The 69,539-nt window shown below is 55.7% G+C and overlaps 2 protein-coding genes across 16 annotated transcripts; one reads left to right on the plus strand and one right to left on the minus strand.

Annotated features, from left to right (window-relative positions):
- The first annotated feature begins 7,986 nt into the window (after positions 1–7,986).
- C2H14orf180 (chromosome 2 C14orf180 homolog) lies at positions 7,987–18,752 on the plus strand. Of its 15 annotated transcripts, none has more exons than XM_036845216.1 (7): positions 9,441–9,721; positions 11,567–11,752; positions 13,552–13,678; positions 14,369–14,510; positions 15,233–15,362; positions 17,002–17,040; positions 17,493–18,752. In XM_036845216.1, exons 3-7 carry the CDS (start codon positions 13,635–13,637, stop codon positions 17,696–17,698), a joined length of 561 nt encoding a protein of 186 aa, XP_036701111.1. In that variant the 5' UTR covers positions 9,441–9,721; positions 11,567–11,752; positions 13,552–13,634; the 3' UTR covers positions 17,699–18,752. The 15 variants fall into 15 exon arrangements, with proteins under 15 accessions (XP_036701118.1, XP_036701123.1, XP_036701111.1 ...); XM_036845217.1 differs by lacking the exon at positions 9,441–9,721 and adding an exon at positions 10,014–10,487; XM_036845220.1 differs by lacking the exon at positions 9,441–9,721 and adding an exon at positions 10,014–10,378.
- A 918-nt stretch (positions 18,753–19,670) lies between these two features.
- Positions 19,671–33,172, minus strand: TMEM179 (transmembrane protein 179). The gene is made up of 4 exons (XM_036841376.1): positions 32,750–33,172; positions 25,296–25,433; positions 23,500–23,578; positions 19,671–22,027 (listed from the first exon to the last, which is right to left on the minus strand). Exons 1-4 carry the CDS (start codon positions 33,052–33,054, stop codon positions 21,848–21,850), a joined length of 702 nt encoding a protein of 233 aa, XP_036697271.1. The 5' UTR covers positions 33,055–33,172; the 3' UTR covers positions 19,671–21,847.
- Positions 33,173–69,539: the final 36,367 nt, after the last annotated feature.

The raw sequence follows: 69,539 nt of genomic DNA on the forward strand, positions 1-69,539 counted from the left end.
CCCGCCCTGCAGCCCTGTAACCCTCTAGACCAGCCTCGAGACCGAAGAAAGAGCCCAGAGTCAGGACAGAGACCCCAGTGACTTTTTGGGCAGGGAAACCTACATGTCGGAGGCAAAGGTCCTGGAGCGACACCCCAGTGGGCACAGCGGACGGCAGGTAGGACAGGCAGCAGACTTCGCTCACGGGGAGGGCGGGAGGAGGCTAGCCGTATGGGGGGCACAGTGTCAGAGGGCTCCTGGGCTGCTGGACCACTCCCCACACAGCTCTGTGGGTCAGGACCGTCATTTCCATCGCCAGGCACCTCTGGCCACCTGTCCCCACACAGGGGACACGGGGGCCGTGCTTGCAGCCCTGGCCACTGGAAGGTTCCCCAGCCCTGTCATCTACCCCTCCCTCGCCACATCAGCCGTTAGTTTTCGCACCACACTTTTTTTTAAAAAAACGGTGATTTTTCTTTTTTTTTTAATTTATTTATTTATTTATTTATTATTTTTGGCCGCGTTGGGTCTTCGTTGCTGCGCATGGGCTTTCTCTAGTTGCGGCGAGCAGGGGCTACTCTTCGCTGTGGTGCGCGGGCTTCTCATTGCGGTGGCTTCTCTTGTGGCAGAGCACGGGCTCTAGGCGCGCGGGCTTCAGTAGTTGTGGCGCACAGGCTCAGTAGTAGTGGCGTGTGGGCTTCAGTAGTTGTGGCACATGGGCTCAGTAGTTGTGGCTCGTGGGCTCTAGAGCACAGCCTCAGTAGTTGTGGTGCACGGGCTTAGTTGCTCTGCGGCATGTGGGATCTTCCCGGACAAGGGATCGAACCCATGTCCCCTGCATTAGCAGGCGGATTCTTAACCACTGCGCCACCAGGAAAGTCCCTTCGCATCACTGGCGAACACAGTCAGCTCCTGGGACCAGGGCTGGAGTTTTCCTCCATCGTTAGCAAATCAAAGAGAAGGCCCCCGCTTCCGGAGGCCCCCGGTGTGAGTTGAAAGCATGATGTTGGTGTGGACCGTCTTGCCCACCAGGTCTGGTCAGCACGACACCTTGGGCGTGGTGGAGCCACATGATTTTCTGCAGATTAGGGAGGGGCAGGGAGTCCCGGCAGACTGGATCGAAACAGGAGAGCCAGAGGGGGACGAAGCCTAGAAGCAAGGCTGCACGTACTGCTGTCCTGCGCAAGGAAAGGTCAACGAGCCTGGCTCCTCTTCACGGACGGGGAACGAGGACGAGGTATCCGGAGCAGCTGGTGCAGCCCCTGCAGACGTGGGTGACCTGCGCCGTTCCAGGGACCGCGTCAGGCAGAGCAGCTTCCGCTTGGGCTGACGCAGGCTCAGGTTTGGGGTGACCCACCATTTCCTACCATCATCTACTTGGCTTTTGCTGGGGCCACACGGGTGAGCTGAGGGGGACATGGTGGGACCACCAACCGTGTATCCTTGGAGTCTTCGGGGATGGTTTCAATTTCCGTCAAGCACTCAGGATGCGTGGAATGACTCTCTTGGGCAGGGTGGGTGGTTTCAGAAGCTTTCACCCGGGACCCGGGTGCCCCGGGCTGCTGAGCCGCTGCTGGGTCTGCCCCAATGTGGACCAGTGCCACGTGCCTGCCTGCTACTTTCAGAGTGTGGCGCTCAGATCCCTCCAGAGCCTGCAACAGCCCCAGGGTGAGGATGCCTACGGGAGAGGGGCCAGCGGCCCTCAGCTGGGCAGGCACCGGCCCAAAGTCACGCAGTCAGGGATGGCGGAGCTGGGGGCCCTGCCTTCTGCCTCCAGTGGCAAGCTCTTTCTAACGTTCTGTGCCTACAGCTCTAGGCAGCCACGTGACACAGGTGCCAGGACAGCCCCAGTGGCCCTGGTTCAAACCCCGACTCTATGAGCTGCCCCCTCGGGGCCTCGTGTGGGCACTTCCCCCCAAAATCTGTGTTCTGGTCGGGCCAACACGAGGGCCCATCCATGGGGCTCCATCCATGGCGGGGTCCGAGAGGCTCTGAGCCATGCGGGAGTCTGGCACACATCCTGGCCCAACGAACACACCTCACCTTTGTGGACAGAGCATGTGCCCACACGTGTGTGTGTGCGCGGCACGCGTGCACATGGATGCACAATCCTGGAGTGTGAACCTGGGGTGTGTGTGACGGGTATGAACGCTCAGCCCTGGGGCCGGCCAGAGGCAGGTCCCCGAGCCCAAGAATGGGAGTGACACCCACAAAACTGGAGATTGGCCACCACGGACGGCTCTAACCAGAGAGCCCAAGCCGGGGTCACCTGATCGCCCCATTAAAGGCCAAGCAGACCCCCTCAGCAGGTCAGGCCAGCAGGCTGAGCTACTCCCATTCCCGCAACCCTCCCCGCTGCTCCAGCCGCCCAGGCCCTGCTGGCAAAACAGCTGTGACGGGCAGCTTCCCGCGGCCCCTGCCTCGGTTACGGCTTATGTACGGCCCCCCAGGCAGCTGGCTCTCGGGAGGGACCGGCTTTACAAATAAAATTTATCATTGTAATTATGGCTCCTGTAGAGAGCTGACGACTTCTACGGCTTCCTGGAGGTCATGAATAATTTAGGAGAAGGGAAAAGGGGCCGCTTCTGTTAGTGCACAATGGGGCCCAGCGGTTCCCGTTACCGCGACTGCTGAAGACCAGGGGGCCCACGTCCGCTGCTTCTGACAGGAGCGGCCCAGCCACACGGTGACCCAGGGCCCCGCCAGGCTCTGCGGGGACGCTGCCCAGGCCCCCCCCCCCGTCTTGTGAAGTGGGGCCTTGGCTGGGTGGCAGGGTGAGCAGACACGGCCCTAACTGCCAGAGGGTCTGTGCTTCAGGCTGAGAATGACAAGCTGTGGGCTCCCCAGTTAAGGGCATTGATGCTGCACGCCCAGGGCTGTGACCTCAGGCGGGACCCTCAACCTGCATCCCAACCAGAAGGGAAGCGTGTCTCCTGGCGCACACAAGGGCCAGACCCCAACCCGCTGAACCGTCGAGCTCTCCCTCCCTCTGCACGTCCCCACGGCACACGTGATCCTGGGGTTGTGTGGAGCCCTTGAGAGGCCCCAAAGGCAGGAATCATCTTTTCTTGCCTCCAGTGATGGAGGGCTCACTACCTCACTACTGGTGGAAATTCTCCCCACCTCTTCCTTCCCCCAAGAAGGGCGGCCTGCACCTGTGGACCCCACCCCAGTCTCCTGTCCTGGATCCACCCAGATGGTACATCGGCCCCTCCGACCCAAAGTCTGCCCTCTCCTTTCCCCCCTTCCCCTCCCTCCCCCTCTCCTGAGTCCCCACCCTCAAGCCCACCAAGTCCACCTGTGACCTCCTCACAGCCAGGCCCAGTGGTGAATTTCCTCTCCTCGTCCCTCCTGCGCTGGCGGTGGCCCTGAGAGCGCCCCCTTCCTCCCTGCCCCCAGCCACCCTGGGCTGTACCACCCCACAGGCCCCCTGCTCCACCTCCCTGCCTGGCTTCTCCCCACCACGCCAGCCTGACCTGGGTCCAAGGCTCATGCTCGGACCTCACGATGCGCCTCTGTCCCTGGGCACCCCTGGGTCACTCCTTCAGGCCCAAAGCTTTCTATGTCATCTCTAAGATGGCTGGTTCATTTCCCACAGATGCCATAACAAAGAGCCGTAAACCCTATGACTTAAGCAACAGAAAACAACAGAAACTTATTCTCTCGGCGTTCTGAGGGATCCTAAATCAGGGCGTTGGCAGGATCGCGCTGCCTCCAGGGGCTCAGGGGGAGGGTCCCTGCAGCCTCTCTCAGCCTCTGATGGCTGCCAGTGTCTGTGCCTTGTGGCCCCATCCCTCCAAGCTCTGCACCTGTGGTCACATCACTGCTTCCTCTTCTGCGTCAAATCTCCCCCTTATGGGAACACAGGTGATGGCACCAAGTAAGTTAACATCCACAGGTTCCAGAAATGTGATGTGGACATGTCTTGCGGAACCATTTTTCAAGCTAGCAAGAGGGTGACCCCAAATTCATATCTCCCATCTGGAGACACCTGGAACCAGACACGTACATCCAACTCCCCCCGCCCCGACTTGGAAGCCCCCCAAACATCTCAAAGTAACTGGCTCTCATATTTAATCCCCATGGTACCCCCAAAACCTGCACCCCTGCCATCTGTGGTGGGCAGAATAATGCCCCCAAAAGATGTCCACATACGAACCCCCTGAATCTGTGACTATGTTAGGTCACATGGCCAAGGGGAATTAGGTTGCAGATAGAATTAAAGTTGCATGACTTTAAAATGGGGAGATGATCCTGGATTGAGGGGGCGGGACAATGTAGTCACAGGGTCCTTATTGGTTGAAGGTCGGGGGGAGGAGGTTGGAGTGATGTGAGGTGAGGTGACTGGACCAGACAGCGCTGGCTCTGAAGCCCGAGGCAGGGACCACGGGCTGGGGAAGGTGGGGCCTCCAGAGGCAGGAAAAGCCAAGGAAACGATGATCCCTGGAGCCTCCAGACGGGCCAGCCCTGCCCACACCCTGAGCTCAGCGCATTTCCCACTTCTGGCCTCCAGGACTACCGAGAGTACATTTGGATTGTGTAAAGTCACTGTTTGCAGTCATTTGTGACAGCGGCCACTGGCGACACCTACACCGTCTTCCCCAGGCCAGCGGCCTTGTAGCACACTTGACCCTCACACACCCACACCTGACCCCTCAGTGAGTCCCACACCCACCCTCCCACCCTCCCCCCAGTCCTTCCCCCAGGGGAAGGCAACCAAAGGGCCCAATTAAACCCCTCAGGTCACATCCATCCTCTGCCCCATCCCGTGGGTGCCGAGGCCCGTGCAGTGGCCGACAGGGCTCCACAGGAGCCCCCCTGCCTGACTTCCCGCCGCTCCTCACCTGCCTGGGGACCCTCCACCAAGCACCCCCCCAGTGTCTTCCAGAAGGCGTGGAGCAGCTGACCGTCCACTGCTGAGAAGACTGTCGGGAAGACGCGGCCCTGCCCAGCCGAGGGGCCCAGGGCTGGCCCTGATGGGCAAGGACGTGGTCTGGGCACCTGGTGCCAGCAGCTCACACCGTCCCTGAAGTTCTGTTGCAGGTGCAGGAGGGACGCCATCTGGGCTCTCCCACCCCTGTTCCCACCTGACCCTGCAGGGCTTTCTGCATTCAGGCAAGACCTCAGTCCCAGGAGGGGGGCCTGGGAGTCGGGGCCAGTACTGGGGGGCGAGTGGGGTGAAGACAACGTGGAGGGTCACCATGAGGCTCCCGAGTCACCCTCCCCGACCTCCGGCCTCTGCACGGAGACCAGGCCTGGGAAGGCTCGTTTTGTGTGTCAGCTTGGCTGGGCCACGGGTGCCACAGGTGTTTGGTGGGACTTTCTTCTGGGTGTCTCTGGTTGAGAGTAACATCTGAACGGGTGGTCTGAGTCAAGCAGGTGCCCTCCCCTTGCGGGTGGGCCTCGTCCAGTCCTGGAGGCCTCAACAGAGCAGAAGTGAGTGATGCAGAATCCGCTCTCCTGGCCCGACGGTCTCCAGCTCGGACAGCGGTCTTCTGCCTTTGGACGTGGACCGGAGCCACTGCTGGCTCTCCTGGTCCCCAGCTTGCTGCCAGCGGATCGTGGGACCCCTCAGCCTCCGCACCCAACCATGAGAGCCAGACCCTGCAGTCACTGTCTCTATACACGTCCTGTTGGCCCGTTTCTCTGGAGATCCCCGAGTAATACAGCCCTCCCCCCAGCCCTCTCTCTTCTTGGGTTTCACAGCTGTTGTTGGGACCACAGAGCCGCCTCCTGCTGAGCAATGGCTGTGCTACTAGGACACAGGGCCCCAGGGCCTGGCACAGGGCAGGTGTGCAATGCAGACCTGTTGGGGGGGGGCAGGAGGAGGGAGGGACGGAGGGAGGGAGGGAGGGAGGGGGAGGAGGGAGGAAGGGAGGGAGGGGTGAGGGAGGGAGGGGGATGGAGGGAGGGAGGGGGAGAGGGGGAGGGAGGGACAGGGCCCGCCTGAGCTGAGCTAGTGCGGCTGAGCCTTTGAGCCAGTGCAGCTCTTAGAAAACCCAAGGGCCAGCATCAGAGGCAGAGTGTTGGGTGGGGGGGAGGCAGTGGGTGGGGTGATGTGGGGGCCTGGCGGGGTGCAGCCTGTAGGAGGGTGGGGTGACAACAGAGTCCAGCCCCCGACTGACCCTGCCCCAGGGTGGAGCCCCGAAACAGAGAGGGGCCGGCCCTGACCCCTGCTCCTGCGCCCTCGTGCGTCCTGCCTTGGGGTCCCAGGAGGAAAAGGCAAAGCACAGATCCCAGGCTGCCGGTTAAGGGCACAATGGCTGAGTCCCGACATTGCCCCAGCAGGCGGGGCAGAGGGGGCAGCAGGGGCGAGGAGCCAGCATTTCCCAGGGTCTGTCCTGCGCTGGGAGCTGGGGGCATTCAGCTCTCTATTGCGTCCTATTGCCTGGCAGGTGATGAGCTGCCCAGACTTGTAGATGAGCAAAGTGCAGCTCAGAGAGGGGAGGTAACTTGCCCAAAGTCACACAGCCATGAGGGGTGGGCCTGGCCCAGTCTCGGCACCCCCTTTGTCCTCCAGCCAGCTCCTGATGTCCTGGCACGTGTGGCAGCCCTGATGGAACCGGGTCTGAGAGAGGCTGGTGCCGGTGGCTGCGGGCCCGGGGGCTGCGGGCAGATCCCTGATGGGTTTGTACGGTTTCCACCGATCAAGGGGTTGCCCGAGGGACGTGGAGAGAGCCCTGACCCCTGTGCCTCTCTGCTGGGTGTGGAGGAGGTACAGCCGTAGGAACCGCCCCCCCCCGCCGTGTGCCTGGGTTGGAGCGGGGCTGCGAGGGGCAGTGTGGCAGAGAGTGACTGCCTCTCAGTGTCCCAGGGTCCCCTGAGGGCTGCACGTGGCCACAGTGGCCTGGACCCCACGGGCTGTGCATGTTCTGTGCAGAAGCTGGCGAGGGGCTCTGGGCTGGCGCTCCCCCCGCCGCCGTGTCCACGCTAGGGCCGGGCAGCAAACTCTCCTAGTAACGGGCCAGATGGCAGATGCTTTAGGCTCCGTGGCCGTGCTCAACTTTGCCCTCACAGGGCGAAGGCAGCCATGGACAGAAAGCAAGGCTGCGTGGCTGTGTTCCAGTAAAGCCCTACTCACTTTCATTTACAAAAACTGCGGGTGGGCAGGGCGGCCGAGGGACGGAGTTTCTGAGCCGTTTTCTGGAGGTGGGCTGGGCGGAGGGGGTCCTAGAGTTGCACGAGACCCCCTCCCCCTGAGCCCTTGCCCCGAGGCCACCTCTGTCGGCTTCCTGTCCACAGGGGGCTGGGGCCTGTCCCACCACAGGAGGTGCTGCACTGCTCAGGCTGTGGCTCCAGGGCGGACGTTTATGTCCCCTCTTGCTGACCAGAGAGGAGGGAACGGCCGGCGCCGGCTGTCCCTGAGGACGCCCTGTCCCGCTGCCCGCGTAGCAGTTTGCTCGGGTAATTTACTAGCTCTGAGGCAATGTCGGGACTCAGCCGTTGTGCCCTTAACCGGCAGCCTGGGACCTGTGCTTTGCCTTTTCCTCCTGGGACCCCAAGGCAGGACGCACGAGGGCGCAGGAGCAGGGGTCAGGGCCGGCCCCTCTCTGTTTCGGGGCTCCACCCTGGGGCAGGGTCAGTCGGGGGCTGGACTCTGGTGTCACCCCATCCTCCTACAGGCTGCACCCCGCCAGGGCCCAACATCACCCCACCCTCTGCCTTCCCCCCACCCAACACTCTTCCTCTGATGCCGGCCCTTGGGTCTTCCAAAAGCTGCACGTCTCCAGAACCGGCCTGGGAAGACACGTACGGGTCTGGAGGGCAGGGGGGGCGCTGCCGCCTCGTCTTTTCTGCAGGCCGGGCCCGTGTTCTCAGGGCCTGGGAAAGGGCCACCTCCTCTCCCGCTCTGGGGCCAGTGGCCTGTCCTCGGGGTCGCTGCTATTTCTGCCAAAGAGGAGAGGTAATTATAGCTCAGCCTCTGCCAGCTGGCCGAGCTCTGCCACCTGGCAGAGGGGCCTGGGGCGGGGACACAGGCCGGCCACAGATTGGCCCCACAGGCAGGCAGGCCGGCCGCAGCTCCAGACCAGGGCAGCAGGAGGCCGGGCAGTCGCGGCCCCGTTCACCTGAGCAGCCCAGCACCCGCCTCTCCAGGGCGCAGGAGGGGCACCGCCAGCGAGACCAGGCCAGGGTTATGCGGCACGGTGCCCACTGGGGGACGCCACGGCGCCCAGCTGGCACCACCCCTCACAGACCCAGGAGGGAGCCAGGTGAGAGCCACTCGGGGCACAGGGGATGCTCGCTCCGCATCAGGGCGTGAGGCAGCCGGAGCGGAGGGATTCCCCAGAATGGATGCGGGCGGAGACCCTGCTGCAGGCGGGCACGCGGCAGTGGACTGAGGCCGGGCGGCGCGCACTGTGGCCCCGGACGGGGGCTGGGGGGCCGCCCATCCCACCCACCCGGGCCGCGCGCTCTCAGCGCTCATTCGAGTACAGTCCCAGGCAAACCAGGCAGTGGGTGACGTCAGAAGCCCCGGCCCCTCTGAACCTCGTGTTTGGTGTGTACAGGGTGGGTGGCCGGCGCACTCAGCCGTGTCCCAGGCCACTGGTGCTCTGAGCCCCTCCCCCGCGGCCAGGCCTGACATGAGGGCCCCACCGGCCCTTCACCCGCGCTCCTGCCTGAGGCCATGTGCAGGCGAAGCTGGACTGTGGGTCCCTCCACGCGCCACCCCGCGAGGACCCAAGCCTTCCGAGGCCCGGGAGCCAGGGTTCTTGGGCTCTGGGCATTTCGCACGGGCCGCGGCACAGGCGGCAGGGTCGGGCACCGACGCCAGCAAGCCTTCCCCAGAGGCCCTCGGGGGCCCTGCTGTGGGCCGAGCCCAGAGGGAACAGATGCGTTACTGGGGTCACTTGAGCCCAGGCCATGGCTTTTGGGCATCCCCAGAGACGCGGCTCTTTTCTGAGCTGACTCTATCAGAGGGAATCCATATCCTGGCCCAACGTGCGCGTGGGGCTCAGGACGCACCATTTATTTGGCACTTGCTGTGTGCAGGTACCCCGGGAGGCCTAGCTCTCCATCTTGACAGCACTCTGGACGGTGGGCAGAAGCTGGGGGCGGGAACGTGGGCTGATGTGGCCGGTGTCCGAGTGGGGGTCCACCTGCCCTGTCACCTGGGGCTCCCGAGGCCGAGGCTGGCTGTCCCCACGCACCCAGCAGGCACACAGCCATCACCCGGTCCTGCTGCCACTCCATGTCCTGAATGTGCCCTAGAGAGGTGTGGGCCTCGCATCTCAGTGTGGAAGGGGCCTCGGGACCACCGGGCCAGTTCCCACTCTCTGGATCCCCGCGCCGGGCGGGGCCAGCGGGCGCCGGGCAGGCCTAGTGAGCAAGGCCAGCCCCACGGGGCCTCCCCGGGAGTCCTCCCCTGGCTTAATTCAGAAATGGTGTGATCTGGGAAGCTGCCAGGCTGGGAGCTCTGGGCTGGGAGCAGCCGCTAGCCAGCCAGCCCTCACTCTGTTCCCCGCCCTCCCGAGGGAAGGCCAGCATGGGGGTGGCCACAGCCTCCCGTCTCGTTTTCCCGCTGAGGAAACGCGCAGCTCGTGGCCTCAGGCCCCTTAATTCAGCCAAGCTGCTCTGGGCAGGGGGTCAAACTGCCACCAGGACGCCTCAGGGTAGGACAGCCCAGAGGACCGCTGAGGCCACTGCCCCGTGGCTGGAATGGAAACTTCTCGGCTGGCCTGTGAGCGGCTCCGGTTCCCACTGTGCTGGAGGCTCTGATCGCCAGAGGATTATAGGCCGTCAGGTGGGCGAGCTCACGCAGGGCTGCGACAGCTGCAGGAGCCCAGGTGGGCAGAGCAGTGTGCGCGCGCGCGCGTGTGTGTGTGTGAGCCTGTGTGTATAAACGTGTGTGTGGGATGTGCATATGTGTACGAGTGTGTGTGTTTGCATGTGATGTGTGTACATGTGGGTTGTGTGTGTGAGATGTGTGTATGGTGTGTGCGTATGAGTGTGTGTGGCTGTGTAGGTATGTGTGTATGTGTGTGGCATGTGTGGTGTGTGTGTGCATATATGTGGGGTGTGTGGTGTGTGTGTGTGTGCATGTGGTGTGTGAGTTGGTGCGCATGAGCTCAGCCTCCCCGGCGAGGTCCTGGCGTGGTCCTCTGCCCGTGCCAGCCCCGGAGGCGGTGTCCCCCGCGACAGGACAGCGGGAGGGGCCCGGCCGTGGCGCTGCTGCCCCGAGCCCGGGGCTCCTGAGGGCTGCGGGACTCCGCAAGCTTGTCTGTCCCCTGCGCCCTGGGGTCCCCACGGGCGGACAGGCGCAGGGAGGGTTCGAGGGGCGATGGAGCAGGTGCGGGTGCTGAGCCGGTGCCAGGCGTGGGGTCAGAGCCAAGGAGGGGCCCTCCCTGTGCAGGGCCGGCACCGCGCCGGGGGTCTCAGAGGTCCCTCAATGAGGACAGAGGTGTGCCAGCAGGCCGCGGGGGAGGGAGCGGGGGACGGACCCGGGGCCCCGACAGCCTGGCCCACAGGAGGCGGAAGGCCAGTGAGCGGTGTCACAAGCGGTGGGGCAGGTGTGGGCAGCGGGACAGGCGGCCGGGACCCAGGACTCAGCATTGCTCGAGGCGGTGAACCAGGTGGAGCCGGCCCGGCCCAGCCAGCAGCCCTTGGAGGCCGGGGGCGCAGGCGGGGTGGGGGGACGGGGTGCAGAGCTGGGCTGGAGGGACCCCTGTGGATGTTGTCACTGTCTCCCAAAGGCGCATCAGGTAGGGCGGGAGGGAGTCTGCTCGCCCAAACCGCGCGGACTGTCAGGGTGGGGGTCTTGTGGGCGTGTCGTCCTGGCCAGACCCCCTTCTCCTGGAACGCGGGCGGAAGCCTGGGGACCCCGCTCGGCACCCTCCAGGGCCCGCAGGACTGGAGCAGGAGCTCTGGGGGAGGCCCAGGGCAGGTCCCCACCCCGGGAAGGACAGGGCCCCCCTCCTCTCCAGGCAGTGTTCTGGGAAGCCCCACCCTCAGGGGGCGTGCCCTCCCCAGGCAGAGGACGGGGCAGAGCGGGGGTGACACTCCGCAGGCCCAGGCCCAGAGCTATTTTCCACCCTTTATCACCCATCTGTCACGAGGCAGCCTGAGATCCAGGGCACTCGTATTACACGCTGTCCCTGCCAGAGCCCAAGGCCTCCCGCTCCCACATGGGGCCCTGTCCTCGCCATCCAGCCCGGGGCGGAGGGGGCCCTGCTGGCGCTGGAGGAGGCCTGGGGGGCAGGCGAGAGGTGGTACCCGGAGCGGCTTTACCTGCTGAGCCAACCAGAGCCACACGCTACTCCTCCGTTTTCCTGGTGGGGAAACTGAGGCCTGGGGCCGTCCCTCCGCTTGACCAAGGCTCCTGAGACAAAAGGGCAGGACCCAGGGCTCAGGCCAGTCCTGGGGGTCTGCAGAGGCCCCGCTTCCTCTGGGGAGGGGGTGGCAGGGATAACACTTTAACGGGAAGCTGGAGCCTGAGCAAGGCTGCCAGGCGGGGTGAGGACGCTGGGCTCGGGGGGCCACCTGGGAGCAGAGAAAGGCCCAGGCAAAGGCACAGGCCGGAGAGGGCCCAGGGCTCCTGAGAGGCGCGGGAGAGGCGACATCCCACAGGAGGCTCTCAGCGTGTACGCAGGCTCCGTGCCAGGTGGTCACACCCTCTCCCTGAGTGATGACCACGGCTGATGGCCACGAGCACAGGCGGGTCCCCAGGTCGCCTCTGGGCCCTGACGTGAGCTGCCTCACTCAGCCCCACCGGAGCCACGGGGGAAGCTGCTGCTGCTGTTTCCATTTTCAGCGGAGCAAACTGAGGCACCGGGCGGTTAAGAGACTTGCCAAGGTCACACAAGGTCACGGGAGGCACAGGACGGAGCCGAGTGAGGCTGCCTGCGCTGGAAGCACAGAGCTGCCAGGGACACACACCACACTGCACGCGCACACACGCATGTACACACACGTGCACACCCAGTTGCAGGCACACAGGCACATTCACACACACACTCGCACATGTGTGAACACAGCACGCACGCACACGTGCACACATGTACATCTATGGACACCCACACGTGCACACTCACAAACACACAAGTGCTCACACAGCTGTGCACACACTCACACATTGTCCCACCGCCCCCGGCCTGGGGGGAGGGCCTTGGGCACAGCAGGGGCTCGACAGCTGGGCCCGCTGGCAGTGACACTGTCACACACACACACCCCGCCCTCCTCCCCCCCCCCCCCCCCCCGGGGCTGAAGCTGGGCCCCCAGGCCACCCTTTGTGAGACCCTGTCCTTCAGATAAGGCCTCCCTCCCTGCCCCTCCTCCCCAGGCTGGCCGGCTCCCCCCTGACCCTATTTGCAATAAAAAGCTTGATGCTGAGAGAGGAGAAGATTGCTCCTTTTTTAAATAACTGAATGGCTGGCCTGTTATCTCCCAGGCGGAGAAAGCCCTCCCCCAAACCGGCCCCCCTTGCAGCTCCCCTTTGGGGAGGCCCTGAAGGAGCTCGTCTGAAGGTGCCCCTCACTCAGCTCCATCTCAGCCCCTGGGGGCAGGGTCCTTGGAGGGTGGATGGAAGCCAGAACACTCCTCATAAAGTGCAAACATTTGACCGCACAGGAAGGGAGCAGTAACGGCTGCCAAGGACCCAGACCAGAGACCCCTGGCAGAGCGTGGGGCTGGGGATAGGAGGGAGATGGCTCCCGTGCCACCCCACCCCGTCTCATCATCCCGGGGGAGGGGGGCAGAGAGGACCTGGCAACAGCCCCTGGTGTCCACGTCGCCCCACATGTACAAGGAGGTGGAGGGGGGCCCATCACCCCACAGGGCCCTCAAAGGACTGAGGCTAAATGCCTGCCGGGCTTCACCTGCACAGGCCCGGTGGGAGCAGGATAGGGGGAGGTCTCAAAAGTCAAGGACCGTTCAAAGGATGTGAAAGAAAATTCACACCAGAAGGGCTGCAATTAGTGAGGAGAGATGGGAAACGCTGCAATCAGAGGCTCACTGACGAGACAGGGCAGGTACCACCTTACACCTAGTACATGAGCAATCCAAAATCCGGGGGGAGGGAGAGACAGAGAGAGTCTGGGCAGGACTGAGGGGCGGGCCCACCAGCTCCAGCCCCCACGAACCCCTGGAGAAGGCTTTCCTAGCCCCCATGAAGCCCTGACAAAGCCCAGCCCTGGACCCCATCATTCATGCCTGGAGCGTCCCCGAGAAGGAGGCAGCAGTGATGTTTATTGCAGTCTTATCTATGGCCTCAGAAAATTGCAAGTGACCTAAAGAAACTGCAAGTGACAATAATAAAATGCAAACCTCCCAAATATCCCCAATAACGGAGGAGGGTGGCTGTAAATGATGGAATCAGCCCTGTGGAATATTACGCAGCCATTAAAGCTGATAATTAGGAAGATTGGCAGCAGGGGAAGCTGCTGACGATCTCGGTTTTGAGCAGGCAGGATTCCTCTGCACCCGGAGCACCTCAAAGGAAAGCAGTGCCTGCCTGTGGGCCAGGCTGATGGGAAGAGGGAAGCCAGCCCAGCTTCCTGGGAAGAACCTCTCCTCCTTTTATTTTATTCCTATGAGGAGTGTTCCGTGTGCAATAAATAATGTCTTTGCTTATCTTAGGACCATGTTCCAGTAAATGAAGGCGGCAGCACACGCCCTGAGCCCCGACTCCCTGCCAGAGACGCGGCATCAGACCAGAAAGAATGAGGACGCGGCTCCAGGCTCACCCACGCTCAGGGCGGGGAGGGTACGGCAGGGCCCTGGGTGGGCGCTGGTCCGGCGGGGGGGCCTCAGCTGGAGGCAGGGAGGCGGAGAAGCAGAGGGAAATGTGGTCCCTGCCCCTTCCCCGAGCTGGCCTCAGCCCCAGGATCCCCGGGAGGGAAATTGCTGGGTTGGGGGGCTGGAGGGGGGCTGGCAGAGAGGGTTAGAGGCCCCCAGGCTGGGCACAGGATGACCACGAGTGCACAGCATCTGACCAGGGCTGAAGGTGGGGGTAGAGCATACAAGGGGCCTGGAGGATGGGTCAGAGCAGAGTCCCAGGGGCTGGGAAGGGCCGGCAGAGGCAGAGGAGGTGGGGGCCATGGAGGGCTCGGGAGCAGGGCAGCAGCAAGTCTGGTGCTTCTCCTGGCGGCACAGGGAGGAGGGTGTCGGAGTGGGGGAGGGTGGAGACAGCAGGACAGCCAGGTGACAGGACACAGCCAGGTCAGGCCTGGGTCCAGGACAAGGGAGAGTCGGCAGCAGCAGGCGAGGGAGGGAGTGTAAGGGGGTCTCCCCCAGGAGCAGGTGGGGCCCCGACTTCAGGCCCTGAGTCCTGAGCTAGGCTCTGAGCTCGTTGCTGTCCAGGGCAGGCCACAAGCACAGGTGTCCCAGCCGAGGGAACGGGACAGCCATGAGCTGGGCCAAACCCCGGGACCGGGTGGGTCTCCCGCCCCAGCAGCACCGCCTCAGCCCGGCAGGCCGGCAGCAGGCTCACGCAGCCGGTGGCCCCCCAGCAGGGAGCCACCTCACAGACGCCCCGGATCACAGGGTGTCCGCGCAGAACAGCCTGCTGTCACCATTTGATAGACGGGCACACTGAGGTCGGAGACGGCTGCTGACTCCTGGCTCCGCCTTCCAAACACACAGTGGCTGGGAGGGCGGCCCCTGGGGGGCTGTGTCCAGGCTCTGCCCCCCGCCCTGGGCCAGTGGCCTCCTGCTCAGATCCCTCCCCTCGTCCACAGGTAAGTGACCGAGGCCCAGTGCGTGGCGAGAGCTGTCCCACGGCGGGCTCCGGGTGGCGCTGCTGGGCAGTCACAGGGCGCTGAGCTCAGGCAGGGCCTCCCCTGGACAGAGGAGGCCACCAGGCAGAGCCCCCCAGGGCGCAGGGAGGTTCCGTGTGTACCGCTCAGACGTGAAGGCAGTCAGTCCTCGGGGGATGCCAGCCGCGACCGCCGTCACCGTTACTGACATGGAGAAGTGGTGCCGGGCCCCGTCGGGATGGGTGGGGGCAGAGCCTGGGCGGGAGACACAGGCCTGCGTGATCACGGACCGCACCCGTCCCCGCTAACACGGCCATCCAGTCATGACCAGTCCCAGTGGCTTTGTCCCAGCCCTCACCACTTGGCAGCAGGCCTAGGGGGTCAGACGGCCAGGCTGGGGCCGGGGCAGGTCCGCAGAGGGTCTCCACGCCCCTGTCTGGTCCCTGCTGCATAAACCCAGAGGAGACGGCAGGGACGCCGCAGGGGCTGCCTGTCTCCAGCCTCGGGGGGCCGGGCGGGAGGGGCTCACTCCTGCCTGCCTCCCTCTGCTTCCCACCCCCCAGGAGGGCGACAGGAAGGTCCCCCCCTCTATCCTGAGACGAAGCCCGCAGGAGCGCCGCAGCCATGGGGCCGAGCCACGGAGGACCACGAGGCGCGTGCGGTTCCGCGAGCCCCTGGAGGTGGCCGTCCACTGTAAGAGGCGAGCGGGCCAGGCGGGGTGGGGGGACATCACCCAGCATCTCACAGAGGGCTGTCCGCAGGGACCACAGTCACTGCCCTGTGCTCACAGGTGTAACCCCAATAAAACCCAGGCCCCTGGGCTCGGTCTGAACAGAGTGATGGTCAAGGAAACAGCAACCGGCAGGAAAAATATAACCAGAGCTGCCCAAGTCATTAGTGTCTTCCTGAAGGAAGGCCAGTGGGTAGGCGTTCCCAGAGCCCACCCGCTCTTCCTTCCAACGCTCTGAAGTTTCCCACTGCCCCTCAGCCTTCACTGCCCACCTCCCAAATTCTCCCCACCCCCTGCCCTCTCCACCCCAGTCTACCTCACTCCTTCTCCAGCCCTTCCCGTGGGACACTGCCCTTGTATCAGCTAGCTATGCCTCGTATCAAATCACCACAAACATAGCAGCTTCAAGCAACCCACGCTGATTATCTCAGTGGTCCCGTGGGTCAGGGTTCTGGGCGCAGCAAAGCTGGTCCTCTGCTCAGGGTGGCACAAGGCAGGCATCAGGGTGTCAGCCAAGGCTGGGCCTCACCTGAGGCTCGGGACCCTATTCCAAACTCACAGGGTTATTTGCAGAATTCGTGTCCTTGCAGCTGTACCTTCAAGGCCAGCAGCAGAGTCTCTCTCTGACCTCCAGACCCTCTTTTATAAAGAGCTCGCCTGATTAGGTCAGGCCCACCCAAGACAATCTCCCTTTGATTGACTCGGTCCACTGTGGGGACTTCCATCACAGCTGCAGAACCCCTGCCCCTTTGCCATGTTCTGTTGGTAGAAGCAATTCACAAGCCCCCCACACTAAGCAGAGGGGACCACACAAAGGTGAGGACCTGGGGGGATCGTGGGAGCATCTTAGATTCTGCTTCCACAGCCCCCCAAGGGAGGTGCTCCCTGAGTCCCGCCGAGTTGCGGATAAAACTCACTCCCCCGACATGTGTCAGTGTCTCCCTTGAAGGCCCATCGTAAACGGCAGGTCCAGGCCTCCCACAGGGGTCCTCACCCGCCCCGCCCTCCCCGGTCTGGCCCCCAACCCCCAGAGCACAGCTCAGCACCCGCCTCCGGAGCTTCCCAGCAGCCCCAGAAGCAGAGACTCTCAGGTGGGGAGTCAGGGCCCAGACGGTCCGGGGCTGGTCTGGGGTCCCCCAGTGAGCTAAGCGGAATGGACAGGAGGTGGGGGGGGGGGTCCTGCCTGCCTCTCCAAAGTGCCAGCCCCTGCTGCACCCCCAGGACCCCTGCAGTCTCCTCCTCCTAGGCTGCTGCAGGGGCTCCACACCCCACACCCCCGCAGGGCCCCCGGAAGGCTCTGAGAGCAGCGCCAGCATCTGGAAGCTAGAATCTGAATCAGTGAGGCTGGGGCAGAACCCTGGGTGGTGCCGGGCAGCCTGGCCGGCCAGGGGGTATGGACAGCCGGCCGGGTCAGGACCTGCGGGGGCCTGAGTCTCCATCTGTAAAGAGGGGTAGCTCTAGCTGACCCAGCCCGTCTCGGGGTCCTTAGGGTGGGCGGGTGAGATGAGGGGTCCCGGGGGCTCCTGGCTGGCAGAGGCAGCGTGCCCTCCGAGCGGGGTGCCCCCCCGCTCCGCCCGAACCCACTCTCACTCTCCTCCCCAGACATCGCCTGCAGGAGGGAGCCCTCCGCCACGGCCAGGGGTAAGTTCTGAGCCCTCGGCCCTCATCCCTCAAAGCCCCAGCCCACACGCTTGCCCAGCACAGCCCCAGCTCCAGGCCACCACCAGACCCCCCACTGCTCCAGCCGGGCTCCCCACCCCGGCAGGGCCATGGGGTCCCTGACAGTCACGGGTCGGCGGCAGCACCCCTGGGGTACCTTCTGCCCCCCTCACTCCTTCCCCAGGGAGGGTGCGAGGGCAGGGCCTACGGGAGGCCCTGTTGCAAGGAGATCGCAGGCCCAGATAGGGCCGGGGAGACCCTCGCCGCAGGGGCCCACCCGACGGGCAGCACCGAGGTGCCAGCCTCCGGGTGAGCCGTGCCCGCCCACCGCAGCCTCCCCACCAGCCCTGCAGGGAGGCGGGCGCCCAAGGGTCCTCACTGGGGCTGGGGCTCAGGCCCGCGGGCCGGGCTCACCAGTCCCCCCTCGGCCCCAGCGCCCGGCCGGCGCAGGCTCCGCGACGGCGCCCTGATCCTGCGGCTGACGGCGTGCGTCCTGCTGCTGCTGGCGCTGGGGCTGTGCTGCAGCCGGGCCGAGCCCGTGGCGCTGGCCCTGGAGGAGCTCCGGGCCCGGCTCCTGGTCCTCCTCCTGCGCCTGCGGCTCGCGGCCCTGGCCTGCTGGCGCCACCTCCTGCAGCTCTGACGGCCGACACTCACCTCCCCTGGGCCCGGGGGGCAACACTGCAGAGGGAGAGCCCCAGGTCGGGCTGGGGGCTTCCAGACAGCCCTGAGCCCTGGACTCAGCGGGGCTGCTGCAGGCAGGGTGACTGGGAAAGGGGGGCCCACGGCTTGAGATCAGACGTGGGGTGCTGCGGCCTCGGATGCAGCAGGCGGCCCCCCAGCTCCAGGCAGGCAGCCCCTCCTATTTCACATGTTGGGGTGCCCTGTGAGGTTTTAGGAGAACAAGAATTCCACCACTGAAACTCAGGGACCCACAGGTTCCAGCCCCCAGGCTACCCCTTGGGCCCCTCCCTCACCCCGGTGGGAACTCTTGGTGACCTTGGGCCTGGCCCGGATGTGGCCGTGTGTAGCCCCTTGAGGACGGGGACACCCTCCCTATGTCTGTGGGAGTCCTAGGAGGAGGTAAAACTGGACTTTTGCTGCTTGGGGCCTGCAGCCCAGACCCCGAAACCCCTCTGGGAGAGGCTCGGGCTGCGGGGCGGGGGGTACTCCCTCCTGCAGTCACGTGCAGGGCAGCGCCCCGGAGCCCCCAGCTTGTCTGACGCCTGCACTGGGCCCAAGGCCTGGGGATCCCCTCTTGCCCCGGCTCCTCCCTAGCCGTCAGCCTGGGGGTGTGGCCGGCGCAGAGAGGACATCGGGGGGCCGAGAGGACCCCACCACCCTCAGGACACAGCCGTCCGTGCCCGGGTCCCAGCTGGCGCCACGCGGCCTGGGAGTCCCGTGACTTTGTAGACGCCGAGCCTTCGTCCCCGTTGCCAGGCCAAGGAGGCCACGTGATGACGGACCCCAGGGTCCCCTCAGACGCTGCATGGAGCGGGGCCCTGAACAAAGCAGGGAGGCCCGTGGTCAGACACCGGGAGGCACCGCTAGGGGAGAAGCTGCACCCCCATAGCCTTCAGACGAGCGTCTACGCAGCCGCCGGTGCTGTGCTGTCCCTCCCGCGGGCCTTCTCTAAGCATCTGTTCCACGGCTTACGTGGGGAGACACGGATTCTCTATTAAAACACACTGCACCTCTTCCAGTCTGGGGACTTTTACCCAAAGGAGGGAAATGGGGACCAATTTGCGGTGGGAGTCACTCTAGCGGCTGAGGCAGAGGTGGGCAAGCCGTCCCCTCTGGCCTCAGGGGCCGGGGTGGCAGCCTCCGGGGTCCCTTCGGGCTTCAGGACTCGGGGAGCCCCGAGTGGGGAGCCCAGCCAAGAGGGGCCCACCTCCAGGAGCAGTGTCCTAGTGGGGTCCACGGCGGGGCTCTGGGCCCTGGCCCTCGGGGACCCTCCAGCATCACACACCCCACACACACCAGCCCACCCACCCCCAGCCTCATCTCACCCTGCCCCCTGAAGAAGACAAGCAGGTTAAGCCCAGCGCCAGAGCCCTGGGGCAGGTACTGGGGGGCGGGGGGAGCCGCCCAGAGGGGCTGGGCTGTGGCGCTCCCCTCCTCGCGGCCCCGCTGCGCTCAGCTAAGGGCTGTTCGCTCATTGCAGAGACATGTTCAGCCCTGGAGGGTCTGAAAGACCATGACCCCCATTGTCTTCGGAAAAATGTTGCTCAAGGTGCACCCGACAACCCCAAGAATTCCAAAATTTGAAATCCATCCTCACACCCGTGAAGTCTCGACGGGAAGCAGTGAGAACGGAACCCATGAGAAAATGTGCGGATGTGAGTGTACAGCCGCCGTGGGGGAGGGGGACCAACTCCCAGTTGCTAGTAAGTTCCGGGAACTCCAGGAGCAAACACGGAGTGCAGTGCTTTAAGTCTTCAATCGAAAGCAGATACAACAATGGAAACAAGGCAAACTGGAGATGGAGAAAAGACGGGCAAAGAGATTTCTCCTTGCCCACTTTAGAGGCTCAGGTATTTTTGTTTCTATTTTGACTTGAGAAATAGATGGATACAGTTAAGTTTAAGAATCTTTACTTTCAGTTAAGCCAGAAGTAGAAGTAAAACAGGATGTCCATTATCAAACAGCAGCGGGGAGAAGCAAGGCATCATGGAAGCGATCGGGTGCACCCACCTCAGGAGCCTCAGAGGCACGGCCACCCCTCCTGTCCAGCCCCGGAGGGTCTGTCCCCTGCCCACTGCAAGGGCGCGCGGCTCCTGTCCCAGTACCCCCTCCCCGGGGCCAGCTGTGCCTTTCCCAGAAGCCCCCGGGGTGGGGATGTCTGGGGTGCCGGTGCAGCCAGCCAGCGTGTCAGCAGCAGTCCCGCTCTGCAGGTGGCCCTGTAAGCGCACGCAGGTCTCTGCTCGCCTGACCAAGGGGCTGCTCAGATTAGCTCCAGGCCGTCCACAGGCGTCAAATCCGCAGCAGACCCTCGGGCTCCGGAAGCCCACATCCTGGCCCTGCTCCTCCCTCCAGGGCCCAGACGGCTGCTACCTGATGGGGGACAAGGCAGAGCCACCCCTCCTTCTGCTGGAGACCAGGAGCTCTCCGGGGCCAGACAGGGTCCCCACGGCCAGTGGACTAGGGCGGGCGCATCCCCTCGGGGGCCTCAGGTTCTGTCAAAACACCTCCCCAAGGACCCTGCTGCTCTTCCCAAAACTCTCAGCCAGGCCCAGGGCCAGAGCATCTGAGATGCCAGGAACCTCAGTCACCCTGGTCCCAAGCCCCCACTCCCGAAAGGTGCCAGCTGAGCAGCGTCATGACAAGTGACCTGCAGCCTCGCTTCCCGGGCCCGGGCTGCCCGCCACACCTGGCATCTTGACCCATGCTCAGATCCGTGGCCTCTGGACGCCCTGTTCCCCCGCTTTTTGGGAGACTGAACCATCCACCGGTGGTGAGAGCCATGGACATGGGGAGCTGGGGGCTCACCTTCCCCTGGAGGGTGGGGGGCAAACTAGCACGCAGGCCAGACCAGGAAACTATTTACTAAGCTCAGGGGAGGGGCGGGGCGTGCTTACACCTCGGGCACCCCAATCCCGGACAGGACACGGAGGACAGGGCGCGGAAGCCGGGGAGCCCCGAGAGGAGGGGCGTCCACAGCCAAGCAGCCCCTGGTGGCTTGTCGCAGAGCTCCAGGGTCCCAGCTCCCCTCCCAGCTCCACCACCTGCTGCCGAGGGGGCAGGACCATGCCCTCGGGGCCTCCTGAGTTGGGAAGGCAGCCCCCTCCTCTGGGGTGCAAGGGGCCCTGGGGGCAGCCGGGGACGGGGTTGCAGACAGCTGCCCGCTCTGGTCTCCACCCACACCTGCAGGCTCCCACACACCTGTGCATGGGCACGCTCACCTGCACGGGCACGCTCACCTGCACACTCACACCCACATTCACACACGCTCACACCTCGCCATGCAGGCCCATGTGCACACTCACACACATGCACACACTCTGACCACATGTACACCCACATCACACACACACGCACACCCTCACGTGCCTCACATGCACACAGACACCCGCAGTGGCACCTGGCCCCCGCTCCCCTGCGAAATGGCACCTCCACATCTGGAGTCCCTGTCTCCGCCCACCAACCACAGGCCCAGCCCGCACGGGGGCCCCCGGGGCCTCCCCGGGCAAGTCTCCAGGACGCCCGCGAAGCCACCACCTGACCCCAGGTCCAGCCCCCCGTGCCTGTGCTTCTAGCGCTGAGACTAGTCTGGCCCCAGGGACTCTGGAGCCACAGCAGAGGGGACTCAGCCCTGGGTGGGGACCACCCGGGGCCAGAGGGCAGCTCCGTCCCACACTCGGCTCTTTCTCGCAGGTGGTGGGATTCTTGTCCACACGCGGCTCAGGAGCAAGTGACAAGTGTGACCATCGCGGGCCGGTGGGGTCACGCTGGGGACTCGGGCTGCTGCCACGGAACCTTGCAGGAAATCACACAGATGGCATCCAGCCGAGGCCCGGGGAGCAGGGGGACCACAGCCAGCCCGCTGGCCGGAGGGCGTCCCTCCAGGCTGACACGGGGGGGGGCCCGTTGCCCCCACGTGGCACCTGGGGGAGGCCCTCCCACCCCCGTCGGCTGCCATGCCGCTCAGGCTGGGAACGGGGCGCCTGGTGAGGGGGTCGCTCAGTACACGCAGTGCCGAGGGGAGGCATGCAAGTCGCGGGGGGCCGGGCAGAGCCCCGGCCGCGGCCCCAGGGCAGGCCATGTGCCCTGGACGGGGCGTCCGGGGCCGGGTCTAGATGACGGCGCTCTTCTCGCCCTGGAAGGTGGCATGGGGGGCCGGCCTGGCCAGCAGCAGCTCCTTCTCGTGGACCAGTTTGTCCAGCAGGTCCTCCTGGCGGTAGTTGTGGTAGACTTTCAGGAAGGCCAGGATGGTGATGGCCAGCCAGGCCAGCCACGAGGCCCAGAGGCCGAACTGTGGGGGCAGAGGGCAGGGTGAGGGGGCCAGCCAGACCCAGTGGCCACCACCCACCCCCCGGGAAAAGGACGGACCCGCTGGGGAAGGAACGAGGTGCTGCGGGGACAGGACAGGACGGGGACGTCACCCCCGGCATCTGGCGGCCCTCCCGGCCCCCAAGCTGTGCAAACGCTTTGGGAACTCTGCCCACCCTCACGCCCAGACAGGGCCCGGGAGGAGCTGGGGCCGCTCGGCTCCAAGGGAGCTCGTTTCATCCGTAATGGAGCCTCTTCCAATCGCCGGAACAAATTGACCTTTATCTGCTGTTTCCAAACAGTTGAAGGGGAAACAGTTTAATCAGAACCAGCCTCGAGCTGCAATTAAACTGACTCAATTGAGGGTGTTTGTCATCAGACTTAGCCTGTACCTTCCTTGATGTGATCGGCATAAATTCCATAAACTCAGGCTGGAGCATTTCCCTCTAAATTTGCGTGAAGGTGTCTCTGGCAGGCTCCGCTCGTCTCAGCGGGACCCACACGACGTCCAGCACCCCCTACAGGGCTCCTCGCCATAGAAAGAGTCCTCAGACCAGCCACTGGCCAATGCGGGTCCAGAGGTGGACCTGAAGGCTGGTGAGCCCTGCCCTGTGTTGAAAGGATCCACCCCCTGCCCGGGGGGCCCCGTCATCCCTGCCATCAGGGTCATCGTCAGGGTCAGATGCAGATTTTGAGGGACAGGCCCTCTCTGACCACATGTCCCGACATGCCTGTGTTCCAGCAGACAGGGTCCCCGGAGTTGCCCCGTGGTCTCCTGGAGGGCAGGGGACGAAGCTGATACAAGGGCAGGGCTGGAGGAGAAGGGCCTCCCCAACAGTGGCTGGGGGGCTCCTCCAAATGCAGGGGCGGATCCCCTCCTGGGACACCCTTCCTCAGACACTGCCTCGGCGTCCCTCTCTGGGGACTCACTGTGAGCCCTCAGGCGTCTATCTGAGGGCCCACTTGGTGCCAGGACCAGAATCCAGACCCCAGCCCCGGCACTGCAGACCCAGGATGACGCCTGGCTTCCTTCCCAGCGCCACCGGGCACAGAGCCACGCCCTCACTCCCCAGGCCTCCCCGCCCCTGCAGTTAGCTCACGCTGTTCCCTCCTCCTCGGACGCCCCACAGCCCACCCCTCCGCACCCCCTGCAGGCATCCTCTCAGTCTCCAAGATCCAGCCGTCCACTGGGAAGCCTTCCCAACTGCTCCCCCAGCACAGGGCTCACTCAGCTCCATCTCCTCTGCCTGGCACCGTCCTTAGCTACGAGTGTGCTTCCTGCCCCGGGTGGGGTGAGGGGATGGGTTCGCTGTGCACTCAGTGAATGTTCAGCAGTGAACGGCCCCCTGCCCAGCAATGCACGCCTGCCGTCCGCCTGGGCAGCGCCACCCGCCTGGGCGATCGCCCCCTGCCCAGCAATGCACGCCTGCCGTCCGCCTGGGCAGCGCCACCCACCTGGGCGACCGCGAGCTGATCGTAGAAGGCAGAGTTGTCCGCGTTCAGTTCCAAGTCGACGTCCTGGAGCTCCTCGCAGCTACAACGGCAAGACGCAGGGTGGATGGGGACCGCTGGGGGACCAAGCACGGGGGGCAGCAGGGCATCACCCCCAAACGGCGAGCGGCTGTCCCCAAGGTGGGGCAGACAGGCGGGGTGGGGCCCCACGTGTGGGGCAGGGAACCTGCAGACCCGGCCCCCATGTGGCACTGGACAGTGGGGGCCACCAGCGCTGCCCGTCACTCTCCTGGAGACCCCAGCCTCGGCCCCCGCAGAGCCAGGGGCCTCAGAAGCAGGGCTGCAGGGCTGCTGGGCTGCTGCTTCTGGCCCCTTGGCCCCCGGACTGGAGGGCCACGGGCATCCACGGGGGCAACCCCAGCCAGCTGACCCGCTCACCCTTCACCTCCTGGGGCTGGCAGCACAGGCCAATGTAACCAGCGGGAACTAGCAGGGCAAACTGCCAAGTGCTAGTGACCCCCACAAGCTCCTCGTCTGTAGACAGGCTGGGCCAGGCCAGCCTCAGAAGCCTGGGGTGAATGCGGCCTGGGCTCAGGGGCCCGAACCATCCCGAGGTGCCAGCACACGTTAATGGGAGCGAGGTGCCTGGCAGAGGGAGGCCCAGAGGCCGCGGCGCGCCCTGCAAGGGGCTGGACCCTGCAAGGGGCTGGAGGATGGGGCTGGAGGGCTGGAAATGGAGTTTGTGAGGGTAAAGAAACTCTTTCTAGAGAGGCCCAACGCCACACCCAGGGGCCTGCCCATGCTCCGAGGGCTCTGGGGGGGCGGGGGGGGGGGCGGGCGGTGAGGAAGCAGGTGGACGGGGGCCCATCAGGCAGGGCGCAGCTCAGCATGGGCAAGACCCCAGCCCACAGAGGGGCTGCCCTGGTGTGGGCCCCAAAAGAGCCACCCACCCAGGTGCTTGAACTTCCCTTTGTTGTGTGCCCCAAGCTGCTGCAGAGGCACCCCGGGGACCCCCGAGGTGAAGGTGCAGGATACGAAGGTAGATGCCCCTGCCCCCGCCCACTTCGGATCTTTTGTCCATTCTATACTTTAAGGTTCCAGATCTGATTTTTCTTAAAGAAAGAATCTGGAGTCTCTGGAAGAGGTAACCCAAGGGTCCCTGCCTTTCCAGGGGAATGGCCTGGGGCACTGGACGATGCCCCTTAGGGCTGGGCAGCGGGCACCCCTTTGCCGGGGGTCAGGCAGTCACCATGCTCCACCTTGGGCCGCCCCCAAGCCAGAGATGGCCCCTGCCTCAGGGCCCAGAGCCTCCGACCCAGCCCCGCAGGCCTCCGTCCCCGACGCCCTCCGACCAGAAACTTCCACTCCCGTCCCTCACCGTCCCCACCCCCTCCACCCTCATATTCCACACCCTCCTTATTACCACACCTGGGCCCAGGCCTCTGCCCCCAACGGCAGCACAGGGCTGGCTCTCCGGGGCCTTCCGGGACCTGGAGCCCACCCTGTGGGACCCTGTCACCCAACCACGTGCCAGCAATGACGGGGAAGCCGGAACCTCCGACCTCCTGGGCCTCCATCCCCCCATACCCCAATCCACCCGCAGGGTTTGTGGGGCCCCTGCTCTTGCGTGAAGCCGCTGTGGGCTCCCTGAACTGGGAAGGGGGTACGGGCCCCAGGGCAGGGGCGGCCAGGTGTGCACAGGCGGGGGAACGGGTGGGATAAGCAAAGCTGTGGGCTCAGGGCGGGGTTCGTGCAGGAAGACGTCATCCCAGGAGCGGCGGGCGGGGCCCAGGGCGCACCTGTGGGGCACGGTGCCCTTCTCAGTGACAGCGTCACACCACATGGTGAAGCCCACGCTCACGATGGTGCTGGCGATGAAGACCAGGAAGACCACGAAGGCGCTGACCAGCAGGTTCAGGAAGGCGTAGAGGAAGGAGCTGCAGCGTGGGCGGGAGGGGGGTCACTGCGCCACCCCCGGTCTCCACAGCACCGCTGCAGGGCCAGGCGGCAGCGGGAAGGCAGCCCCCCGCCCTCAGGGTCCCAGCTGGGGTCTGGGCCCCAGATGACGGGGTAGGGCCAAGTGCGGTCACCAGAGGTCGCTTCCCCTCCGGCAGCGTTCCTCACCCCACAGGCCCACGCGCCGGCCAGAGCTGCCCAGCCCGTCCCCCCAAAGCCCGGGAGTGGGGACCATCTTATAGCGGAGTCACGGCCACCATTCAAACCCAAGGCCGCCTGGTTCCGAAGCGTCAGAACCAGCACCCATGCTGAAAAGGCCAGACAGCCTTTCAAGGTGGATCACCCTCGCGGGCACCCACCAAGGCCATTTACCCACACAGTCATCAATGCGGCTGGCCTGCACCTGCATAGGGGTCTGTGACCCTGCTCTGATTTCTCCACTGAAACCTGAAAGGCCATGGGGTGACCAGAGCGGGCACCTGGGGGACCCAGGAGGCAGGGCCGAGAGGGCAGAGCTCGCTCAGGGCCAGGCTGCACTGCCCCACGGGGCCAGGGCCTCTCCAGGGTCCATGGGAGCACGGCCCCCACTGGGGTGCTTTCAGAGGGCGGCGATGTTTGCCCTCCGATGGCACGGCGGGTGGGGGGAGGGACGTGTGGGAACCCCCACCCACCAGACTCTCCTGCCGGCCCGGAAGCATCCACCGTCCCACCATCTCCAAACCACCCCCTGGAGATTCAGAGTCCTGCAGGAGAGCAGGCAGCTGAGCTGATGCCGCAAGGGGCAGGGGGCACAGGGCTGTCCCGTGGCAGGGGTGGCGTGGGCAGAGGAAACGCCCTCACGTGGGGCCACAGCCTAGACCTACATCTAACCTGCTGCAGGTTTGATGTGAACATCAGTGCTTGCAGTACATTGAATCTGGGGGAAATGATTGATCAAATCTGGCTTCACGGGGAACATTCACTAAACAAGGTGTCAGCTGGGGTTTCAGCCAAGAAAACATCAAAGTTATTGTCACCGGACACGGTGACTATCAGCCGAGGCCAAGCAGCGATGGATGCACGGCTCCTGCGTCTGTTGTTTCTTTCTTTCGTTTATCCACCCGCCGGACGTTTCTGGGCCTCCACCCCCGCTGTGCTGGGCCCCAAGGACAACGCAGCATGGATGCCGCAGCCCCGGCCCAGGAGCTGCCTCAGAAAAACGGGCAGATGGTAAACCGAGGTCACCAGTGCCCAACTCACAGCACGAATGACCAGGCTGCTTTGTCACAGCCGGGACCGTCCGCATCTCCAGGGAAAGATCCCGCAGCGCTGCTGTCGACAGGCCCCATCCAGGGCCGCCCTGCTGAGTACCAAGGCTGGGAGGGCTTGAGCCACCCCGACAAGAGCGTCAGAGGAGGGGCGAGGACGCTCCTGAGACCCCAACAATCACAGCTGCAAGGGCAGGGACAGCGGGCCTGGCCCCATGTTTGCACTCACGCTCCCGCGTACACGTGGGGCCTCCACCCCCAGGATCCTGGCCAAGGGGACGAAGGTGAGAACCGTGCGCAGGAAGCTCCGCGCCCGCCACAGCCCCCCATCCCCAGTTCTCCAAAGACTGGTCCCGGCAGCGCAAGCTCGCCTGCACGCACCGGGCATCCACGGTCCTTGCCCAGCTCAGGGTCAAGGCTGTGTGTTCACTGTGCTTGAGTCTCAAGCCGCCCGCCCTGCTGTGTCTCGCCCTCTGAGGGTGGCACTGAAATCCCTGCCCGGACAGGACCATCGTGGGCTCTGCTGCTCTTCAGGTCACGCCCCCTCCACCCTCCACCGCGGGGGCCGACCGGAGGGGGCCACCCTCTCCCTGGCTCCTGGTTGCATCCAGCCAATGGGGTCCCAGGGGGGACGTGACAGTGGGGGTGGGCGGGTGTTCATTCCCAGGTCCCTCCTGGGGGCAGCCCCAGGCTGGCGGTGTCCCTCCACCAAAGGTTGTCCCTCTGGGCGGCCTCATCCACGTAACCCTGCCCAGCCCCTCGGCCGGGGGTGGTGACAGGGTCCCACACCTGGCCCACACCTTAGTCCTCAGGTTCTCCTCACTTGGGCGGTCATCAATCTCCACCTGGGACCCTGATGGACGCAATTCTGAACTGCAAAATCCATCTGGCCCTGAGAGCTCGAATTAGGGGTCAGGGGCCTATAGTTATGAAGAGAGGTACGTTATAGCCCATCCCCCTCCGAAGCTGTCAACAAGCAGAGGTGATGTCAAGCCCGGTCTGCCCTTTGCCAGCTGTGTGACCTTCACTCTGCAAGGCACTCTGGGGGCCTCGATTTCTGCTCTGTAACATCGGGTTATGGTGGGAACCGAGGGAGCTTATGTGGGTGAAGGGCACGTAGCTGCGGGGCCACTCATGAGCTCGCATCCCCCCAGGACAGACCTCAGCCCATCATCCAGGCCGGGTTGGGCTCACTGCCCTCTGACCCCCAAGCCAGGGGCACACCTGGAGCCCTTGAGCTGGGGCCTGTGTTGCCACAGGAGATGGGGTGCAGGAAGCAGGGATGGAGAAGCTGCTGAGTCACCCTTGGGAACCAGATTTGGAGACGGGCTCACGGCCAGCTGTGCCCCCCGTGGGGCAGCATGGGGCTGGGTGGGGCTCGGGGGTTGGGGAAGGCCCAGCCCACTGGAGCCCCCCTTCCCAGGAGCTGGTTTTCCGAGGAAAGCAGAGGTTACCCAGAGCCTATGCCCCTGGCATCTCCATCTTGGATGGACACTTGGCTCCAGCCAAGGAGAACACGGTGGTCCCAGGGAGGCCAGGGACGAGCTTCCACAGGCAGAGCAAAGGAGGAGGCCGCTCTTGGCACAGAAGTCCAGCTCACTGGGACGGCGGTTCCCTAGGTGCCCTCCACCTGCTGATAGCCCTCTGCCGTCCCCCGAAGAACCCTGTCCCCAGCGGGGCTCCTGGGAGGAGGGATGGCCAGGGTGCGGAGGGCAGGCCAGCGGGCCAACCAGCCGGCGGCAAATCCTGTTCCTTCTCGTTGGGGAGGGGCCACAACCCCCCCATTCTGTACTGAATTCTAGAGGCCCAGGAGGGCTCCTCACCCCCTGTGTGGACGGAAGTGCCCTCATGGAACCCCTGGCACAGCGGGCCTGAGACACAGCCGACCCGTCGGAAAGCTGCCCCTTCCCACCTCTGAGGGCGATCTACAGCACAGTCTCTGAGAGCCAGAAACCACCAACACTCCAGCCGCATCCCTATTACATGGGCACAGATTTGGGGTCTCCATCCCACGAGACCCCACGGGAAGGGCCCGTGCTGGGGTCCTGCCAGCCAGCGGCCTCCTCTTACCCTTCCCATCGGTTTCTGGTCATTTCCTTGGCATCTGCTCTGGCTTTACAGATTTTTGAAGAATCGGGTGCGTGAGAGCCTCACTTGGCCCCGGCCCCCCCAGAGTTCACAACACGACTCCCACCCCCTCCTCCCAAGGACGGGCCGGGGCAGCGGTCAGGAACGGGAGCCCAGCACTCACAGGGTTAACTTCATCTTTCTCCCGCTACCTCTCAGGGTGCCCTGCCTGGAAGTGCCGTCTCCATGGTGACAGCTATCCTGGGAAGCCCTGGGAGCGATTTGCAGGCTGAGGGACACGTGTGGGCAGGCAGATGGGTTGTTTTAACCCAGCGCTCCCCAGCCGTCAATCACAAACCACTGCCACCTGGACCGGCAAAGCTGCCCGGCCCCCAGGCCCAGGACTCACCCTCAGCTCAGCCAGGGGCCTGAAACAGCAACGCCCCAGGAGCCACAGGTGCCGCTGACCACTCACTCCTTCCCCCAGCCAGCAAGCAGGATGACACCCCCTGTACAAAAAGCTGCCCCGACCCCTTACCCGTCACACCCCTGGGCACAAGCCATCAGGGTCCCCAATCTGCACAGAGGCACACACTGCACGAGGAGGGAGCTGGCACCACGGACACCGCGTGTGACCACTAGCTCGAGACGCAGCCGTGAGCCCCTCACACAGATCAAAGTGTAGGGTTCCACCCTGGGTCTCGGTCTGAAGTTGGACTCTTCGGAGAATTAGGGTGCACACTAAACCCTAAGCAGGCAGGGCCCTCTAAAAACCCAAGTCTAAGGAGGGCAGTGGTGTCCTTCATGGGCCGGATGTCCAGTGGCCATCAACACCCCTGAGAGCCATGGTCCCTCACACTGCTCTCTCCACCTGCCCTTCCTGGCCTCCTGGCTGTCCCGAGTCCCTTTACCCACCCAGCACCTGCTCGTCTGGTCTATGCAGCTTGACCAACAACCGTGCCGGAACTGGCTGCCCTCAGGTGACCGTCCTGCCCGTGGCTGGATGAGGCAGACCCAGCCTTCCCACAGGTCCAGACCTGGCTGACACAGCGAGCCCAGAGCGCTGACCCCTGGGTCAGATTGTGAATCTGCAAAGGCATCAGGGCCCGTGAGTGGCTGTGAAGCGGCAAACCTCAGGGGGCAGGAATCTTTCTGTCATTCACTCAACAATCACTAATTTGGTGACTCCTGGGCACCATGCCCCATGCTCAGCCCTGAGCACACAGAGGTGAACAAGGTACGTGTGCGTCTTGGGTTCAGCCAGCCCAGGGTCCCCTCAGGTGCATAGCCATGGCCTGGACATCCACAAGAGCTTTGACCGGCTCCTACAACCCGAACCAAGAAGAAAGGATGACACTTGTGACAGATGTCATCACAGCTGACCAACTGCCAACTGGCTTGTGTGGTGGACAGGGTGCAAGCGGGCAGTGGCACACCACGTGGCCTTGGGCCGGAATTCCTGATGGCTGAGAAGGACATTCTGCAACAGATGTCCCTGGAGAAGAGAAGCCTGGCCCAGCCTTGGCTGCCGTGGTCGAGGCCATTGGTGGTAGGACAGATGAGCCCCTAGGACTGATGCAACGGGACAGAGGACCCTAAATGTTCCTCCAACCAGGCCACCTCCATGGGAGCACAGGCTCCCTCTGTCCTCAGGGGACGGGCACAGTGAAAGAGCACAGGGAGGCATGTACACTCCCAAGCCTCAGTTTTCTGTCTTTAAAATGGGGATGGGGATGGTTTCACAGAGCTGATGGACACCTTCTATGAGATGACAAAGGACAGAAGCTGTCCCTAGGTTCCTAGGTTTGCTGCCCAACTTGTGCGAAACAGGCAGTCCTGCGTGACCAGGTTTCCTTACTTGCAGGCCCTGGGCTCCCACTGCTCTGCTCCCAGCCTCTGGTGGTGCCTCTGAAACCTCCCGCCACTCAGAGCCACGGGGGGCTGGGCCCCACCTAGAGAGCTGCTTACGTGTCCTCGCCAGGTAGACCCTGAATGCCTTGAGGTCACCTGTCTTGTAGGGACAAGCTGGAACCATGGGCGTGAGCTGATGACCAAGCCGTGGCCCCCACCTGGCCTGTGCCCACTGCCCTCAGCTTCCCAGACTGAAGGGACCTCGACCTACCCCGCCTGCTGACCGCCCTGTCAGCAGACCCTGACCTCAGACCCTGTCTCGTAATCAGAGATGCTTCTCCAGCCCCAGCCTGCGCTGGAGACTCTGACTGGGTACCACGTGGGCTTGGCACCGCAGGTGCAGATGGTGTCTCAAAGCCTCCTCGGGGCACCAGCCATCGTGCGGGTGGAGGGAAGGAGGAGCAGAGCAGGCGCCCCCCTGGGACTGGCCTGGGCTCACCCTGGGAAGAGCCCCCACCCCGCACACAGCACCTGGAGGACGCCCTGGGCTGACACATGGCTTCGGCAGACCCCAAATGCAGAACTTCAGCGCACTGGGTTGAATTGCGTCCCCTGACAACGTATGCCCACATCTGCGCCCCCAGTACCTGTGAATGTGACCTTATTTGGAAATAGGGTCTTTGTGGGTGTCATTAAGCTAAAGATCTCAGGATGAGGTCATCCTGGATTTAGGGTGGGCCCTAAATCCAATGACGAGTATCCTTATAAGAAGAAGGAAAGAGAGAGAGAAGAGGCCATGTGGAGAGGGAGACAGAGATTGGAGTGATAAAGGCCTAAGCCAAGGGACATCAGGGGTTGCAGCGGCCGCCAGGAGCTAGGAAGAGGCCTGGAAATATTAACCCCCCAGAAGAAACCAGTCTTGACAACACCTTAATTTTGGGTTTCTGGCCTCCAGAAGTGTAAGAGCATAAATTGTCTTAAGCCCCAGTTTGTGGTGCTTTGTTACAGCAGCCCCTGGAGACTCATACACATGGGTTACTGGGATTTCACCCCTCTCCCCCCAGCCTCAGTTGTCCCTTTCCTCTTCAACCTGCAGCCCCCCCCCCCTTCCTCTCTCCAGCCCCTCTCTCCATGCCAAAGCCAAGCTGAGAGCTCTCAGGAGTCCCTGCCCACTCACAACCTCAAGGCCCCACCTCCCCGAAAGAAGTGAAAAGCCACTAAAAACTGCCAACAGATGATGGATGGGGGTGAGGGTGGGGGCAGAGTTTGGGAGAAGGCGTGGACTTCCCACGTAGATGTGAGGGCAGGCAACAGGCAGGAGTGGCCTCCCGGGACCTCTGCAGGAGACCTGGCCGCTCCAGGGCGCAGGGATCCACAGCCTGGGCGTGGGTGGGGCGGGCCACACAGGGTCCCACAGGGGTAGAGGCCCAGGGAGTGTTACCGGCTGAGAACCCCAGCCCAGGGACCCACATCCCGCTCTCTCACAAAACAGAGCCAGGACAGGAGAAGGTGAAGAGGAGAATGGAGGCCGGGGGAAGGGAGGCTAGCGGGGCCTCACACACCTGCCGCTCCCTCTCCCGCATCCCCCAGCCAAGGTGTGTGCGGTGGCGGTGGGCCTCGAGGGCCTTCCCTCCGGCTTTCCTTCCCAGGAGGATGCGAACGAGGGGAGGGTCCCCTGTTAGCCTGGTCGGCCCCCTGCCTGCCTGCCTGGTCCCTCCCAGTGCACCCGGAGCTGGGAGCAGGCCCAAACCCGGCTGGGAGCTGTCCGCGGTGCTGACGGGTGTGGGCCCCGCTGCGCCAGAGAGGGAGGCCCAAATCGGCTCCGAGATGACGATGCAACATTTGCACCCCGGGCTGTGCATGGTGATGCGCACTTGGAGAGGGAAGCACTGGCCTGGTACGGAGAACACCACGGTCCCTCGGTTCTGCGTGCAGACAAAGGGCAGTTTCCCTGGAAGTGGTGAGGGCCGATGGTTGATATTTTCGGGCCTCTGAGACCACAGGGAGATGCAGGGACTCACGCTCCTCCTTGTCAGGGGAGAGCCTGGGGCGCTGCGGGCACGGGAGGGGGGCCGTGCCAGGGGTAAGGGCTGCGTCTGTCGGTGCAGGGCAGCTGCGAGGCCCCCACTTACCCCTCGTGTCCCTTGCAGAGGAAGAAGAGCGTGCGCCAGGCGTGCGCCGCGGCGAGCAACAGCGAGAGCAGGCTGGCCAGCAGGGCGAAGCGGCAGGCGGCCGGCGGGCCCCACTCCTGCACGGTGAAGCGCTCGCGCTCCTGCACCGTCAGGTTGGCGCTCAGCCACATGCCCTCGGTGAAGAGCAGGCAGCGGCCGCGGAAGTCGTGGCCATTCTCGGACAGCGGCACCACCACCACGAAGCTGGACAGGAAGGCCAGGAAGTAGCAGGCGCACTGCGCGAAGAGGAAATTGTTGAGCGCCATGGCGGGGCCAGGCGGGCCGAGGGAGCGGCCGGAGGAGGCCGCGGGGCTGGCTGGCGGCGCGGGACGAGGGGCGCAGGCCGGCAGGCGAGGCCGCGGGAGTCTCCCGGCGCCGCGCGCACCCAGGCCGGATCCGCGCGGGAGGCTGCGCAGTGGCGGCGCCGGCGGGGTCCTGCGCGCCCCGCCCGGGACGCGTGCGCAGCGGCCGAGCGCGGGCCGCGCCTGCGGTCAGCACCACGGACAGCTCCCGGCGGGCTCGCGGCGCGGAAAGGGGGCGAAGGGGACAACGGGTGGGTGTGGGCCACGCTGGAGAATGGGTGTACCGATGCAGAAGCGGAATGGAAACCAGGAGTGGGAATGGGAAGATTGCTATGTCGGCTTACCGAGACCCGACTCTGGTACCAGGAGCTACCTGTGTGGGCCTCACATAGGATGGTTCCCAGGTCCCCAGTTGCCCCATTGGCGTTAAGGAAAGGAGGCTAGGAGGGAGGGATTCACAGGGACGGATCCAAGATGCCCATAATGAGGGGTGGGAGCGAGGTTTGCAGTCCGGACTGGAATGACTCTTTTTCGGGGGTCCTGGAGTGCACCAAGTATACGGGAAATGAGCCGGAGAGGGGAGGATCTGGGGTCGAGGAAATGGCACAGGGGTCGCCCACGGAGAGATGGGTGCCGAGAGGACAGAGTGGGTCTGTTAGCTGTTTGTGCTTCTCCAGCACAGCACCCTCAGAAGGGACATCTTTCACACTGCCTGACACAAGCAGAGCCCTGAGTTGGTATTTGTAAGATAAATAATGGATGCCCCAGGCACCTCATTAAGACAGCCTTTCCCGAGATGGAATCTGCTGATGCATTAATTAATGGAATTAATGCCTTTTCTAGTTCCCTTTAAGACTAAGTCACATTTAGTCCTATTCCTAGAGTGAGGAAGCCTCCTTCTAAAAGAAACTGCCAAGTGGTTTAAAATTACATCAGCATTTTTGTTGCAAGCACTAAAAAAACCTTTTTGTTTTATTGCCAAAGTAATATATGCTCATTTTAAGAGTCAAGCCACATAGATATGTATAAAATAAAAAGACAATGTCCCCTTCTTGTCCTCCCCACCCCCACCCGGCCACATGACTGGGGTGACCACTCTTCACAGTCTGACTTCAACTTTTCTAGACATTTTGCTAAGCACATAAACACACACACCCACAATTTACACAAGTGCTTCATACTATACACACCATTCTGCAGGTTGATTCCTTCATTCAGCAGTATGTCATGGACATTATTCCCTGCCCACACATAGAGATCTACTTCATTCTTCTTAATAACTGTGTAAAAGTCCATAATCATGAAGATTCCACAATTTGCATAACTATCCCTCTTTGGGTAGCTGGTCAATGTCTTCCATTTTTGCTAGTTCAAATACTGTTGAGTGAGCTTCCTTGTACACACATGCTTGCGCACTTGTACAGGTATTTCCTAAAAGAGAAGTTCTTAGGAGAGGAATTGCTGGGTCATGGGGTATGCACATTTTAAGAGTTGACAGAAATTGCCAAACTGGTCTCTTAAAATGTTGTACCAACTTACCTTCTTATCCATGCTGCAGACACCCTCTCCAAAACTGAGAAAATCAGTTGTTTTTAAATTCTGTTAGTCTTCATTGATGTGTAACCTTGGGTTTCCCTTATCATCGTGAAGTTGAGCATCCTTTCCTATGCTGGTACTATTTGTAATTTGTCTTCTGTGCATTGCACATTCACTTTGCAGTCACTTTAAAGCACACATTGAAGACCAGCCATGGGTCTGGGACAGCAACCCTTCCCTTAGAGAATACACATGGGGTTTCTGCTACTGTTGAGTTCCCCGATTCAACCAAAGGGAGCCTGCTCAGGAAATTCAGTGCCACACCCCCCCAACTTGGACAAGAGTTGAAATCCCATCCAATCATTATCCAGTGGACTGACTAATTTGAACACATCTGGGGGTCTTACACTTTAAGGGTTAGGCCAAAACAAAAGAGACCATGACAATTGAGAGGGAAGTGGCTCAAAGGGAGAACTACAGAATAAATTGGAAAGATTATTAAACATCTACCATTTTTAAGAGATCTTTATTGGACTGTAATTGCTTCACAATACCGTGTTAGTTTCTGTTGCACAACAAAGTGAATCAGCCCTATGCATACACACGTCCCCATTTCCCCTCACACTTCAGCCTCCCTCCCATCCTCCCTATCCCACCCACCTAGGTCATCGCAGAGCACCGAGCCGATCTCCCTGTGCTATGCTGCTGCTTCCCACCAGCCAACTATTTTACATTTGGTAGTGTATATATGTCGATGCTACTCTCACTTCGCCCCAGCTTCCCCCTCCCACCCCATGTCCTCAAGTCCCTTCTCTATGTCTACATCTTTAGTCCTGCCCTGCAACTAGGTTCATCAGTATCTTTTTTTTTTTTTTTTAGATTCCATATATATGCGTTAGCATATGGTATTTGTTTTTCTCTCTCTGACTTACTTCACTCTGTATGACGGACTCTATGTCCATCCACCTCACTACAAATAACTCTATTTTGTTTCTTATTATGGCTGAGTAATATTCTATTGGATATATGTGCCACATCTTCTTTATCCATTCATCTGTCGATGGACATTTAGGTTGGTTCCATGTCCTGGCTATTGTAAATAGTGTTGCAGTGAACATTGTGGTGCATGTCTCTTTTTGAATTATGGTTTTCTCAGGGTATATGCCCAGTAGTGGGATTTCTGGGTCGTATGGTAGTTCTATTTTTAGTTTTTTAAGGAACATCCATACTGTTTTCCATAGTGGTTTTACCAATTTACATTCCCAACAACAGTGCAGGAGGGTTCCCTTTTCACCACACCCTTTCCATCATTTATTGTTTCTAGTTTTTTTGATAATGGCCATTCTGACTGGCATGAGGTGATACCTCATTGTTGTTCTCTAATAATTAGTGATGTTGAGCATCTTTTCATGTGCCTCTTGGCCATCTGTATGTCTTCCTTGGTGAAATGTCTATTTAGGTCTTCCATCCATTTTTTAATTGGATTGTTTGTTTTTTTGATATTGAGCTCCATGAGCTGTTTGTATTTTTTGGAGATTAATCTTTTGTCTGTTGTCTCATTTGCAAATATTTTCTCCCATTCTTAGGGTTGCCTTTTTGTCTTGTTTATGGTTTCCTTTGCTGTGCAAAAACTTTTAAGTTTAATTAAGTTCCATTTGTTTATTTTTGTTTTTATTTCTGTTACTCTAGAAGGTGGGTCAAAAAAGATCTTGCTGTGGTTTATGTCAAAGAGTGTTTTTCCTATGTTTTCCTCTAAAAGTTTTATACTGTCTGGTCTTACATTTAAGTCTTTAATCCGTTTGGAGTTTATTTTTCTGTATGGTGTTAGGTAGTGTTCTAATTTCATTTTTTTACATGTAGCTGTCCAGTTTTCCCAGCACCACTTATTGAAGAGGCTGTCTTTTCTCCATTGTATGTTCTTGCCTCCTTTGCCATAAATTAGGTGCCCAAATGTGCATGGGTTTATCTCTGGGCTTTCTATCCTGTACCATTTACCTATATTTCTGTTTTTGTGCCAGTACCATACTGTCTTGATTACTGTAGCTTTGTGGTATAGTTTGAAGTCGGGGAGCCTGATTCCTCCAACTCTGTTTTTCTTTCTCAAGATTGCTTTGGCTACTTGGGGTCTTCCATGTTTCCATACAAATTATAAGATTTTTTGTTCTAATTCTGTGAAGAATGCCATTGGTAGTTTGATAGGGATTGCATTGAATCTGTAGATTGCTTTGGGGAGTATAATCATTTTCACAATATTGATTCTTCTGATCCAAGATCACGGTATATTTCTCCATCTGTTTATGTCATCTTTGATTTCTTTCATCAGTGTCTTATAGTTTTCTGAGTACAGGTCTTTTGCCTCCTTAGGCAGCTTTATTCCTAGGTATTTTATTCTTTTTGTTGCAATGGTAAATGGGAGTATTTCCTTAATTTCTCTTTCTGATTTTTCATTGTTGGTGTATAGGAATGCCAGAGATTTCTGTGCATTAATTTTGTATCCTGCAACCTTACCAAATTCATTGATTAGCTCTAGTAGTTTTCTGGTGGCATCTTTAGGATTTTCTATGTATAGTATCATGTCATTGGCAAATAGTGACAGTTTTACTTCTTCTTTTCCAATTTGTATTCCTTTTATTTCTTTTTCTTCTCTGATTGCCGTGGCTAGGACTTCCAAAACTCTGTTGAATAATAGTGGTGAGAGTGGACATCCTTGTCTTGTTCCTGATCTTAGAGGAAATGCTTTCAGTTTTTCACCATTGAGAATGATGTTTTCTGTGGGTTTGTCATATATGGCCTTTATCATGTTGAGGTAGGTTCCCTCTATGCCCACTTTCTGGAGAGTTTTTATCATAAATGGGTGTTGAATATTGTCAAAAGCTTTTTCTGCATCTATTGAGATGATCATATAGTTTTTATTTTTCAATTTGTTAATATGGTGTATCACATTGATTGATTTGCATATATTGAAGGATCCTTGCATCCCTGGGATAAATCCCACTTGATCATGGTGTATGATTCTTTTCAGTGCTGTTGGATTCTGTTTGCTAGTATTTTGTTCAAGATTTTTGCATCTATGTTCATCAGTGATATTGGTCTACAATTTTCTCTTTTTTATAATTATCTTTTTCTGGTTTTAGTATCAGGGTGATGGTGGCTTTGTAGAATGAATTTGGGAGTGTTTCTCCCTCTGTAATTTTTTGGAAGAGTTTGAGAAAGATCAGTGTTAGCCCTTCTCTAAATGTTTGATAGAATTCACCTGTGAAGCCGTCTGGTCCTGGACTTTTGTTTGTTGGAAGATTTTTAATTACAGTTTCAATTTCATCACTTGTGATAAGTCTGTTTATATTTTCTAATTCTTCCTGGTTCAGTCTTGGAAAATCGTAACTTTCCAAGAATTTGTCCATTTCTTCGTGGTGGTCCATTTTATTGGCATATAGTTGTTTGTAGTAGTCTCTTATAATCCTTTTTATTTCTGCAGTGTCAGTTGTGATTTCTCCTTTTTCATTTCTAATTTTATTGATTTGCATCCTCTCCCTTTTTTTCTTGATGAGTCTGGCTAAAGGTTTATCAATTTTGTTTATCTTCTCAAAGAACCAGCTTTTAGTTTTATTGATCTTTGCTATTGTTTTCTTCATTTCTATTTCATTTATTTCTGCTCTGATCTTTATGATTTCTTTCCTTCTACTGACTTTGGGTTTTCTTTGTTCTTCTTTCTCTAGTTGCTTTAAGTGTAGGGTTAGATTGTTTATTTGAGGTTTTTCTTGTTTCTTGAGGTGAGATTGAATTGCTATAAACTTCCCTCTTAGAACTGCTTTTGCTGTGTCCCATAGGTTTTGGGTCATCGTGTTTTCATTGTCATTTGTTTCTATGTATTTTTTTATTTCTCCTTTGATTTCTTCAGTGATCTCTTGGTTATTTAGAAGCGCACTGTTTAGCCTCCATGTATTTGTGGTTTTTACAGTTTTTTTCCGGTAATTGATTTCCAATCTCATAGCGTTGTGGTCAGAAAAGATGCTTGATATGATTTCAATTTTCTTAAATTTTCTGAGGCTTGATTTGTGACCCAAGATGTGGTCTATCCTGGAGAATGTTCCATGTGCACTTGAGAAGAAAGTGTATTCTGCCACTTTTGGGTGGAATGTTCTATAAATATCAATTAGATCTATTCTGGTCTACTGTGTCATTTAAAGCTTGTGTTTCCTTATTTATTTTCTGTTTGGATGATCTGTCCATTGGTGTAAGTGGGGTGTTAAAGTCCCCTACTATTATTGTGTTGCTGTCAATTTCTCCTTTCATGGTTGTTAGCATTTGCCTTATGTATTGAGGTGATCCTATGTTGGGTGCATAAACATTTACAATTGTTATATCTTTTTCTTGGATTGATCCTTTGATCATTATGTAGTGTCCCTCCTTATCTCTTGTAACAGTCTTTATTTTAAAGTCTATTTTATCTGATACGAGTATCGCTACTCCAGCTTTCTTTTGATTTCCATTTGCATGAAATATCTTTTTCCATCCTTTCACTTTCAATCTGTAAGTTTCCCTAAGTCTGATGTGGGTCTCTTGTAGACAGCATATGTATGGGTCTGGTTTCTGTATCCATTCAGCCAGTCTGTGTGTTTTGGTTGAGGCATTTAATCCATTTACATTCAAGGTTATTATTGATATATATGTTCCTATTACCATTTTCTTAATTGTTTTGGGTTTGTCTTTGTGGGTCTTTTTCTTCTCTTGTGTTTCCCGCTTAGAGAAGTTTCTTTAGCATTTGTTGTAGAGCTGGTTTGGTGGTGCTGAATTCTCTTAGCTTTGTTTGTCTGAAAAGCTTTTGACTTCTCCATCAAATCTGAATGAGATCCTTGCTGGGTAGAGTAATCTTGGTTGTAGGTTTTTCTCTTTCATCACTTTAAGTATATCCTGCCACTCCCTTCTGGCCTGCAGAGTTTCCACTGAAAAATCAGCTGATAACCTTATGGGGATTCCTTTGTACGTTATTTTTTGTTTTTCCCTTGCTGCTTTTAACATTTTTTCTTTGAATTTAATTTTTGTTAGTTTGATTAATATGTGTCTTGGTGTGTTTTTCCTAGGATTTATCCTGTATGGGATTCTCTGTGCTTCCTGGACTTGGGTGACTATTTCCTTTCCCATGTTAGGGAAGTTTTAAACTATAAGCTCTTCAAATATTTTCTCAGACCGTTTCTTTTTCTCTTCTTCTTCTGGGACCCCTAAAATTCGAATGTTGGTGTGTTTAGTGTTGTCCCAGAGGTCTCTAAGATTGTCTTCAATTCTTTTTGTTCTTTTTTCTTTATTCTGCTCCTCAGCAGTTATTTCCACCATTTTGTCTTCCAGCTCACTTATTCATTCTTCTGCCTCTGTTATTCTGTTATTGATTCCTTCTAGTGTATTTTTCATTTCAGTTATTGTGTTGTTCATCTCTGCTTGTTCTTTAGTTCTTCTAGATCTTTGTTAAACATTTCTTGTATTTTCTCAATCCGTGCTTCCATTCTATTTCTGAGATTCTGGATCATCTTTACTATCATTACTCTGAATTATTTTTCAGGTAGATTGCCTATTTCCTCTTCATTTATTTGGTCTTGTAGGTTTTTACCTTGCTCCTTCATCTGCGACATATTTTTTTGCCATCTCTTTTTTTTTTTTAGTGGGATTGTGTTCCTGTTTTACTGGTTGTTTGGCCTGAGGCTTCCAACACTGGAATTTGTAAGCTATTGGATAGAGCTGGGTCTTGGTGTTGAGATGAGGAACTCTGTGAGACCTCACTCCAACGAATATTCCCTGGGGTCTGAGGTTCTCTGTTAGTCCAGTGGTTCGGACTCGGAGCTCCCACCGCAGGAGCTTCCGCCTGACCCCAGGCCCCCGAATCAAGATCCCGCAAGCCGCGTGGGGTGGCAAAAAAAAAAAAAACAGAGAGAACAATAACAAAGTAAAAAGTAAAATTAGACTAGGAAAGTAACAGATATGTTAGAAAGAATGTAAAAATAAAAATATAGATGAATCAACAACTGGAAGGTACATCAGTACCACAATAGTAAACAAGAGGAGGAGGGAAAAGACAAAAAAAAAGAGCTGAGGGGGAAGGCTTTGGCTGTGGAAAGCAGGGCCTAAGCAGGGGCGAGGTTTGGGTGGTGGGCGGGGCCAATTCTCAGGACCCACAGGGCTGGAAAAGGCCCTGGGGGCTGTGGGAGGTGGGGCTTAGGCTCAGGGAACAGAAGGGGCCCAGGTGTGCCCCCCAGCCATGGTCTCAGAGGGCAGGGACCTCACCTGGGAGCCCAGTAGGCTTCCCGGGCCCGAGTGGGCGGGGCAGTCGCCCTCCTCTCCTCTCCCGCTCCTCCTGGACGGCCCCTCCCGCCTGCCTCTCCTGATCCCCCGGCCTCCCTCCTACGCCCCCAGGACCCAGGCGGCCTGGATGGGGCTTTGGAGAGGGAGAAGCAGCTTGGGAGCTCAGCAGCCTCCCCGGCCGAGTGGGCCAGGCGATCGTCCTCCTCGCCTCTCTTGCTCCTCCTGGAGAGCCCCTCCCGCCTGCCTCTCCTGATCTCCCCCGCCTCAGGGGCGCCGATCCTGTCTGGACTCCACTTCTCCTCCCTCCCCTCGGTCCCCCGACGTCCGTCCTACTGGTTCACTCTGGGGTTCCTCCCGTCTCCTTGGGGGTCACAGTCCCCCAGCAGCTGCCGGCAGGCGCCCTTGTTGTGGGGAGACGCTAACTCTGCATCTGCCCACACTGCCATCCTGACTCCGCCCCCCTAGATATCTACCGTTTTAAAAGGCACAAGACACCAGCATTTTTAGAGATGAGTTCTACTTACCCTTCAAAAGTCATGGAAGTCCCTTGTTCTTAAAATAATTTCAATCTATAGAAAATCTGGAAAACTCCAAAATTCATATGGTAAAAGTCAGCATTACACTAATGCTAAAATCCTATTAGAATAGTGAAGGAAAGAAAGTAACAGGGGATTTCATTTACAAATATTGATGTAAAAATTTTCAAAGAAAATATTGGTGTATTGAATACAACCCAATGTATTAAGAAAACAAGAAAATATGAACAAGCAGAATTTATTAAAAACGTAAGAACAGCTTAGCTTTAGGAAATTTATCAATAGTTTATTACACCAACAAATAAAGGAGAAAACCACAAAGTTTTTTGTCAAGAGATACCTAAAAGTCATTCACACAATTGAATATCCATTCTTTTTTTTTAAGTCTATGTAAAATAAGAAGAAATGTACCTGAATATGATTTTTTTAAACTGCCTATAAACATTGAAAATCTGCACCCACTCAAATCAGAAACAAGATGAGAATTCTCATTGTCACAACTATTATGACGATTTGTTTGGAAATTCTACCTAATGAAACAAGTCAAGAGAATAAAATAAGCAGTATATCTATGGAAACAAAGAGGCAAGATTATATTTATTGGAGGATAATATGATTATATACCCAGAACACTCAAGATACTCTATTTTAAAAATTACTAGAATTTACAAGAGAATTTTGTAAGATACTTGGACACAAGATAAACATACAAAATTCAGTAGCTGTTCTCTAAACTAGTATCTTAGGTCAGTTCCCTGGGAAACAGACTCTGAGACTCTGAAATCTACATGCAGCAACACATGGCGCGAAGAAGCAAGGCAGCAGAACTGGGCGAAGGGGGACGTCGGCCTGTGATGCAGCTGTAACGGAGGCCTCAGCCAATCCCACAGGAAGCTCTGAGCGTTGGTAGACGTGTCCCAAGCTGAGCCATGGAGACCAAGACAAGGGATGCGGCCCTGGCAGGAATGAACTGTGTTGGGTGAGGCAGCTTCCCATGGCGGAGAGCAATTTCTAGAGAGAGCCACAGTTGTGGTCCATTAGCAGGTCCGTCTGTCCTGAAGGGGGTGTGAGCCCCTGACCACGGCATTCACCGCAGTCCACACCTTGAGCAGCCCAGCCCTGCGTGCTATGTATAGATCCCGAGCTTCTCTAAAGCTCTGCTCACCCGAAGGTTTCCCCTCACCTCTCCTTCAGGGCCAGACTCAGAGGTGGAGCTATTGTTTGTCCCACAAACCTTCCTCTTGTGAGTCCCCAGGTAGTTGCCAACAGAACCCCGCCTGTGCAGCTCACCTGTGACTTTCACCATGACTGCTCCTGATTGAAATATACCAGTTTCCGTGTTCTGGTGGGCTGCCGCTGGGTGGGCATGACCTCGTGATGTGGTGGGTCAGATAGAATCCAGCGCATGCCGGTCAGTCCTGGCTGTGTGGTCAGCTGATGCCCCACGGTTAGGCCCTCTGTCTCCACCAGGGCCAGTGGCACGTCAGGAGCTGTTGCATAAATGGTACTCAGTTCTCCCGTGTGGATGGCGGGCCCTCGCTCCAGAACCTTAGGGTCTACACTGAGGAACCTACTGGGGCTTATAAACGCCACATATCATCCTTTCCCCCCATCAATACCTCTAATACTATAGGCATGAGACCTGCCCATTTGTACGGCCCAAGCACAGGGGCCACTTGTACCCAGCTTAGAATTTCTACAGGGTCTTTCCTGCTCCGGGACCCAGTCAAAGGTGGTGGCCTTCCATGTGGCTCAGTAAATGAGTCAGAACAGGGCCCCCAGGTGCGGGATTTGTGAGCTTCAGACCCAAAGGGGCCTCTGAGCATGTCCCTCCTCCTCCTCCATGGTGGCAGGTGCCGGATGCGGTGGTCTGTTCCTTGCTTCACAGAGGACGCTCCAGCATGCTGTAGACCACTGAAACCCTAAAAGGATACTGATGCGGTGGGCCCTGAGTCCTGCACAGCTCAGGCGTCTTCCCGAGGCCTCCAGCACACTTGCCACTGCCTGCTCCTTCTGACAGATAACGTGGTCACTGACACAGTGGACCTCGCGAGAGCGTGAAGTTTGTCTAGATGGTTCAGGCCCTTCGGCTACGTGATGACAGAAGACAGGAGAGTTGACGCAGCCCTGGGGCAAGACTGTAATGAACACTGCTGTTCCTCCCACGTGAATGCAACCATCTCTGGTGGGGATGGAAAGGAATATAGTCACCAGATCAGTGGCCAGATGCCCTGTACCAGGGGGCACATTACTCTGCTCTGGCAGAGACGCCACATCCAGATGGGGCTGTGGTTCAAATTTCCACGTGGTTTCAACCATCACAGAGTTAAATTTAAAAATCTAATTGCAAGAAAAAAAAAAAGCCAATTGCAGGGGGCTTCCCTGGTGGTGCAGTGGTTAAGAATCCACCTGCCGATGCAGGGGACACGGGTTCGAGCCCTGGTCTGGGAAGATCCCACATGCTGCAGAGCAACAAAGCCCGTGCGCCACAACTACTGAGCCTGCGCTCTAGAGCCCACGAGCCACAACTGCCGAAGCCCACACGCCTAGACCCCGTGCTCCACAACAAGAGAAGCCACTGCAATGAGAAGCCCGTGCACCGCGACGAAGAGTAGCCCCTGCTTGCCACAACTAGAGAAAGCCTGCACGCAGCAACAAAGACCCAACGCATCCAAAAATAAATAAATTTTTTTTAAATAATCAATTTTAAAAAAAACAGAAAAAAAGCCAGTTGCAAAGTAATGTGCACAGTGTTATGCATTTTTGTACCTAAAAAGTCTGGCTATGTGTTGGATACATGTGTGAGATGTGCGCACCCAGAAGGAGAGGCTGCAGGCCAGCCCACTGTCCCTCAGGGAGGACGCAGACTGCCAGCTGCCCATGTTCACATCCGTCTGTCCCGCTTTGGCCCACAGGTATCTCATGCTACTGGCAACTGAAGGAACACTGTGGGAGTTCAAGGCAGTCACCCCTGAGTTAAATGCAGTGGCTTCGTTCAGGGCCTGACAACTAGCGCCAGCTCCCACCAGCGTCCTCAGGGCAGAGCCTGTGCACTGCCTCTGGTCAGGAGAGTGGCGTGGAGAAGGCAAGCCCAGCCTCCCTCCAGCCTCATCCCTGGCCTGCAGCCTTTGCATCTTCATTTGCAAACTGGGGCAATATCTCCCCACCCCAGGCCAGGTGTGTGCAGGGGCAGGGCCACTACCCGGAGCTGTTCTCAGGATGACATTGACTTAGGGGTCCCTCCCTCCCCCTACGTGGACCGTTCCTGGGCACCTGCTCCATTACGGCCCTGAGCCAAGCACTGGTCCCCCCTCCAGGGCCCCCAGACCGGAGGATGGGGGACAGACTTCTAACTAAATGAGGCGTAGGTACTGTAGGTGCCCAAGCCATAGGCCATGCTGGGCCAGAGGAAGCCACTGATCTGACTGGGGTCCAGAAAGATCCAGGAGAGCTGGGTGGGGCCCAGGTGGGAGAGTCAAGAAATTCAAACAGGGTCAAGGCACACCTGAGAGCTCTTTAAAGTGGGAGAATTGTAAATGGAAGACTCTGGAAGGAACACCCCCATCAGACACCACCACCACCTCTGGAGGACACAGAGCTGGAAGGGCAAGATCTTCCACCAGGATTCTGGATTTATAAATTCCTTTTTGCTTTGCCTATGTTTCATCATACTGCACTTGATGGCTCTCATGTATTCTTTATGAGTTTTTCTATTTGCCAATTAGAAATACCCTCCTCAGCCTCTTTTAAATATTTTGCCCTGAATTTTATTTTGTATGATGTAAATATTGCTAGGATTACTTACCTTTTGTTGGCACTTTTGATAGTTTTTTTTCAGCCTTTTTTGTTATTTGTTTCTAGTCTATCTGAGAGTCTCTATCTTTTAACACGTTTGTTTAACCCATTGACATTTATTGTGATTTGTGGCAAAATAAAATCTTACTTTATATTTTCTATTTTATTTGTTTTTCCCCTGTCTTACCTTATTTTAGAGAAAAGTTTTCTCTTATTCCATTTTTTCCTCAACTGGCTTTGAAATATTTACATTCTATTTCCAATAATCTCTTGATTGCCTATAGATTTCGGCTTATGTTTTTCTGGCAGTGGTCCAAGACTAGATACCTCAAACCAAGACAAGACCTATAGCATAATTTTACTTCTCTCCACACCTCACATCACCCCCAACCTTTCCTGTTGATCCCACATGGACTTTTAGTTTCAGATTGCTAACATTTTTTATAGTCAATACCTATTTGAAGTTCACAGTGTGCTAGCATTTTTGCACCTCCATCCTCACCTGTGAAATGTGAATAGCAGCACCTGACCCATAGCATTGCTGTGAGGACTAAATTAGGTAATGCACGTGCAGCACTTAGCAGTGAGCTAACGATAACAATAACCATCGCCAGCAGCACCTGGGTCCCCTTTCTTCTTGCTAAAACACATCTTCTAGCAATTCTTTCAGAGAGTGGTGGACTGTGGGAGCTAGATGTCTTTTTTTTTTTTTTTTTTTTTTTGGCCACACCACGCGGCATGCGGGATCTTGGTTCCTCGACCAGGGATCGAACCCGTATCCTCTGCATTGGAAGCATGGCATCGTAAGCACTGGACGGCCAGGGAAGTCCCTAAATGTCTTTTTTATTCACACATAAATAACGAATTATCCAGGGGTTTGCCTCAGAACTGGGAAGATTTTGCTGTCTTGTTGTTTCCAACACTGAGAAGACAGGTGTCAATCTGGTCCCTGTTCTTTTTCAGTAAAGTCCCCTACCTCCTCCTCCACACACCCCACAACCTGGAAGCCTTCAGGATTTTTCCTTTGTCTCATCAACGATCCACATTGCACTTTGATGTGTCCAGAAGCCAGTTTGTGGATTTCTGTTTGCATTTGTCCTGCTTAGCATCTGGTGGTCTCTTTTGGTGAGGTCAGTTTACCTCTGGAAAAGTGCCCACCCCCACCCTCCCCTGATTGTCCCCTGGAATCCTTGCAGATGGGTACAGGGGCTTCCAGACCTGCCCTCCACGTCTCAGCTTGTCCCATGCATCCCGATTCTGTCCCGACTCTGTCCCTTTGCCCCCATTCTAGTAGAACCCTCGGCCCCTCTCCCAGCCCACTGCCTCTGCCACAGCACCTCCAGTCTCCACTCAGCTCATCCACAGACACATCTTTGGTTTGTTCCTAATGACTTTATTTAATTATTTATTGGCTGCCCTGGGTCTTCGTTGCTGCGCGAAGGTTTCCTCTAGTTGCAGTGAGCAGGGGCTACTCTTTGTTGCGGTGCGTGGGCTTCTCATTGTGGTGGCTTCTCTTGTTGCGGAGCACAGGCTCTAGGTGCATAGGCTTCAGTAGTTGTGGCACATGGGCTCAGTAGCTGTGGCTCATGGGCTCTAGAGCTCAGGCTCAGTAGTTGTGGCCTGCAAGCTTAGTTGCTCCACAGCATGTGGGATCTTCCTGGACCAGGGCTCGAACCTGTGTTCCCTGCACTGGCAGGCGGATTCTTAACCACGGCGCCACCAGGGACGTCCTCCTAATGACTTTTTAAATCCCAAGCCTCTCATGGTTTCTCTGAAATACCTGCCTGTCTCATTTCTCAGGATCCCAACCTTACTTGCTTCAGGTCTGCCCTGCTGGCTCCATTAACTCTGCTGCCCTTTGTCCTCGTGGAGGTTCACATCTCTCAGAAACTGGGTGATGCCCGATGGTGAGTTCACCTTAGCAGTGGTGCCTCCCCATGATGCACCTGCTGCACTGTTTGCCACAACCCTTGGGGGTGACAAGGGCTCCTCGTGACCAAACTTCAGTCTCCTCTGAACCCTCTTTGCAAATGAGCCTCATCCTTGGTCTGCTGAGTCCAGTTGATCAAGAACCCCTCACCACTGGGACTTCCCTGTGGCACAGTGGTTAAGAATCCACCTGCCAATGCAGGGGACACAAGCTGGATCCCTGGTCCAGGAAGATCCCACATGTCACGGAGCAACTAAGCCCGTGCACCACAACTACTGAGCCTGCGCTCTAGAGCCCGCGAGCCACAAATACTGAGCCCGCGTGCTGCAACTACTGAAGCCCGCACACCTAGAGCCTGTGCTCCGCAACAAGAGAAGTCACCACAATGAGAAGCCCGCACACCACAATGAAGGGTAGCCCCCGCTCGCCACAACTAGAGAAAGCCCGCGTGCAGCAATGAAGACCCAACACAGCCAAAAATAAAAATAAATAAATAAATTTATTTAAAACAAAAAAGAATCCCCCACCCCTGATACCCAGCCAAGCTCCTCTTGCCCCACCCTTGATACTTCCCACGTCCCTCTTGGTAATTTTCCATCCGTTCCCTCACCCTGCCCACCTGTCCCTGGGTATTCAGAGTTGAGCCCCGTTTCTCTCTCCTGTTGCAACAGTCTTGAATAAAGTCTCCCTTGCCATTTTTTAAAGTGTCCAGTGCAATTTTTTTTCTTCTACAAAGAGAAGGCTAAAGCTTTGGCTGAGACTTAACTTCAATCTCCAGTAAGAGTGGGGAGGGCGGGCCATGCCTGATTGGGGTTATTGGGTACAGACTGGGCATGGGTGCTCCACACCCCTCCCAGGGTCACTGGACCCCAGGACATGCCCTGTCTCTTTGAACCAAGATCCCACAGCCATTGACCCTGGTTTAGGCAGACCCTTGGTCACTGAGCCTGACCAAAGGTGGGGAGACGGGGATGCAAGTGTGGCCAATCACTGCCCACGTGAGAAGGCTACATTTACATACAGGCATCGATTTTTTTAAGAGGTCTAGAAAACGGTTTGTACAGGGTGGAGGGAAGCCTTCAGGGAACAGAGGGGCCTTTCCGTGCCCCGAGCAGACCCTGTTTGATTCCTGGGGTGCCCCACACCCAGGGATGGCTCTGTCTCCCACCCACGGGTCAGATGTCCCCACTCACTATTGTTACAAGTCTGTGGCCACAGACGGAATGTGGAAACAGTCTCCAGTTGGAGAACAACTAGCTGGGGTGGGGCGGTGGGGGGGAAGGGGGGTAAAGGGACCGGTGCAGGGAGGGCAAGTTTGGAGAACTTCTGCCGTTAATTTGGCACTTCCTTTTTTAAAAGAAAATTTTTGTAGCACAGGAAACCAAGAGAAGAACCAAAAATAAAAAACTGCCATGCCCTACTACTGAAGGCCAATGGTAACACATCGAATTTGTGCACAGAGGCAAAGAAATTGTTCCTGAAAAAAAGTGCAAATTGCTACTTCGCTGCACGTAAATGAACCACTAATTGCTTTTTGCAAGCGGTATCTAAGCAAATGGTCCCCCACTCTGCGCAGCTGCGCCTCTAATGCATTCACGTCCCCATTTGTCACCACCCTCCCCTCCTCTCATGGAGCTGCAGGACCCCCACCACACACTCTCCTGCTCTCTTCCTCTGCGGTCCTGGGCCCCTCTCTGCTGCCTCCTTCCCCTCCCTCCCCAGCACCTCTGCCCCAGGCTCCTCAACCCTGAATCCTGCCTTCCACACATGCAGGTCCTGTTCTCAGATCTCCGGTCCCCGAGTGAACGTAAAGGCCTAACGGCTCGCCCTGCACTCAGAGCTGACAACATCGCTCCATCAGCAAAACCAACAGAAAATCTAGGAACCTGGGACAAGTTTTTGCAAGACATGTCACAATTTTCCTAATACGTAAAGACTTTCTAAAAATCAATAAGAGAAGGGCCCACAAGTCAGTAGAAAGAAATTTTCAAGCAAGAGGAATCATGACAGAAAATAAAATCAACTGAGTCTTAAACACATGAGAGGGATCTTTAAATCATTCTCATAAACAAATGTACACTAGGGCTTCCCTGGTGGTGCAGTGGTTAGGAACCTGCCTGCCAACGCAGGGGACACAGGTTCGAGCCCTGGTCCGGGAAGATCCCACATGCCGCGGAGCAACTAAGCCCGTGTGCCACAACTACTGAGCCTGCGCTCTAGAGCCCACGAGCCACAACTACTGAGCCCGCGTGCCACAACTACTGAAGCCCGCGCGCCTAGAGCCCGTGCTCTGCCACAAGAGAAGCCACCGCAATGAGAAGCCTGCGCACCACAACGAAGAGTAGCCCCTGCTCACCACAACTAGAGAAAGCCCGTGCACAGCAATGAAGACCCAATGCAGCCAAAAATAAATTAATTAATTAAAAAAAAAAAGAAAAGAAAAGAAATGTACACTAAAGCTACCCGAAGAGGACTTGGGGCAACCAAAGAGCAGAGATGCTGCCTGGGTCTGCATTACCCTGTAGAGCCTCCAGAATCAGTGCAGAACAAGAACAAATAAAACTACACGGAAGCCGTGCCCTCAGCATAACCAGAAGACAGGGATGCTCCGACTTCAAAACAACCGTAAGTGCAAAAAGAAAAGAAGAAAGAACCAGAGATGCCAGCAGGCAGTTTCCCACCCTTTGCAGTGAGTGAGAGCAGCCCAGGATGACTACGGGGAGGGGAGATGAAGGCGAGGGCTGGTCCCGCAGTCTGCACGGGTGGCCCCACGTGTGCGCACACTGAACACGCCTCCAATACACCAGAGCACTGACTGCAGACACGGGACTTAAAAGCACATCCAATTAAAGGGAGACCTCTGAAAGGCAAGGTGTCAGGAGAAGCAAAAAGCAAAGCAGAAGGGAGCCGTGCCCTTTAGGCGTCACGAGGCAAAGGCAGAAAGGAGTAAAAGAAGGAGATTTCAGGTCCTGTTAGAAAGACTGACCCAAAACTTTAGAGGAAACACAACTTGTCCCACTCCCACCACCACCAAATATAAATCCATTAAGGAACCTGGACTTTGCTCTTTGCTGCACGGATGGAAGAGGGGCCATTGAACCAGGAATCTTGTCAACCACCAAAATCCACAAAATGAACAGATAAAAATTACCTCTATTCTAAGTTACTACAAAAATCAGAACATGAACATTGACACACTTCAGCTGATTAAAAAAAAAAAAAACCCTTCCTCGAAAAAAACAAATGAAGCATTAAAATACTGAGAGGCAACACTCCAAACTGAATTAAATATACTTGCAAAAGCATTTGGTGATACGGAAACTCACCTTGAGTCAGAAATTCAAACTCTAAGAACACAAATGGACAAAAGCGAGAAGAAATGAAAAGGCTGGTGGAAATCAGAAAAGAAAAGGAAGGAACAGGCAAAATCATCCACGAAGTAAAGACTAAATTCAAGATGCCCGAGAAAGAATAGATTTGAATTTACAAAGGCATCAGAGGAAAAGAGGAAGGCAACCAAGAGCCTGAAAATGAGATAATGAAAGAAGTGAAAAGGGGCCGGGGAGAAAGGGATGGATGAGGAAAACAAGCAAAGAAGGAATTCTAACGCGTAATTGCAGCCCCTAAGGAGGAAAACGAGACAGTGGGCGGGAATAATATTTACAACCACAGCCCAAGAAAATGGTCCAGAAACAGAAGACTGGAATCCTCACAGTGAAAGCCCATCCCCATGGATATCTGGGATAATTAACCTGAAAGGATCGACTCTGAGACATTTCCTAGAGGAACTATTACGCCTCTAAGAAAAAGCAAAAATAACTCACGAGAGCAAAAGAACTCTCTTGGCTTCAGAACTAACAGCGAAGCAAAGCAGCAATGGACCAACCTTCCCAAAATACCAACGAAAGTCTGAACCAAGGAGTTCGTATCTGTAGAGAAAAATATTTTTGTGTTTCCGCAACGCTGTGCCTTTCTGAGCCAGAAGTACTGGTAACTTGGGTTAAAGGGTGCCTGGAAGGCAGACCAGCCTTGAAGTTTCAGATGGTGACATACCCAGGAGAGAGGATTCCAGGTCTATCTCCCTTTTCTGTGTCTTTAGATTTCAAAATGGGATAAAACTGAGAGACATTCCATTACATCCCAAAGGGTGGTAAACTAGGGACCTTCCCTTCTGTTCTCTGCGTTAGAAAGAGAAGACTCATTTCTCTGGCTCCTAGGGAGGTGGGTGCTGGGCTGGGGAGGGGGTAATCTGTATAGCAGTTCCTATAGAAGCTGCAAGATTCATAATTTTGGGTCCCTCTCCAGTGGGCAAAACTAGCTTTTGCACAAGCAGGGTCCATCCTGCTCTCACCTGCTGCCTGGAGTGGGGACCGTTCACAGGGAACCGAAGCAGAGATATTCTGTAAGCAAATCCCTGGTCTTCCTCTAACCCAGAGATCTCGTGCTTACCTACGTTCAGGATGAAATAAATAAGTTTAGATACAAAAATGTATCAACGTGTTCTTCGAGTATCAAGGCCACAGAAAACAGTTTCAAACATACAAGAACTTGTGAAATTCTGAACCAGGAGCCCTTCTTGAGGAATCTTCTAGATGATTAACTTCATCCAACCCAAAGGATGACTCAGAAAACTTCAGCAAAAGGACTAATGTTGGGGGTGGTGAGGAGGGTGAAAAACTAATTCACTAATATTATGTGTTGTGTCACAATAGGAATAATGCCCCTTTGCGAAGTAGGAGGAGAGAAAGAAAAAGAGGAAAAGAGAATGCACTCATCAGCGTTGCACGGACAGCAGGGCGGAGTGAGTTACCATCAAAAACTGACAAACCAACAGCGAGAGCGTAAATAAGGAAACTTAAAGGGCACTTAAAAAGTACAAATACAGAGGTAATCATGAGAAAAAGGTACAAACCCTTACAAAAACAACAACAACAAAAAGAGCAAAGAACACACATCACATAGCAAACATTATAATGCACACATAATTATAAAATATAACAGCTGACACCAAACCTGTGAGTCATATTAATAAACGTTAATGGACTTGACGCGCTATTAAAAGAAAAATATTCAATCTAGCTCACAAGCTACAGCCTACTATATGCCCTACAGGAGGGACACACCTGAGAAGGTGCAGTAGGCACGCAGAAGCTGTAAGGAAATAGGTGGACAAAGTGGACGTCAGGACGGAAAGCATTCAACATGACAAAGAAGGACTTTTAATGCAAAAAGACACAATTCCCAACAAAAACAGAACAGTTATGCAGCAAATAACACAGCGGCCACCTGTGTGAAGGGAAAGCTCAGGAATTCAAGGAGTCTTAGAGACACAAGAACAGGGGGTTCACCATGTCCCCTCAGGATGAGACGGACCCGGGGGACAGGGAAAGAAGGAGGGTGTCAGCGCAGGTCCTCCAGGAAGCAGATGGGAGGTGAGGCAGGAACGCAGGAGGCTTGTCAAGGGGTGGCGTTCGTAAAAGATGAAAGGGGGTGGTCCACAGGATCGGACAGGAAGAGGCTCAGACTGGGAGACACACCTGGGAGATTCCACCAATCCCTGAGCCACTTGGAAGCCAAGCCTGCACATTAGTGGAGCCCACGTGGGGCAGCCCTGGCAGGTCCCAGGGCCCCAACTGGCAAGGCCGTTGTCGGGACACCCGGGGGGTGGGGGGCAGGACGTGGCTGTGGCTCAGACACACAGCCATCCCTGAGTCTGAGCCGGAGACCGCCTGCCAGCTGCCCTCCCCACAGGTTCTTTCTGGCGGGAACGCCTGAGGGACACACCTCCATGCGGCCACAGGTTACAGACGGCCTCATAGATCTTACATTCACACGCACACACACACACACACACACGCACACACACACAGAGTAAGCCTGTGGAGAACCCCAAATGCACCTTCTCAGGCACTCATGGAACAGTCACAAAAATTGGTGATAGATGAGGTCACGAAAAATCAGTAAGTTTCATAAAGTAGAAATATTGCAATCAACAATCATCTCACAGGACTTCCCTGGTGGTGCAGTGGTGAAAGAAACCGCCTGCCAATGCAGGGGACACAGGTTTGAGCCCTGGTCCAGGAAGATCCCACATGCCATGGAGCAACAAAGCCCGTGCGCCACAACTACTGAGCCTGCACTCTAGAGCCCTCGAGCCACAACTACTGAAGCCCACGTGCCTAGAGCCCATGCTCCACAACAAGAGAAGCCACCACAATGAGAAGCCCACACACTGCAACAAAGAGTAGTCCCTGCTCGCCACAACTAGAGAAAGCCCATGCACAGCAACGAAGACCCAACGCAGCCATAAATTAATTAATTAATTAAATTTTTAAAAATTAAAAACAAAAGCATCAGGCCTAGATGGTTTCACAGGCAATTTCTACCAAATTTCCAAAGACCAAATAGTTCCAATGTTTCATAAATTGTCGCAGATCATTGAAAAAGAAGGAAAACATGTATATCCTTTTAGTGATATACTTAAATCTTATAAATACAGTATTAAAAAAATGGTAAACCAGTATAAATAGTGATGCAAAAGCACTAAGTAAAGTAGTAGCAAACAGAACTCAATACCACATAAAGAAAATAATGTACCATAACCAAGTGGAATTTATTCCAGGAATACAGAGTTGGTTCAATATTAAGAAGACTTTCCTCTAAGATTAGGAATAAAGCAAGGATGTCTAGTATCTCTGCTACTATTCATTATTGTACTGGAGGTATTAGCCAATGCAATTAGACAAGGGAAATTAAATAGAAGCATAAGAATTAGAAAAGAATTTAAACTATCTCTATTTATAAATGATAAGTTAGTATTTTCTGAACACTCATAAGGAACCAATGATAAAACTAACTCAGACAATAAAATAATTCAATAATGTAGCAGAATATAAAATTAACATACAGAAACCAATAGCCTTCATATACACAAAACACTAACCAGTTAGAGGACATATTGGTACAGAAAACCCCAATTACAATGGCAACAAAGATTAAGTACTTAGGAAAAAACTAAACAAAAAAGTGCAAAACCTATATGAAGAAAACTTTAAAATGCTCCTGAAAGACTTAAGCTACTAGAAAGACATCCCCTGTTCTTGAATAAAATGACTCATCATAAAGATGTCCGTTCCCTTTCAGTAAATTTATAAATTTTATGGAATCGCTATAAAATGCAAACAAGGTTTTTTATGGAGCTAGACAAGTTAATACTGAAGTTTGTATGGAAAAAAATATATGCAAAGAGAGCCAAGAAAACACCGGCGGGGAAAGAAAACTATAAGGCAACACTCTCTACCAGATCTTAAAACATACTATAAAGCTGCTATAGCTACAGAGTGGACCCTGGCCCATGAGTAGATGAACAGACTTGGGGAATGGAAGAGAAAGTCTAGAAATAAACATATGCATAGACAAAAATTTAGTATGTGATAAAGATGGCAGCTCAAATCATAGGGGCAAAGATGGACTCTGTGTGTGTCTGTTGTCTGTCTGTATGTATTTTTTTAACATTTTATTTTGAAATAATTATAGATTCACAAGAAGTTGTAAAGAAATGTACAGGGAGGTCCCATGCAGCCATCACCCCACTTCTGCCAATGTTGGCATCTTATATAACTGCACCATGTCCACGCTATGAAACTGTCATTGGTACAGTCCACAAGGCCCATTCAGACTGCCCCAGTTACACATGCATGATGTGTGTGTGTGTGTGTGTGTGTGTGTGTGTATGACAGCTTTATGCACTTCCTAGAATGTTCCCTGCACATGCCCACCCACCACCACAAGCAAATTGCAGAAGGCATCCACGGGGCTGCCTCGTGCCACCCTTCTACAGCCCCCTAACCTCTCTGCCCCCAAACCCGAACTTCTGACAGCTGCTAATCTGTCCTCCATCTCTAACTGCATTACCCCAAAGATGTTATACAAATGGGCTCACACAACAGGCAAACTTCAGAGATTGGCTCCTTTCACTGAGTACAATTCCCAGTGCATCAATAGTTTGTTCCTTTCTCTTGCTGAGTGTGAATGTATCAGTTTGTTTAAACATTCAACCACTGAAGGGTACAGGGGTTGTTCCTAACGGGGATATTACCAACAGAGCTGCTGTAAGCATTCATGGACAGGTGCATGAACATAGTTTTTATTTCTCTGATATAAATGCCAGAGAGTGCAAATTGTTGGGTCATGAGTGCATCCTTTTTTTATATATATAAATTTATTTATTTTTATTTATTTTTGGCTGTGTTGGGTCTTTGTTGCTGCGCACGGGCTTTTCTCTAGTTGCAGCGAGTGGGGGCTACTCTTCGTTGCGGTGCGCAGGCTTATCATTGCGGTGGCTTCTCTTGTTGCGGAGCATGGGCTCTAGGCGTGCGGGCTTCAGTAGTTGTGGCTCGTGGGCTCTAGAGGGCAGGCTTAGTAGTTGTGGCGCACGGGCTTAGTCGCTCTGCGGCATGTGGGATCTTCCCGGACCAGGGCTCGAACCCGTGTCCCCTGCGTTGGCAGGCAGATTCTTAACCACTGTGCCACCAGGGAAGCCCCATGAGTACATTCTTAGTTTTAAAAGAAACTGTCTCTAAAATGGATAAAATGGACCTCATCAAAATTTAAATCTTTTTTTCTGCAAAACCATGTTAAGAGAATAAGAAATATTACAGACCAGAAGAAAATATTGACAATCCACATATTTGACTAAGGACCTGTGTCTAGAATTTATAAAGAACTTTCAAACGAAACAGGAAAAAAAATAATAATCCAATTAGAAAATAGGCAAAAATGTGACATAAGTGGACATCTCATCAAAGAAGATATACAGATGGCAAATAAGCATATGAAAAGATGTTCAATATAATTAGTAATTAGGAAAATGAAAATTAAAACCATACCTATCAAAATGACTAAAATAAAAAATTTGATAACACCAAATGCTGCTGATGTTACAGCAAAACTGGATCACTCATACAGACATTGCTGATGGGAATATAAAACAGTACAGTCACTCTGGAAGTTTAGTAGTTTCTTTTAAAAGAAACTATTTTTTTTTACAAACGGTGCTGGGACAACAGTGTAGCCACTTGGAAAAAGATAAATTAGATCCATGCCTCACACCATACACAACATTAAACTCCAACCATACCAGTGCCAAAGGAACTAAGCGTGAATGCCATTAACTTTGACAGAGGGAAACAACTTCTAACTATTACTCAACATCCAAAGGCAATAAAAGAAAAGACTGGAGAATTTGACTAAACAAAAATTTTGCATAGAAAAAGCACTGTAAGCAAAGTCAAAAGATAACTGACAAACTAGGAAGAAGTATTTACAACACATATCATAGATAAAGGGTTAATATTCCTAATATATTAAATTCCCTGGTGGCGCAGTGGTTAAGAATCCGCCTGCCAATGGAGGGGACACGGGTTCAAGCCCTGGTCCGGGAAGATCCCACATGCCGCGGAGCAACTAAGCCCACGTGCCACAACTACTGAGCCTGTGCTCTAGAGCCCGCGAGCCACAACTACTGAGCCTGCGTGCTACAACTACTGAAGCCCACGCACCTAGATCCCGTGCTCTGCAACAAGAGAAGCTACCGCAATGAGAAGCCCGTGCACCACAACAAAGAGTAGCCCCTACTCGCCACAACTAGAGAAAGCCCACGTGCAGCAACGAACAGCCAAAAATAAAATAAACTGTTTTTTTAAAAAGTTCTTAACTATTGAAGGGGGAAGGAAAAACAAAAACCCACTAGACACAAATGGAGAAAAAACATGAACAGAAAATTCCCCCATAAGATGTAAAAATGGTCCTTAAACATATGAAATGATATTCAACCTCACACATAACTAAAGAATGCAAATTAAGACCCCAAGCCTCAGGGCTTCCCTGGTGGCGCAGTGGTTAAGAATCTGCCTGCCAATGCAGGGGACACGGGTTCGAGTCCTGGTCTGGGGGGATCTCACATGCCGCGGAGCAACTGGGCCCATGGGCCACAGGTACTGAGCCTGCGCGTCTGGAGCCTGTGCTCCACAACAAGAGAGGCCGCAATAGTGAGAGGCCCGCACACCGCGATGAAGAGTGGTCCCCGCTTGCCGCAGCTGGAGGGGGCCCTGGCGCAGAAGCGAAGACCCAGAGCAGCCAAAAATAAATAAATAAATAAATTTAAAAATTAAAAAAAAAAAAACCCCAAGCCTCAAAAAGGAATGAAATTCTGACACAGGCTACAACATGGGTGAACCTTGAAGATATCATACTGAGTGAAATAAACCAGTCACCAAAGGACAATTCTGCATGATTCCACTCATAGGAGGTCCCTAGATAATCAGATTCAGGGACAGAAAGTAGGATGGTGGGTGCCAGGGGCTGGGGGAAGGGATGGAGAGAGAGTGTTTAATGGGGACAGAGTTTCTGTCTGGGGAGTTGAAAAGTTCTGGAGATGATGGTGGGGATGGTTGTACAACAATGTGAGTGTAGTCAATGCCACAGAACTGTACGCTTAAAAGTGGTCACAGTTGTAAATGTTTATTTTACCACAATAAGAAAAAACCGACACTGGGGTACAATTTCACACTGATGGAACCAGAAAGGATGACAACTCATTCTGCCAGTGAGGCTGTGGAGAAGGAGGCCCCCTGATACATGCTGATGAGAATGCAAACTGGAACAAACGCTTTGGAGAGGATTAGGCGGTGTCTCACAGAACGATACATGCTCTTACCTTGTGACCCAGCCATCCACTTTTAGGGACGCACCCTGTAAACCAAGGGCCCAGGGTTATCTACTGCGGCCTTGTTTGTAGTTGCAAAATGTCAGAAGCAGCCTCTATACCCACATGCAGGCACAGAAGAGCTGCTGAATAAACCATGATGCACTCACACAATGAAGGGCTGGGCAGCTTCAAAAGGAATGGCGCTCACGGCTGCGATGTCCTCCAGTCAGAGAACACAAAGCAAGAGCATCAAAGGGAAGAGGCACACGGGGTGACGTCTGAGGAGACCAGGCTCCCAAGAGTCCGCTCCCAGTGGAGTCACACAGGACACACTTAATTCTTCCAGCAGCTGATCGTGACATGAGTGAAATGTCTGCCAGGGAAGCTCATCAGAGCCCCAGGGCCTGGGGTTTTATTGGGAGCTGCTCATGTGGGCAGCCTCTACCCATCTGTGGTTCAACATAAACCATACTGTTTGCACAAACAATTTTTCTAGAAGTGGCAGGAACTCTCCCGAAATCCAAGTTCCCAGAGGTCAGCCAAGGGTCATTCTTGCAAGCAGGACTTTCTAAGGAGAGCAGTCTCAGCCCCTCTGTGTGAACTCTTTTCTGCACAGATAGTGGCTGAGAAGTTTCCAGAATTGATGAAAGATGGATTCTCAGATCCATGACTCAATAGTTCTAGGCAGAATTTTTAAATTAATTATACACCTAATTATATCACGGTATAACTGCAGAACATCATGATAAAGAAAATATATTAAAAGCAAACAGAGAGGAAAGGAGATGTATTATAGTTTGCTAGGGCTGTCATAAAAAAAAATATCACAAACTAGGTGGCTTAAAAAAACAGAAACTTAGAGGGGTGGGATAGGGAGGGTGGGAGGGAGATGCAAGAGGGAGGAGATATGGGGATATATGTATATGTATAGCTGATTCACTTTGTTATAAAGCAGAAATGAACACACCGTTGTAAAGCAATTATACTCCAATAAAGATGTTTAAAAAAAAAACAAATTTATTTTCTCACAATCCTGGAGGCTGGAAGTCCCAGAACAAGGTGTCTCAGGTATGGTTTTTCCTGAGGCCTCTCTCCTTGGCTTGAAGGTGACTGCCTTCTTGCTGTGTCCCCACACGTGCACACACACACACGCCTGGTATCTCTTCCTTTTCTTTTCAGGATGCCAGTCATGTTGGATTAGGGCCCCATCCTAATGGGCTCATTTTAACTTTGTCACCTCTTTAAAGACCTTATCTGCAGATACGGTTACAATCTGAGGTCCTGGGGATTGGGGCTTCAATACATGAATGGCAGCGGGGGGGGGGGGCGGACACAGCTCAGTTCCTAACAACAGATAACCTACAACAAAGCCATAATTAAACTGACAACATTATTTCTCAACAGCAGCAACAGCAGCCAGAAGAAAGCCAGAAAATGTCTTGACAATGCTGAGAGAAGATATCTGTCAACTTAGAATTTTATACCCAGCTAGATTACCAGTCAGGATTGGGAACCATATAGATAAACTTTTCAACAAACAAAAATTTAACATCCGCATTCCCTCACTGAAAAAACTATTAAAGGATATTCGTCAAAGAAAAAAAAAAAAAACAGAAGGAGTGAGATTTAAGAAACAATGATGGGGGGAAAAGATAAAATATGTAAACAAATCTGAACAAGATTAATTATTATTAAATAATAACAATGGCAGATTTTGTGATATAAAAATAAGATGAAGCTAAAATAGTTCAGAATAACATGTAAAACAGAATCATATGATAGGAATTGAAACATCCTAAGGTCCTTTTAATGTTCTAGTGGATTGTAGAGATTTGGATTGAATTTAGACTTTGTTAAGCCAAGTGTACATGTTTTTATAAATAGAATCTAAATAGAATCTAAAAAGTCCACACCATGTCAGGGAAGAAAAAATAATAAAGAAAAATTAATCCAGTAGAAAGCAGAAAAAGAGAGGGAAAGAACAAAGAAAAATCACAGATAAATGGAAATCACAAAATAAAATTATAGAAATAAATCCAAATATGACAATAAGTATAAATGAACTGAATTTGCAAGTTAAAATGGAGATGTGACTAAATCAAATCCAGCTCGATACTGTCATAAGAGAAACTCATAAAATATAAGAACACAGAAAGTTTTCACTGCAAAAAGGAAGAAACAAATAAATATAGCAAATACACCTTTTATCCTTAAAGTTTATAGAGCTACATTAATATCAGACAAAGCAGATTTTAAGGGAAAAAAATCATCAGTAATGATTTTAAAAATTACTATAGAATGGTGAACATAGACTCAAATATGTATAAATCAAAAATTTACAGTAGTACAATGGAAAATTGACAATTAGAGTAGGAGATTTTAATATAACTCCCCAGTAACTAAAAATAATAAAAACGAGTAAGAATAGGAAAGAAGTGACAAGCACAATTAAGCAGCATAATCTAATGAGGTGCAGCCAAAGCAATAATTAAGGGAAAATTTGTAACCTAAAATTGCAAATATTATAATAGAATAAATAATACAAATTCATGAGTTAAGAATCCAATTCAAGAAGTAGAAAAATAATAGAATAAACTGAAGAAAGTAGACGAAAGGAAACCACAAAAGCAGGAACAGAAATCAATAGAACAGAGAACAATGAATCAATAAAGAGAAACAACAAACCAAACGCTGGATTTACACAAAGGTGCACAAAACAAATGGCCTTTCCCCCACTTCGCCCCACAAGTTTTGATAAGTAATTACTGTTGAGATCTAAACATGTTCCCATTTCCCTTATGAGCTCCTCTTTGAAGCTGGATTATTTAGAAGTGTTTTTTCATTTCGAAACTGTGGGTTTTGCTAATACCCTTTGCTATTGATTTCTAAGTTGACTGTTTGAGCAGAGAATGTGGCCTGCAGGACCCACTTGTTGGTATTTTTGAAATGTGGCCAATTTTTGTAAATCTTCCACCCTTAAGAAGGATGACCTCTGATTAGTGCAGTTGCCCACGTACGTTCACGCGATTACACGACGGAATTGTGTTTTTACATCTTTCCTATCCTTATGCATTTTTATAATTATCAGTTCGTGTGACTATTGAGCATTTGAAATATCACCAACGGGTCTGAGAAACTGAATTTTAAATTTTATTTAATGACAATTAGTTTAAATTTAAATAGTACATGCGGCTCTCGGCTACCTCACTGTAGTGTTGGCATAAAGGTAGGCTTGCTTCACAAATGGCACTGGGGGACTTCCCTGGCAGTCCAGTGGTTAGGACTCAGTGCTTCCACTGCAGGGGGCACGGGTTCGATCCCTGGTCGGGGAACTAAGATCCCCCGTGCCGTGTGGCACAGCCAAAAAATAAAAATAAAACAAATGGCACCAGGAACATTGACGTTCCACACAGAAAGGATACAATTCAGTGTCTGTCTTACACTACATACACACTGAATTCCAGGGGGATTAAAATCCGACCGAAATGTGAAAAGGCAAACCATAAAACTTTTAGAGGAAGACAGAGAGAGTATGCTTAGGATACTGGTGAAGCAAATGATTTGTTAAACAAGGCAGAACATAAACAGACAATAAGGAACATAATAATAAGTTTGTCCAGCTTGAATGTGAAACTCTGAATGCCAAAAGCATTCCACAAACAGAGTGAAAAGCAAACACAGACTTGGAGAAAACTGTTGCCATGCATGTGAGTAATGAATTATTAGAACCCAGAAGATATAAACAACTCCTATAAACACTGATTTGAAAAGGAAAAAGACGTATAACTCAGTTGAAAAGGGAGCCGAGGATATGGTCAAGGGGGGCACTGGGTCTCTGGCATCTTTTATCCCTGCATGTGGCCTCCTACTTGGGCAGCGGACACTGACTTTACCGGAACCCCAGCCTTGGCTCTCACCCCATCAGCGTGGCCAGCCGTGCACCTGCTGTCACTCTCCCATCACTGAAGTCCTCCATCTGGTTTTTAACAAATTCAGCCCAATCCATTTTCCCTCCCAGTGGCATTGATTAAACACCTGTATGAGAGAACATCCATGTGCCATCCGGGGAAAAATCACTGCTGTTGGTTGTCCGTTGGGCTCTGTGGGCGGCAGGGTGGCTGCAGACCCAGCTATCTGCCTGCTGACCAAGACCCCAGCCCCAGGCCACCCCCAGCCCTAGGTCTCCACAGCAGGCCAGGCGGTGGAGACAGATGAGCAGGCCAGCTCAGAGACCACCCACGGAGGACCGGGGCCATGTCCACCCAGGGCCACGTGAATGTGAGCAGCTGGGCCCTGCAGGCGGGCAGAACCCTCCCTACATCTCTGTCCCACACAATCCCGCCGGTCCTGACCAGGACCCTGGGTTCTCTCCAGCCCCACCCAGGACCTTGACTGAGCCGCTGACCATGGACAAAGGTAGCATCAGTGGACCAAGCCCTGCATCATTGGGCCAAGGCAGCATCCTTAGGACCTCATTTAACCTTAATTATTTTATGTCTCCACATACAGCCACCCTGGGGACTTCCCTGGTGGCGCAGTGGGTAAAACTCTGCGCTCCCAATGCAGGGGTCTTGGAGTCGATCCCTGGTCAGGGAACTAGATCCCACACGCCGCAACTAAGACCCGGCTCAGCCAAAATAAATAAATAAATAAATAAATAAATATTTTTTAAAAATACAGCCACACGGGGGGTTAGGCTTCAAACAGGAACTTGGGGGGACACAGTTCAGTCCCAGCAGCCTGTCTCCCAGTGCCTCTGTGTGGCGCCAGCCTGGCCCCGGAGGTGGCGCTCGGCCACCCAGCACCCGTTGGCCGGGGAGCAGGGCAAGGCACGTCCCGCCTGCTGAGCAGACCCACCAGGGCCAGCTTGCAGCCCCAAGGGAGCCCGACACACCGCCTGCAGCAGCTCGGGATTCGAGCCCGAGATCAGCTGGGAGGGCATGGGGAGGAGGGGTGCCGGACACTTCTGAGCTGGGCTTCTCCCCCAGGGGCACCGACGGCCGAGGCAGCAGGTCCCAGGTCCACATGGGCTGGGTGGGAGGAGAACTGAGCCCACGCCTGCCACTCACGCCCTTGTGGAGGCCCCACCCCAGTGTCTCCCCCGCCCACCCGACGGCCTAGACGCAGATATTTCACACGGTGCTTTGAATTTAATGGTTCACACGGGCTCCTCTCTGAGCTACTGCCTTTAATTTACGACTAAATTAATGCTATCTGCACACGAGCGCACTTCAGATGCCCGCGAGGAGTGATGGCGGCGGGAAAGCGCCCGTCGTTCGGAGCCCGCATCTCCAGCCGCGTCCATCCGTCTTTCCCGCTGACCTTTATTCCCAGCCCGGCTGCCGGCCTGAAGCTCCCGGAAGATCGCCGGCCGCCGGTGGTTTTATGGCCCACTAATCTGCTCGAGTCCGGGATTAATTGGGCTTCGTAACTTTTATATGCAAATCAATAAAAAGCCTTTGCTATCTCATTTAAATCAGTGAATAATGAACCAGGCTGGCCCCAACGCTGATTTTCAGCAAACCCCTGGAGTGAGGGGGTGGCGCTAGGGGTCAGCTCTGGCCAGAAGAGCCCCCCAGAGCAACCAGCGGGCAGCGTCACCCAGGGCTAGCCGTGTGGCCTGTCCTCACGCCCGCCCTGGCAATGGGCAGCAGCTCTGCTGGGCCCGGGGGCCTGGGAACTGACCAGTCTAGTGGTCCAAGGGATTCTGCCTCCTTGCCCGCACAGCCAGCTGCCACGTAGGACTACCCTTGTCTGGGATGTGGTCTGAACAATGACCTGAGCTGCGCCGTTACGACCCCTGACCTTGACCCCGAAACGCCCCTCCCTCTCTCAGAGAAGCAGCACTGGACGGGTCCACGGGTGACAGGTCCCTGAGTAAAGAGGAGGCAGTGGCAGAGGGCCTGTCCAGAGAGGCAAGGACACTGAGAGGCCCATGGAGTGCCGCCACCCTCCCCCTCCCTCCCCGCACTGCTCGATCCCTCCGTCCTCCCGCCCCTCCCCCAGCCCTCGCTCCCCCGATTTCCGTTCCCATACCCAGCTGCCCCTGACGCCCACCATGTGCTGGGCCCCTTGCAGAGCACAGGGACACCCAGGCAGCCCCAGGCACCGGTGGTCCAGTTCAGGGCGGCCAGCTGCTCTGCACGCCTGGGCTTCCACCAGGCACTTCCTGCCATCCTGCTGGTGGGGCTCAGGGCCCCGGGTGCCAGGCCTGCGATGCACGGGGCTCCCTCACCGCCCCTGACCCAACGAGGACTCACAGGTGGGGCAGCCTTTCCAGGACTTTCCACGTTCCCTCCCCTCCCACCCTGGGCACAGGGTCTAGTATTTTCCTGCTTTGCAGGTGAGACTTGGAGACTTTGCAGGTAGAAAACTGATGGCAACCTGCGGGAGGCTCCCAGGCCTCAGAGCCCAGAGCCCACACTGCACACAGCCTAGGAAGGAGGGAGGCCAGGGTGAGGGCTGTGCGCTGGGGGAGACCAGGGTTCCCAGCTGGGGGGTGAGGGCTGTGCCCTAGAGGAGACCGGGTCCCCTGGCTGGGGGGTGAGGGCTGTGCCCTGGGGGAGACCGGGTCCCCTGGCTGGGGGGTGAGGGCTGTGCCCTGGGGGAGACTGGGTCCCCAGGCTGGGGGGTGAGGGTTGTGCCCTAGGGAAGACTGGGGCTCCCAGGCTGGGGGGTGAGGGCTGTGCCCTGGGGGAGACCAGGGCCCCCAGGCTGGGGGGTGAGGGCTGTGCCCTAGGGGAGACCGGGGCCCCCAGCTGGGGGGTGAGGGCTGTTCCCTAGGGGAGACCAGGGCCCCCAGGCTGGGGGGTGAGGGCTGTGCCCTGGGAGAAACCGGGGCCCCCCAGCTTGGGGGTGAGGGCTGTGCCCTGGGGGAGACCGGGGCCCCCCAGCTGGGGGGTGAGGGCTGTGCCCTAGGGGAGACCAGGGCCCCCGGCTGGGGGGTGAGGGCTGTGCCCTGGGAGAAACCGGGGCCCCAGTCAGAGGAACAGTAGAAGCAGCAGACGAGGTGAGGGAGTTCGTGGCCTGTCCTCCCTGTGACAGAGGTGACTGTTCCCTGGAGGCCAATCCAACATGTTGAGGGGGTGGTTGGAGAGAGGAGGACGGAGGGGCACCGGGAACAAGAAGAAGGGTTATGTCTTCGCTCAGGTGGCCACAGCAAGACCAGACAGGGCTTAAATGCCTCCAGGACACCTGTGCCCCCTAGGCCTGGAGGCTGGATGTCCAAGGTCAAGGTGCGGGTACGTCTCTGTCTCCTCCTCTAAAAGGGCACCAGCCCCGTCGTGAGGGCCCCACCCTCATGACCTCATCTCACCCTAATCACCTCCCAGAGGCCCCACCTCCTAACAGCATCACATTGGGGGTTAGGGCCTCAACATCTGAACTGGGGGGACACAAACATTCAGCCCATAACAGGCCCTGAGCCGCAGTCTAAGGGATCATCCCATCCCTCCCCATGAGAGCCAGCTCAACACGGCAGAGACCGGTCCCATCTCCCCCCCAGAAAAGACAAGAGGTGCAGCGGGCCCTGGTCAAACCCCTCAGACCACTCACTCCCCACCACTGCGTCCGCTGGGTGACCAGCTTCGGGGGCACAGCCTGGCAGCCTAGCCGGGCCGACCCTGCACCCCACCTGCCACCCCACTTCTCTGCCCTGCACAGGGCCAGAGGTCACACCTGGGGTCACGTGGGTGAACACGCAGGCAGGCCTGTGGGATGAGCCGGCCGAGGGGGCAGGAAGCCCAGCCGGGGCAGCGTCCTACAGGGCCGCCCACCCAGTGGCCCTGGGCCACTCCCAGCTCGGCCGCACTCCCCTCCCCATGGGAACTGGGGGGTGTGGCCAGTTGGTCAGGAGTGGGGTGGCCCAGAGGCTGCTCACGGGGCGGTGTTGCTGGGGACGCCCCTTCACCGTGTGGCCTGTGCCACCTGCAGGGGTCCGTGCAGAACCGAGCTCAGTGCCCGGGCCAGGGAAGGGTGGGCAGGTCAGGACACAGGACAGCCAGCGTCCCCAGCGAGGGGCTTCCCAGCCGGGCAGGGGCAGCAGCGTGATGCGACCACGGTGGCCGGCATGGCCTGGTGGTCTGTGAACAAAGCACGGAAGGGCCATCTGGGGAAGGAGCGTGAGGCCTGGCCGCTGTCTGACCGCCTTCCCCGACGGGTTCTGGAAAGATCACAGAAGCACCGGCGTCAAACCTCCAGGCGCTGTCAGCAGCTGGCAGGAAAGCCGGGAGGACGGGGTGCATCTCCCCAGGAACGCAGTGTCGCCCCCCACTCCCGAAGGACCGGGGACCGTTCCGTGCGGAAAACAAGGACCCAGTCACTCAGTGGGAAGTGATCCAGAGGAGCCACCCCTGTGCACGAGGACGTCCGGGGCCACCTGAACCCACCCCTTTCACTCCTACTCTCTTTCTACGCGTGCATGAGCGAGAGCTGTGATAAACCCCACGATTAGGGAAGTCCAGAAGAGTGCCTGGGTGAATATAAAATCGAGCTTCTACATGATAAGCACTGGTTCCTCGTTGTACAGGCGGCACTTTTTCTTTCCTAGAGGTCCACACAATAACGGTGCTCCTTGTGACCAATGCCATTCCACCAGATGTGCTTAAAAATAGTACCAGCCCCTAGTCCAGCAGAGTCTGGACAGCTCGCCCTTACATGAGCTGTCTCCTGAAAGGACCAAAGGACGAAAAAGCCACATGAATTATCTCCACAGACACAGAAAAGGTCTGTACAAAGTTCAACACCTATTTCTAAAAACTCCCGGAAGGCTTCAAATACAAGAGGACATCCTTAACTTGATAAAACCTACCTTCCAAAAAGCCTCAGGAGATATCAGACTTAAAAGAGAAATCTAAGACATAATCTCTTCAAGATCAGAAGTAAATCAAGAATGTCCCTTGTCGCCACTCTGTTGAACATAATCTTGAAACTCCCAGGAAACGTGCCGGACAAAAAAATGAAGTCAGAGGTGTGAAGACTGGAAAGGAAGAGATAAGACCCTTGTGACTCGTGGATAATGCAACTGTCTTTGTAGAAAGTGTAACCAAGTCAACACAAGAACCACTGGAACTAATGGGTCACAAGATAAACCTACAGAAATCGTAGTAAGGCTCCACACCAGCAATAATAAGCAGAAAATAAGACACCACTCACAACGGCAGCCGAAGCCAGGAATTAAGTACCAAAGAGCAGACGGGCGAGTGAGCTCCTTGGGACTCCGCAGAAGGACACGGATGAGTGACAGATGGAGAAAGTGCCTCCGTCAGGACAGCGCAGCTGACAACTGTCTCCAAGTTAGTGTCTAGATCAATGTTGTGCAAATCCAAATCCCAGCAGCCTTTTTTTTAGGAAACCCCTCCTAAATCTGCCTGCGGAGGAATAAAGGCCCAGAAATGGGGACGTGAACTGGAAAAGAGCAAAGAGAAAGCACTCGCTCCCCCAGAATGGAGACAACCCCAAATCCATGGTCATTACGATAACATAAGTGACAGGCCAGCTCTGCCAAAGGACCACAGTCACCCTGAACAGGCCTGGGGACACGTAGGCTCCAACGGGGACCAGTGACCCACGACCAGGTGACACGTGCTGGGGACATGGCTCATCGCTGGGGAGAGAAGGTTGGTCTTTATAAAAAGCTGGCTCCAGATGAATCGCAGGCGTGGACCTAAGGGCGAGTGTGAGAGGCCCATGGGCACCGGCCCACGTGGGGAACAACTGCCCACGGGCAGCCCATGGGGAGCCCCATGGTGCTCTGGGCATCAGAGCAACATGCTTGGCGGGGCTGCATTGCTGGGGGTCCCCTGCATCGCCATTTCAGACAGCCAGCCGTGCAGAAGGGCAGACGGGAGGGTCCCCACCCCGAGGGTTACAAAAGGCAGGGAGTTGCAGGACGCCACCACAGTAAGTGGAGTCTGGGGTCTGCCCCTGGAGCCGCACGCAGAGAGCCGTGCAGATGGCACTTGTGAGTAAACACACACATACACCACCCCCCTGCCCGCCCACCCCGGCCTTTGTACACAGTCCCAACTTATTCAAGCGTTCGGAGTGCGAGCTCTGAGCGGGGGCTGGGCAGGAGCTGTGGGGATGAGGCAGGTACTGTGTACAGGCCGACAGAGCAGGGCACTGAGGACCACCAGGTACCAGACCTCCACATCAACACCCAAAACCCACCGAGGAGGAGACCCTGCCACTGCCCCCTGGAGCCTGCAGGGACAGCTCCAGACCATCGCCAGCCTGGGCCCGAAGGGCGGCCCGCTTGCCCTCTTCTGCTAGACCCTCACCCACCCCCTCCGCCAAATAAACCTCATGAGGTGCCCACGACTGATCTCGCGGGTACATCACTCAGGACACGGACCTGGCAGCCGGCACGGGAGCCCTAACCACGGGGGCCCTGCAGGTGTCAGCAGCGGCCCCTCTGCGGGGCTTGGCGTGGGGAGGGGGCGCTGGCCAGTTGCTGGCTGGGGCCCAGGCACAGAGGGGAGTCGCTCCACGGCCAGACCCCCCCCCACTCCCTTCCCCCACGGAGACCCCACTTCCCCCGGCCACCAGCAGCCCCAGCTTCAAACAGGTTTTTTGAGGGGGAGGAGAAACAATCTCCTTCATATAAATGTTTCATTGGGAATTAATATTTATGAGGTTCTTGAATGACGGGGCTGTGGGTTGAATAAATATTAACAAGGGATGAGTCCCTCCCCCACTCTGAGCCGCGCGGTAATACCTCTGTTTGTGCAACATCCATTATTCACCGAGAACCTCAACTCTGCCCCAGGGAAGCGGGTGGGACCTGCCCCCCAACTCCTGGGGCTCCTGGGGGAGGGGCTTTCTCGCGGGAGGGGGAGGGGGACGTGGCCGTGGCCTCCGGGGCTGAGGAGTCCACGAGATGGACACCTCTCCACGGGTGGGGTGAACTCTGACCACAAGGCTGCCCACGGGCCGTCTCTCCTAAGCACCGCACCACCCGCGGCCCGCGGGAGCCCACATCCCCACGCGGGCTGCTGCCAGAGGTGCCGCCTCCCTCAGGAAGCCCTCCAGGCCTGCTCGGAGGAAGCAGCGCCCGGCCCCCTCCCTCCTCCCCGTCCTCATCCGCTGCCTGGGGGTGCCAGGGCCTACGACCTGGCCCAGCCCAACGATCCCCCCCTCCGTCGCCCGGCGACCCCCGCCCCGCCTCGTGTGGGTGGGCTGCTCCCAGCCCCAGCTGATCTGGGCGCCCGGAGAAGACCGGGTTTTCCTATTGGAAGCCGAGTGAGTAGGGGTCCCGGAGGCCGCACCCACTGCCCACCTCCCTCCGGCGCGGGGACCGTGGGTGGAGCTCGGGCGCCCTCGCGTGGCCAGTGCCGGCACGACCTCCAGCGAGGACGCGATGGAGACGAGGGGCTCGCGCCTAGGGAGAGGCAGACCGCACGCCCACTAGGGGCGACCCCACCAGCGGCCGGGAGTCCGCGACCCGGCCCTGACCGCGCGACCTGAGGCAGCCGCCCCTGCCCGGGCTTCTCTCCGCGACCCGGGTCAAGCTGCCTGCTGACTGTCCTGCAGGGACTGGGGGAGGAGCCCAGGACCTCTGCCCCCCATTCCTACTGAGGCAGCCCCGCCCCACCCTACGAGCCTGGCAGCCCTGGCCCTCCCTCCTCCCACCCAGAAACACCTCTGGGGTCAC

The sequence above is a fragment of the Balaenoptera musculus genome, chromosome 2, assembly GCF_009873245.2.
Source record: "Balaenoptera musculus isolate JJ_BM4_2016_0621 chromosome 2, mBalMus1.pri.v3, whole genome shotgun sequence".
Taxonomy (NCBI): domain Eukaryota; kingdom Metazoa; phylum Chordata; class Mammalia; order Artiodactyla; family Balaenopteridae; genus Balaenoptera; species Balaenoptera musculus.

What these genes read in the sequence shown, in the direction of transcription:
- C2H14orf180 (XM_036845216.1), top strand. Translation starts at nt 13,635, where the DNA reads ATGAGGACGCGGCTCCAGGCTCACCCACGCTCAGGGCGGGGAGG. An exon ending in CCACGCTCAGGGCGGGGAGG is followed by an intron (nt 13,679 to 14,368) that starts GTACGGCAGGGC and finishes CCGCCCCAGCAG; the next exon opens with CACCGCCTCAGCCCGGCAGG. An exon ending in TGATAGACGGGCACACTGAG is followed by an intron (nt 14,511 to 15,232) that starts GTCGGAGACGGC and finishes CCCACCCCCCAG; the next exon opens with GAGGGCGACAGGAAGGTCCC.
- TMEM179 (XM_036841376.1), bottom strand. Translation starts at nt 33,054, where the DNA reads ATGGCGCTCAACAATTTCCTCTTCGCGCAGTGCGCCTGCTACTTCCTG. An exon ending in CTCTGCAAGGGACACGAGGG is followed by an intron (nt 25,434 to 32,749) that starts GTAAGTGGGGGC and finishes CCCACGCTGCAG; the next exon opens with CTCCTTCCTCTACGCCTTCC. An exon ending in ATCAGCTCGCGGTCGCCCAG is followed by an intron (nt 22,028 to 23,499) that starts GTGGGTGGCGCT and finishes CTGCCCCCACAG; the next exon opens with TTCGGCCTCTGGGCCTCGTG.